The sequence below is a fragment of the Rhea pennata genome, chromosome 1 (genome assembly GCF_028389875.1).
Source record: "Rhea pennata isolate bPtePen1 chromosome 1, bPtePen1.pri, whole genome shotgun sequence".
Taxonomy (NCBI): domain Eukaryota; kingdom Metazoa; phylum Chordata; class Aves; order Rheiformes; family Rheidae; genus Rhea; species Rhea pennata.
Genome location: NC_084663.1, coordinates 94,075,221 through 94,144,929, shown reverse-complemented (window position 1 = coordinate 94,144,929; position 69,709 = coordinate 94,075,221). Strand labels below are relative to the sequence as shown.

General features: G+C 41.2%; 5 protein-coding genes across 8 annotated transcripts in view; 3 read left to right on the top strand and 2 right to left on the bottom strand.

Annotated features, from left to right (window-relative positions):
- TTF2 (transcription termination factor 2) overlaps nt 1-11,532 on the bottom strand; it is a 21,141-nt gene extending 9,609 nt beyond the window's left edge. Inside the window, exons 1-13 of the mRNA XM_062572261.1 lie at nt 11,487-11,532; nt 11,231-11,342; nt 9,861-9,947; nt 9,051-9,117; nt 7,616-8,596; nt 6,630-6,756; nt 5,276-5,467; nt 4,902-5,059; nt 3,762-3,843; nt 3,343-3,453; nt 2,212-2,362; nt 1,391-1,496; nt 131-321 (exon numbers count right to left, since the gene is read on the bottom strand). Of these exons, the coding sequence (XP_062428245.1) occupies nt 131-321; nt 1,391-1,496; nt 2,212-2,362; nt 3,343-3,453; nt 3,762-3,843; nt 4,902-5,059; nt 5,276-5,467; nt 6,630-6,756; nt 7,616-8,596; nt 9,051-9,117; nt 9,861-9,947; nt 11,231-11,342; nt 11,487-11,514 (2,393 nt within the window). The 5' untranslated portion in view covers nt 11,515-11,532. The remainder of the gene's footprint in view (nt 1-130; nt 322-1,390; nt 1,497-2,211; nt 2,363-3,342; nt 3,454-3,761; nt 3,844-4,901; nt 5,060-5,275; nt 5,468-6,629; nt 6,757-7,615; nt 8,597-9,050; nt 9,118-9,860; nt 9,948-11,230; nt 11,343-11,486) is intronic.
- Nucleotides 11,533-14,966: 3,434 nt separating this feature from the next.
- GPR161 (G protein-coupled receptor 161) lies at nt 14,967-25,493 on the bottom strand. Of its 3 annotated transcripts, none has more exons than XM_062572242.1 (7): nt 25,380-25,493; nt 23,576-23,609; nt 22,822-23,233; nt 21,604-22,328; nt 20,051-20,155; nt 17,315-17,446; nt 14,967-15,389 (listed from the first exon to the last, which is right to left on the bottom strand). In XM_062572242.1, exons 3-7 carry the CDS (start codon nt 23,187-23,189, stop codon nt 15,142-15,144), a joined length of 1,578 nt encoding a protein of 525 aa, XP_062428226.1. In that variant the 5' UTR covers nt 23,190-23,233; nt 23,576-23,609; nt 25,380-25,493; the 3' UTR covers nt 14,967-15,141. The 3 variants fall into 3 exon arrangements, with proteins under 3 accessions (XP_062428226.1, XP_062428234.1, XP_062428215.1); XM_062572250.1 differs by lacking the exon at nt 25,380-25,493 and adding an exon at nt 24,573-24,750; XM_062572231.1 differs by lacking the exons at nt 23,576-23,609; nt 25,380-25,493 and having other exon boundaries at nt 17,327-17,446; nt 22,822-23,251.
- Nucleotides 25,494-27,124: 1,631 nt separating this feature from the next.
- TIPRL (TOR signaling pathway regulator) lies at nt 27,125-38,228 on the top strand. Its single transcript, XM_062595738.1, has 7 exons — nt 27,125-27,339; nt 30,097-30,276; nt 31,086-31,185; nt 32,310-32,441; nt 32,692-32,787; nt 33,557-33,619; nt 35,259-38,228. Exons 1-7 carry the CDS (start codon nt 27,239-27,241, stop codon nt 35,406-35,408), a joined length of 822 nt encoding a protein of 273 aa, XP_062451722.1. The 5' UTR covers nt 27,125-27,238; the 3' UTR covers nt 35,409-38,228.
- Nucleotides 38,229-39,016: 788 nt separating this feature from the next.
- SFT2D2 (SFT2 domain containing 2) lies at nt 39,017-49,487 on the top strand. Of its 2 annotated transcripts, XM_062595719.1 has the most exons (8): nt 39,017-39,133; nt 39,734-39,820; nt 40,120-40,205; nt 41,106-41,187; nt 43,278-43,313; nt 43,425-43,483; nt 44,254-44,283; nt 44,940-49,487. In XM_062595719.1, the coding sequence occupies exons 1-8, from the start codon at nt 39,071-39,073 to the stop codon at nt 44,977-44,979; spliced, it is 483 nt and encodes a 160-aa protein (XP_062451703.1). In that variant the 5' UTR covers nt 39,017-39,070; the 3' UTR covers nt 44,980-49,487. The 2 variants fall into 2 exon arrangements, with proteins under 2 accessions (XP_062451703.1, XP_062451711.1); XM_062595727.1 differs by lacking the exon at nt 39,734-39,820.
- A 6,801-nt stretch (nt 49,488-56,288) lies between these two features.
- The window catches only part of TBX19 (T-box transcription factor 19), a 14,768-nt gene continuing 1,347 nt past the window's right edge, over nt 56,289-69,709 (top strand). The window contains 9 exon segments of the mRNA XM_062572218.1: nt 56,289-56,327; nt 56,330-56,418; nt 56,420-56,656; nt 62,881-63,145; nt 64,986-65,120; nt 65,870-65,931; nt 67,125-67,186; nt 67,812-68,000; nt 68,834-68,966. Of these exon segments, the coding sequence (XP_062428202.1) occupies nt 56,289-56,327; nt 56,330-56,418; nt 56,420-56,656; nt 62,881-63,145; nt 64,986-65,120; nt 65,870-65,931; nt 67,125-67,186; nt 67,812-68,000; nt 68,834-68,966 (1,211 nt within the window).

The window sequence follows — 69,709 nt, the reverse complement described above, 5'->3', positions numbered from 1 at the left end:
TAAACCACTAGTCCCACTATCCCTTATGTCTTAGAAACCTCTCCAACTTATAAGCAACTTCAGCAGCACTGCCACTATAGAGCCACTGAAATTGAAGCCCTACCCCATTTCTTATTGGCAGTCAGCTCACCTCAGCAGAGAGTACACATCCAACAGGTTGTTCTGTATCGGTGTCCCAGTCACAGCCCATCTGGCACTGGCTCTCAGCTTGCACACAGCTATAGAGGTTTGAACCTTTGGGTTTTTAATATTGTGAGCTTCATCCAATATAACTCGAGCCCAAGCTACCCTGAGCAGAGGTGAACAAGGATGTGACCCACCCTGAAAGAAAAAGCAGATTATATTTACAACCCAGAGCAATAATCTGACCAGGCACTCTAAAAGCCACAAACCAATAGATTATTTTTCTAGTAAGAAGCCTTTTCCTTACATTAGTCAGCAGCAATCAGAGCTCTTATTTTCATACTTACTGTTGTGAGTATTTCATTGTAGTTGGCACTTCTATCTCAGTAAAGCATCTCTGCAAAGCTTCCACAAAAAATGGTAAACTGAGAGATAACGTGTTTGCATATTCTTGATGACAATTTCTAATCCTTTGCTGTTTTCCTTACATTCCCTCCCAGAAGGCATTCCAGATCAGTTTTGATAGGCTGGGACAAAGGACTGCATAAAACTACTTTATTGCAGCATATCCTGTGCTTTTAAATACAAAACCTCTCTACAGTTTTATAGGGACATTGCCACCTTTAACTTTGAAGAAATTCAAAGGCCTATTTGCTTCAAGAGCTGCAAGAGGATCCATATACAGACCTAGCTAACAAAAACATCAAATACAAGCAAGACAGAAGGGACTGGATTCAAAGCGTACTACTTCTATACTGTCGAACCAAGTCCAACTGGTATTCAGCAATCATTTTATCTATTTCATGGCCTAGCAAATATATTGCTGTTTCCTCATTTAAGACAGCAGCATATGGACTGCCTCAGTCTCAGTTCACACTGACCCAGAGCTCTTGCAGTTTAAAGGGACATTAGCTCTCCCAACAGCAAAGAACAATAAACAGGGTATTCTAGCACTCCTTCATGGTCCCACCTCAAAAAAAGGAGATGTTCATCATCATACTCCTCTTACAATTACTTTTTAATACAACATTGAACATTATTGAAACGTTTAAGATTACTACAAAAATGGATTTATTGTGAATTTAGTCTTCTTTCTGCACTTCACAGCACTTTCATCATTTTGTTTTGTTTGTACAAACCCAACAGGAGACTCACAGAAAAAAATTTCTTCGGTCCAGTGTTTGCTGTGCTATAAGGTGCTCCTTGAAACAATAATGGCTTGCACTACTTTAGAACAAAACATTACGGCAACAACATGATTTCTCACCTCCACATCAAAGTCCTCAGCAGGGACTTCCCCCTCCTCTTTGCTTGTGGGAACCTCCTTGGAGAGAATGCTGTAGGTTGTGACAACAACATCATATTCAGAGAGCCTGCAAAAGGGGGAAGTGCAAATCAGGAGCAAGAAAGAATGAGGAATTCATTTTGCAAGGCAGAGAAAACACAAGCTCAAGGTTGAAGAACACCTCAGTTCTACAAGAGCTGAAATGCAGTTTTACAGGAAACTGAACTTCACAGCAGTCAAAGAACAGCATATTGTCCCCATTTTATGAATACTGAAATTGAGGCCAATCTCAGGAAGACAGCAAGTCAGTGGTATTGAACCCACACTACATTGCTTAGAACTTGGCACCTAGAAACACTGCTTAGCATGGCCAAAGGGGCACAAGAAGTTTCCTGACTTACCATATATCCGATTTGAGAAACAAAAACAACCCAACCGTCTAACCACTCCCCCTCCAAAAAAAAAAAAAAAAAAAAACAAACCTTCCCACACAAATCACAAGCACAGAAGAAACTGCAACTGACCATCTCTGCAAGGAAAAGACTAATCTTAGAGGATGTAAACTTTTTTTTTTTGTTATCAAGTACAAAAAAGCCTGAACCAGAACCACTCAGCATAGGTACAGACCATTGTAATTTTGCTACATAAATTCTAACAATGATGCATCTCAACAGCAGGTATCAGCCCTACCTCCTGGATCCTCTACCTTTCCATACTTCACGTTCCTTCCACTGTACTAGAGTCACTGAATTTCAGTTTTGATGTGCAGAATCTCTTGCTCATATTTATAGTTTTGTACTTACGTCTCTGCATGCTTATCTCTGTTTGGCCCATGGTACAGATAAACCCTCAGTTTGCCATAGCCTACACGTCTGTCAATCTCTTTCTTCCAGTGGTGAATTAAGGATGCAGGACAGATGATTAAAGTGCTGTGGGAAGGGATAACAGTGGAATCTGCAGAAAAATATTGCAAACAGATTTTCAATATCTTCACGTTAGACCACAACAGAGAGAGAGGTTTGCCAAGTCAAAAAAAATTAAGATCAGTCCACTTTTCCTGTACGCACAGCTCGTGAAGCAGACTTATCCACATTGTACTCCTTGGGGTGGTTAGTTCCGAGAGGGAAAAAAAACCAAAATAAAACTAAAAAAAACCTTAAACACTAAAAGCATCATTTCCTCTACACTCAGAAAGTTATGCTATACATCTGTGCAACTCCTTCAGATAAGTCAAAAGGTCGAGAGTAAGAAACTAATTCTGATCTTTCTTGAGAACGTTGTTCCAAATAAATATATCTTTTCTGTTTTAGGAAAAATGAAGTATCATCATTTTGAACCACATAAATACATATATAATATATATTTACATACTCAATAAAAGTGGGAAAACAGAAAAAATAGTCCAACCGATTACATGAAGATAGAGCCAGTGACAGATGTTGTGGACACACACAGAAACAATATCGTTTCTTAAAACCTCTGTAATGTCCATTATCTCCATATACAAGGTAAAGTAATCCCACAGAAAGAACCAATCACAGGGAATCAAAAGGAGTAATTAATGCAAGTCTTCATGCTAGGAAAACTATGTAAGCATTCAACTATTTGAAACCGGCATCTACTGGCTCTACCAAGTTCAGGAAACTAACCAATTAAAAAGTCAACCAAACAAGCAAAAAAAAACCCTTGAAATAATATAAAGTGAGGGGTTGGGAAATCTTGCACATCCATTAGAAGAACAAATGACATTGATCAAGAGAAAGGTCTCACAAGGGAGTGCAGTAAATATTAAGCCTAATGGAATTTCCCTGCAGAAGCAAGCATGTACACATAGGAGATTGTTGTTTTAGGAGTCATTAACCTATAATGCTTTACGTATCTCAAATGGCACTGCTTCACAACATATACACTAAATAGTAGAAACAATTCTGTACCATTTTTGGATAGCCATATTTCTAACTTCTCCTTTCTTTTCTCAGTCTTCAGCTTCTGAGTCAGAATGAGAGCAATCATTGTTAGGGTCTTCCCCAAGCCCATGTCATCTGCTGGAAAGACAGAGGCAGACAGAAGTTGTGATGACCTGCAGAAATGAGCCCTTCTGACTCAGATCTACTCTGAAACAACCAACAAAACAGAAAAGTACCACTGGGAATCCTGGAAGCAGAAGTTTGACCATTTCAGGGCAAAATTTAACAATGGGTTAATAGCTGTAATTGGTTGAAACACACAGAAGAACAAGCCCTTTAACACGCCTACAAATAACTTACTCTGAGGCTAATAATCAGTTATGGGCCACGCTTTCATATTCGCATAAATCTGCCCCTCAAATTCACTTTCCCATTCTGTGGCTTACCCAGGATTCCTCCACATGGGCTTTGGTTCTCCCTCCAAAGTAGCCATGCAAGCGCTTGCTTTTGGTGCGGCAGCAGGGGAACCTGAGAGGGTGAGACACAGGATTTGCAGGAAACACCTTGCACAGACACTTTGCTTTATGTATCAAACTATTGCACTGAGCTGTCCTACTACCATTTTACTAAAAGGAAGTTGTCTACCTATTGTTGTCCCACATTGACAGGGACACCCACGAGAAACAATTCCTGCAGAGAGGAGGCCAGCAATACTGTATGTCAGACCCGCTAAGGCTTCCACGTAAGCCATCCTTGAGCCTCACACTTGTGAGAGCATCAAAAGGTGGCTTATTCAAGTGGAAAATCCACCCAACTCTGTCACATTCACAACAGGTGTCACTGTCAAAGAGGGAGAGATTAAAAGCACTCCCTCTTTCCTCATCAAGTCTAAGGCTCCTACAGGCTCTTAGGAAAGATGAAGTGAGGCTAAATACTATCACCATGTGACATTTAATGACTTCTCTAGCATTGAAAGGTCTCAAGTGAATCTTACAAATTATATGATATCTACACATAAATCTACCACTTTACAGAGGCATGTGCCTTTCAACACCTTGCACAGAACCTTATAAATGGGTTCTACACCACTACACTGATCACAAGCTGCTCTTTAGCAGATCAGAATTGACTGATCTAGAGTCTATAGGGTTATACAGACTCAGACTTCTGCAATACTAAGAAACTAATGCTCATAGCTTGCTAGGAGGTTTAACTGGGAGAAAAGAGCAAGAACAGAGTTCTCGGAAGGTCTGTTTCTTACTAGAAGAAACTACCTGTCTCCACTCTAAGTCATGGATATAGAAATAATTGAGTTTGTTGCACTGTTTGAGGTACTACTATTCCAAGCAAAAAAGCAGAACATAATACTGGCAGTCTGAAACAACTCTCATGGGCAGGAAATATTTAGATCGCCTTCTCCCAGCAGGTTGAAAAATGAGAAGTAATTTCAAGTGTGAAGGGATAGGACGCTCAAGGACATCATCTCTGATCATAGAATCATAGAACATCTCTGATGTTACACTCCATGATGAAGCTGACAAGAAACCTCTAAGTTCAACAGTCAACATCTTTTCTTGCCAAGTCACCTTCAGTCCAGAAGGATCTTCAGCCACTGTCTGCTCTGTTGGACAGGATTCTAGAGATTTGTGAAGATGATTAATAGCCTCGCTTGTAGCACTGTGTACAGCTCTGATTCGGTCTTCTGTCATTCTTCCCCCATACAGATTCTGCATGCCAGAGTTCACTAGAAAGACACAGTATCACAGGTGAGGCAAGTTTACAAAGCTAAGTCTCCCAAGCACAGTTTTTAATCTCAAAGATGAATCTTAGTGGCTACAGACACCTTGGCATAGCATAAGCTCTCAGTAACACAAAAGGTCACACATCCACAAGTTTCAGGTTTCTCTGAGAAGCGGTGCTCACCACTGTTCTCTAATGAAAAATATCTTCCCATACTTACTTCCAAAACCATGACTGCAATATTCACTGGAACCCAAAGAAGCAGTAGCAGAGGGGTGACTGCATGAGCCTGAAGAGGCCCTTGCTGTAGGATCCCACAGTGGAAGTGGCGTTACAAGCTTTGTTCCACCTGGTCTGCCAAATGGGTCAGGCAAAGGTTCCTTGTGACAGCCACTCCTTGGACTATCCTCCCCTTAAGAAGAAAGGAATTACAAGTTGAAAAAGTTTCACAATGGACCTCAGAGTTTTGTATTACAGCCTTCGTTTTACAGACAGCTGTCCAACAATCTGCTTGCAAAAGGTTATTAAGTGGTCACACACAACTCAGTAACAGCAGAGTAGCAGATTACCACAGTAACTGAGTTACTGCAGCTGCTCCAATGCATGGTCTGAGCCTGCACCTAACTGAGGGTCGTTGAGGCATGAGCTGCACCACACTGTGAGGTTTATACCGACACAGTCAACCTCGCAACTGTGACCAGGTTAGGGCTTACATGAGGCCAGTCCTGTGTGTTGTTCCCATAGGATTTACTCTGGTTAGACACACTTTTCTTGTCAATGTTTTGGTTAAGAAAAGGACTGAAACATCCAAGAACAAATGGGTCAAGAACCCTGCGCTATCCTCTCCTTCCTGAAAGGGTCTCTTGCTTAAAAGTAGACACAGTACAAGATAGTGGAACTGCTTGTTCTGTGGTGGCTTGGAGTTATTTTTTCTCTCCTAGAGAGCTTCAGTTTCCAGAGTTGACAAACTAGATTTTTTTCATTAATGTAACTGATAGCATAATCACAAAATAGTTCCACTGTTGAGATGATGATGCAGCCAGCTCAACAAAATGCCTCTCTCTTCCATAACTAATTAATACTAGTTTATAGAATTAGGGAATTACCATATACAAGACAAGCTGTTTCTAGTGTGATATTCCTGTAAAGTAACTTGTACATTTGCTCACAAAAGGCAAAATAAACTGGCATAAGCAGCAGGCATATACTTTGTTTCATATACCCCAATAAAGACAAAGTTAATGCTTCACTGGCAAGTTTTCAGACACTTGCCTCAAATCACATAGCCAAAGCTGAAAACAGAACACATGGCTGGATCCTAATCATGGAAGAAAACTCTTTCAGGAAACCACCACTCTTTACAAAGTAAACCTTTGAATTTCTCCATTCATTTTCTTCACTCTCCTTCCCTCTCACCCGCAACTAACAGTGTTCGTCTTCAGTGAACCTCAACAGATAATTTCTGTAGAGCATACATACCATGTATAAATTATGCTATTTTCCCATAACATTAACAACTATAGCAAGGCAAACTGCTTTGCGAAGTTTCACGGCAGGGTGGGGAGAAGTCCTACCTTCTTCCGTAGTGTCTCTCGCTGAAATGTTAAGAGCACTGAGTGCATCTTCCAAATCCTGCACTTGCTTTAACAACCGTTTCCCTTTATCTGGTAGGAGCTGAACATTCACTGTAGCCAGTGTACTCTACGAAACAAGAAAATCCAAAATGAATGTGCTTTACTAACATTACTGCCCACAGGGAACAATCAGGAAGTCAGAAGTTTAAAAATGGTAATATTATACCATGACAATTCCTATTTTAACACAGTTCTACAAACTCCAAAAGCATTTAAGTCCACTTCAGTGCACTTAAATAGTCTTTTAGCAGAAAATAAATTAACAATTATAGTACTTTAGAAGATATGGAAGGATGCAGGGCCTCCACTTGTTTGTGAAATAGGATAGGCAGTCAAATAACTTGGATGATCTTTTAGCATCTATGCAAGCACCCGAAGTCCAGGCTATCTGCACTTCTCTATACCATTAGAAACAACATTTCTGATGTTTCATTTCAAAGTTTTGAGCTCTGAGCAGAGATATTTTTAATAATAAAAATTCTGGAGCATATTATCATCAATTATAAAAAAAAGCAGCCAGAAAGATATTGTATTGCACCATAGTATGAGTTTTCATGGCTAAATTATAACTCTTTCTCCACAAGATCAAAAGAGACAAACAAATAGCTGCAGTTAAAGTTCTAGCTCACTACAAACTGTTCCATCTTATACAAATTACTTTCTATGCAAGAGGCAGACAACCTCAGGCAAGTCAAAACTGAACAACCCCAAAGACAAAGTTACACTGCGTTAAGGGAATTCTCTCATATGTAGTTTTTAAAAAAAAAAATCTCCTAATCTGTGCCTATGTTGAATTTTCCCACCAAAACTCCAAATACTTCAGAAAGTTACTGCTGCAAGAGGATACTGCCTTCTGCTGCCTAACAGTGGGGGAAGTCACCCTGAATATACAGGAAGAAAAAGGAATAATAGCAGCAGGAAATAACCTTCTTCTGCCTCAGCTGCACAACAAGATGGTTGTGAAGAGCTTTAGGGTCCTGGGGTCCTTCTGTATAAAGTGATGCTGCCGTTCCTGGCAAAGATGCCCCCTGATTACTCTTCCCTGAAGCTCCTGGAAGCATCTCTCTTGGATGCAAATCCAGCACCAGTTTCTCAGGTTCACCTTTACTTGACGTGGAAGAAACAAGTACTGATTCATCACTGTCACCATGAGACACTTGTTGAGCAGGCTGTCCCAGCTCTGGCCTTATTTTTATTCTGGGTGGTGCTGCCTCTGCCCCTGTTCCTCCCTTTGAGGGAGCATGTTGCAATGTTAGCTGCAGTACTGCTGGGGAAACTGCATTTTTTTCAAACCTTGGTTTCAACTCTTCGTTCTTCCCACCAATCCATTTTCTCTCTTTGGTTTCTTTATCCCCACAGCATTTTAAGTTTTTCTCTCTGAGCTGTCCCTCCTTTGGGCACTCGGCACTTGTGCTTTGATTTCCAAGGCTTATTGAAAATGACTTGGATTTTCCACCTGCCTCTTTTTCCAGATATTCAGAAGACTTCTTAGACACCCTGCCACTGCCACCATATTTCCCTTCATCCCAAGGGGCATTTTTTGCTTTCCAGGTCTCAGACAGACTACATTTAGATTCAGACACCATGCTTTCCTTAAATTCTGAGCCATTCTCATTTCCTCTGGATTGTTTCTGTTTAGTTTTCTGTCCTTCTAAAGGCTCTCTCTCTATGGAGGAGTCTGAGGTTGATTTCTTTTCTTTATCTGACACCAGTACACTCTCTTTCTCTGTTTTCCCTCCTTTTGCTTTACTTTCCTCTCCAATGCCTTGTTTCATTTGTTTCCAGGATGATGGCTCACGATTCTTGTCTATCACTTTGAATGGATTTCGTTGGCCACTGAGATTGAAAGGAAGTACTGAAGTAGGCTGTGATTCTAAGTTTTTTGATGCTTTGGTAGCTTTTGGATCCTGAAATACATACAAGTAGAGTTAATGCTAACATACAAATTATGAAATACTACAAACTATGCACATAATCTAGTTACTTCAAGCAAGATTTTGGTCTCTATAAACATCACCTTTTCTATCACTTTAACAAGGTAAGGGTAAACATTTCATCCTTTTTTTTCCCCTGTTTTCCTTATAAAATCACTGCTGCTTTTCTACTGTCTTTGCCATTCCCACTGTTGGGAATGTAAACACCTTGAGAGCAAATCCAGATCTCTAAGACTGGAGAACAGGGATTACTTCATACAATGCATTTAGGAGTGAGAGGTCTCTCTTGAAGTGCAGCAGGCTGACAGCCTGTTGGAGCTAGAAAGTGCAAACTCTCCTACTGTGTAATCCCAGAATAAATTACATATTACATAATGAACAGTCATTCTGGAACAAGCAGATATTCTAATATAAATGACACTCATACCTGCCATGGGATGCTTCCACACCATTTCTTCCCATTCAATTTACTCTTCAGGCATCGATAAAATAGCCTACCAGAGAACAAAACAAGACTTGAGCTTCATAAGCCTGTAAAGGAACGTTTCTAAATGCTATTTAAATAAGTAGCTTGCACCAAAAACATCAGAGACAAGATTTCTTGATCTGCACTTTACATCTGGACTTCCGTATAGCCAAAAGTCAGTGTTAGTAACATACAGCTTTTACTGCAAAACCATTTTCTGGGTAGATTCTCGGTCTTTTTTTTTTTAACCTTGAAATGAAAGCTGGAGATATTGTGGCAAAACATTAATTACTGCTCAGACATTGACTATGATCAAAACCTCAGAAGACTCTTGGGATTTCAAGGGGTGAGAGAAGAGCTAATCTTGTCACACTGCATAGGCCATCCGGTCTTTAAAAGCACTTCAGGAACAATGGCTTCAAATGAGACTTTTTAAACTGGCAGCCAAAAGGGACTGCTGCAAGAATTTTGTCCAAATACAGTTGTTGAATTTAATAGAACCATCACAAATCTTTGATGAACTTAACAACAGAGCTATGTCCAATTCTGTTAAAAACAGCTCTTTTCTGTTCATTAGGTTTATATATTTGAACACAATTACAAATGAAAAGAGCAAACATTTTGAAACATACTAGGTAAAGGTCTCAAGTATAGATGACTATTTCAGGCAGTTTTAAAAGGAAGCATGTGAGCAAGCTGTCACCAAATAATTCCTAGTGTTGAAATCAGTGGCTATCATACCATCTTTGTTTCCACTTTGGGTAAACTTACTTGTAGTCATCTTTGTCCTGCTGTTGAATCAAGACTTGCAGCTCCACCACATTTCCCTCATGGATCAAACAATAAGAAGCAGGAATACTGAAAAGAGGAGATTAAAAAAATAAAAAGGGGAGAGAGAAAGAGAGAAATAAAGGCAACAAAAGCTGCTCACAGAACAGCAACAGCATTACACTACCCAGGAGAAGATACTTAGGAGAATCTTCTCACAGATTACTTAAGAAAAGAGTAGTCCAGAACTGCTAAGATAACACTAGATTTCCCCCCAAACAGCCAGAATGCTAATCCTTCTTTTTTTTTTCCTTTGCAGGACATAAAAAAAATGAAAAAATAATAAACTCTTATTCTATTTCTCCACATACACTCAAGTCAGAAGAATTTTCTGTATCGCCTCAATGCAGAAGCTTACAAATCTCTAGAAGCCAGAATCTGAAATGTAATTAATCAGGAATAGATACACAGGCGAATCATCTGGACAATAAATGCATAGGTCTCTAGTCATCAGGTGGTGCTCTACATCTGATGACAAAAAAGCCTGTGAGCTCAAGAGAGTCAATGGGCAGTTGGAGATACTAGGTGACTGATTCCTAGGCATCTCCTTTACCATAATACCTATTTATGCACAGGCACACATGAAAAGCCTTAACTGGCACCTACCTAAGAACAGAGCTATACAAAGAGACAATATTCTCTAAAGAAGACAGAAGATACAATTGGTAGAGCAGAGGGAAAAAAAATCATTCTTTTCTTCCAAATATACAATCTGGTTGTAATGAGATACTCCATTCTCCTTAAGCCATGCTTTTCATACAGAAAGAAACATGAAAAAAATCGAATCCAATCTGCTGTGATGGGGTGCCTGCCTATCAGAGCAACCAGCATGTCTCCCTCTCTAACCTGTGTGTCCTCCTCCTTAAGGCTTAGGGCTGACTGTTTTCACATCACCTATTACAGTGACATATATCAGTCCATTAACAGGACTCATAGGGGCTACAGAAATGGGTAAGTTTTATGGGCTGTGGAAGAATTCAGGTGTTTAACTGACAAGAAGTGACAGCTCCTGCTCCTCTTGTGCTCAGGCTGCCTGCTTTCACCGCACTATGCACCAGGGCACGCAGCCAGCAGGCAGCTTCACCTCAGCCGTACAGTGCCTCGCCACCACGACCAGCCGGGGCACGAGCAGGCCTCTCCCCGCCCCACCGCGCTCCCAGCTCCTCTCAGCTCCGCCCGCCAGCGAAACCGGGGCCGAGGGGACCAACCCGGGCCAAAACTGACCCTGCTGCCGTGTCACCATTGGGTCGCCTGCAGCCCCCCCCCCCCCGCCGCCGGCCCGCGCGGCCCCCGCCCCCAGGCCCGGCACTTACGGCGTCGGCAGGACGAAGCCGCAGGCCGCCGCGCCCTGCGCTCCGCACACGTAGAAGCTCTTCCCCTGGTTGGGGCCATCACGGACGCCCGTCTTCAGGACGCAGAGGGACCCTGCGGGGAAGGGAAGGGAAAAGGAGGGCGGGCCCGGTCAGGCGGGCCCGGGCGCCGCCGCGCCGCCGCGCCGCACGCTCCCGGCGGCCGCTTCCTCGGAGCCGCCGCCGCCGCCGCCGCCGCGCGCGCGCCGCCGCCCCTCACCGTGCCCCGCGCACGGCACAGCCTCCATAGCCGCGCGGCCACCAGCAACCGCCACCCGCTCCGGCCCTGCCCCCCCAACCCCGCCCACCCCTCACGGCAGCCAACCACACGGAGCGCCTGCAGACCGGCCGCCCAGTCGGAGCGGGGCGGGCGGGTCGGCAGAGCCAATCGCCGCTGCGCTCTGCATTCTCTCCGCACCGCACCGCCCCACTCCCCGGCCTTCAGCGCAGGTTCTGCTTTCGAACGGCGAGGGAAAGGGCGGGAAGAGGAGGGCGCGCTGCCATTGGCGGCTGCCCGCCACGTGAGGGCCTCGCGCGGCCCGCCCACCTCGCCCGGTGGGCGCGGCCGCCCCCGGTGGCGTGGCCGACCCAGTGGGCGTGGCCACGGGCGGGGCGCGCGGAGCCGTGCGGCGGGCGCGGCTGAGCATGCGGGTGGGGCGCGCCGCCCCTCCCCCCCCGGCCGTTTATTTATTTATTTCCCTCTGAGAAAAGAGAAAAGCGGGCGTTCAACGTGTCATTTCCTCTCTGTTACTTTGGAGCACGACGGCATCGTGAGACACCTCGTTTCCTGAAGGTGTCCACTCAGAGTTTAAAGACCTGTCGGATTGCGATGCTGTTTAATTAACTCGGGTGTAAACTGGCTCGATTTCAGAGGAATGCCAGTAAGATTCAGAGCCTCAAGAAGTGCAGTAGTACCACGCAGTGCCTGGAGGTTTTATTGACCGGTTTCTACCGAATTCGTCATTTACTTGGTAGGCTACAAGGAGGTGCATTCGATGGGTCCAGGTCCAATCTCTGGAAGCCCAAACCTGCAGGGATTTACGCACGCACAGCTGCATACTGCAAACCAGCAAGAGGGGTGAAGCCTGCGTTTCATCCAGGATTTGCCCTCGTTATTTTGAAAGCCTAACTCCAGGTGCCACTGCTACCATGTTCATCCATTTGCTTTAGACTTTAGTTCTGTGAAGTTTGCTGTATTTTTTAAAATTAAAAAGTTTTAAAATAATTTTAATTTAAAATAACAGTAATGTAAACAAACATTCTGGACCATTAGAAGCTGGAAATATTACTTCTTTGGCATTTAAGATGGGGAATACAATTCTACAAAATCTGTGCATTCCTTAATTACTTGTTTCTTTAATGACAATTCAAGTGAGATAATGACATTGGTAATAACAAAATTATGGAGAGGTTATAATTTGTTGTTTAGTAAAAATACGATTAGCAACATTTACACTAAATAATGGATTAGTGAAATTAACACCAAGAGCCAAAATCAGTCATGATGTAAACTGATGCAACTCCACTAACCCACCTGAGGGCTGAATTTGGCTCAGTACCTTTGTGAATTATGTGCTTTTTACATAATACTAACAATTTTGTGCTTTTACGTGTGCCTTGGTATTTTTCCTGCCTAAATATCACACCATTTTGGCCTAGCACCTACTTCTTTCCACTGGTATCCATTCAGTCTCACATGTGCCCTTTCAGTCCCTTCATGCTGAGTGACAGCTTTGCTCAACTTCTTTTGAAGCAGGTGTATGAAATAAAAGGGAAGCAGGTAAAATATTTCAAGCTGTGTGAGGTGAGTGCATACCTTCAGGAGTGCTGACTACAGTGAACAACTGTGACTGTAATGTTCATGATAGCAATAATGACCTCATTGCAGGGCATTTCCTAGCAAGTATTGGGATTTGGTTTTGAATGTCTGCCCAGAGGTGCCAATTTACTAATATACAAAATACACTAGAAAGAAAAAAACATACAGGCGTGAAGAGAAGCTGAGATCCATCTGCTGCTCTCTAGAGCATCAGCTCTCCCTACTGCCCAAACTAGGCTTCCTCATCTTCTAATGCCTGAATTATGCAGGAAAAGAAGCATCTTACTGGTGCTTAAGTGTTCTTGCTTTAACAGTCTGTTCTTAAGCAGCAAACCATGTACTGAATTTTAAGTATGCACTTAAATCTCACTTGGGAATGTAATAGGATTCAAGCTGGTTCATAAAGTGCTTTGTCCAGAGATGGACAAAAGCTTGTGCAGTAACACATTTCTGATTTGGGAACACAGACAAACAGGATGTCTAAATACAGTCCTGGACTGAAGCTCTGCCTCTGGAACTGCTTGTTTCTGCAGCTTTGAGCAAGTCACAGACAGCCATAATTTAACAAGCGTACACCCAGCTTTCACCCAGATGGAAATATCCTGCCCCAGATTTCCACAGTATCTGCAGCAAAAATTCATACAAACCACTTCTGGGGAAAGTTGGGGGGAAGGAGACACAAAGTATGCAAACAAACGCAAACTCTTGGTCCTTGCTACTGCCGTCACTCCCAACAAATTATCCTGTTAATCTAGGTGTCTCTCTTTGAAACAGGCAATGAAGCAGGGCTATAACCCCCACAAAGAACGAGGGGCCAGCCCAGGAAGGCACAGAAAGGTTCCTCAAACTGGGCATTCTCTTATAATGCAGCTCTTTTTTTTTTTTTGAAAACAAACCTTTCCACCTTTGCAGCTGGTTTAATTTCCAGCAGCTTCTTAACTGTTGCTGAGTTCCCCTTCTTTGGCAAGCAGAGCTGATAAACCGTCCCACAAAGGCCTATAGCAAGGTTGTGTCTGTAGTACTTAGAACATGCAAAGTGCAATGTAAGTGCTAAATGTTCTTATTTTAGAGGTTAATGAATTAAACTCCAAGGAATATATGCACTGAGGTAACTATTGCTTAGATACTACAGTCTCTTCTGATAAAACAAGAATTCAAATAACCCACTGAGCTTCTCTGCATAGGAAAGATGAATCCTGAATATATCATTAATATTAAGGAGTAATACCTCATTTATATTGTGTCAAACTTTCCACAGGTGTGGAGTGCCCTTTTAATACAAGCAGAACCTAGAAAGTGAAAGGAAGCTTTCTGAGAAACAAAGAACTCTGCATGTCATTCTTCCACACTGTCTCAGTGATACTTACAGCACTGACCTGCTTCCCCCGTTACATCCGAGAACTTGGTATCTCATAAAACAGAAGGAACATAGAATCCGGTTTCAGATTCAGCATTCTGGTGGTTGAACAACCGAAAATATAATCTCCTAGCAAGGGTAAATAGGACCATAATCTGCATGAGTCCTCTGAAAAGTTCAGATTTTATGCCTTAAATTCATGCTCCATCATTTGGGAGTCTGCGGTAATACATTGTATGAAATATTCAACACACAAGTGCTCTGATAGGAGCATATATCTCCAGCCCTGGATTACTGACCGATTATCCTGGTGGTCAGAAAAGAATTTCTGCAATATTGTATAAAACATTGCACATAACTTTCCTTTTTCATCCCTACATGAACTTTGGCCACTAATGGACACAAGATCTGATGGGCCAATGATGTGGTCCATGAAACCGAACCCTGTGTTCTTACGTGTTGTGTGATAAATTTAAGACATGACACAAAAAAAAAAGTCAATAGCACCCTGAACAGTAAACAAATACTGCTGTAAAATTCTGATGCAAGTATATCTCACAATTCAGCTGGCTTTCAAGTGTTCTTGACAAAACACTAAAAACATCCCAGCAAGGTATCCCATTCCTGTTAAAACAGTAACAGCTGTATTAAGTCATGCTTAGTGGTTTCTTCTTTTTTTTTTTTATTCTACTGCTCCTGTCAAATATTCCCTTCATCAATGCTTTGCAGCTGAAGTCTTTGGCTAACATGGGGTCTGGTAGTACGCCGTGTGTTCATATTGCTTCCTGGCAGAGTCCGCACAGGGAACAGAGCTCCTGGTAAAGCCTCCTCCCCGAATAAACTGATTTTCACATCCGCTTCAATAGCTTTTGCTAAACTGGATGCATAACTGTCCAGAGATTTATGGACCTCTGCTTTTACATGAAGAACAGAATTCTTTGCAACTTCTGGAAGAAAAAAAAATAATAGAATATTAACAGTCAAATAGTATGTCTGTGTGAATGCCTGAAGACTAACATTGGTCCTCTTGTAAAGATACAGTCATGCCTGCTGCAAAATAACTACTTTACATAGCACCTTTACCAAAAATAGCCAGAGTTCCCAAACCATTTTATGAACATGAAGTGACCCTAGGTCACATAGAGAAAGATTATCCCCAATTCAAGCAAAAAGAAAAAAAAATCTAAAGAAGCAAAGTGTTTATACGTATATGTTTAACTTGGAATTAAGCAAAATGTTGAATGATTTTCTGGATCTGAATCTATGCACACAGTAGTTTATTGGTCTGAATTTGAAGCCAACTAAATTCAAAGGCCACGTTTCTCCTAACTTCATAGAGTACATACAAATAGGGACAATGGAATTGCCTGACATCAGGCAAGAAGTCATGCAGAACAAAACTGTCAGTTCTTCCTTCCTTTGCTGTACACAGCACTTAACAACCTTACAGGCATTCTCAGTGCATTTAAACTAAGATCTCATACTTACTGATGTGCAATGTAAGAACTATTTTATAACAAGCCCAGCAAACACCTAACTTTGGGTATATGGATTAACAGTCCCCAAATTCCAAGGGCTTCTTCCAAGTAGTGAAGAAAATCAGCAAAGCCCACTGTTCTTAGGTTTAAATTTGCTCTGCTGTCTTCCATACTCCACTGGAGACACCGTTGAGTTCTGAAGATCAGGAGAAGCTGAAGACTGCTGTTACAGACAGCAGAATACTTGTTCCCAGCCTTCTGTTATCTTGGATACACCTAGTCTCCAGGGCTGATATTGGTGATTTTATAACATCTATAAACTTCTTTACATACCAGCATGCTAGATAACACTGGTATTCATGAATATAACACTCCAATAAGGCTGCTGAAATCACTTAAAACCTGACATTCCTGACAACTCCAAGACGTACTAAGGAGATTTTGCTAACTGTGCAGGGAACTATTGCACTAAGACTTCCCTCCTCCTTTGAATCCCCCCCCAAAAATTAGACACTTGCCTTTATCTAATCACTCAGAAGCGTAATGGGAAAATACAGAAAAGTACTGGTCCAAGAAAATAACCAGCTCATGCTCAGAGGAGGACAAAAGTAAATTTTGCAAAGATGCACACAAGAGAAAATTCTACATGAAGTGTCTCTCAACAGCAACAGTATTTCAGAATAATAAAAATCAGTCAGTTTTTGTTATTATTTGTTACTTACAGGCATTCTCCTCATTTTTGTGCTTTCCACACTCATTTATTATTTATAAATTCAGCTAATCATGATCCACTCTTTTAGTCCATATTACCAAAATTATCAGTTTACTTTTCCATATTTTACAATCACAGCAGCATTTTGCTATTACAGAATCAACAAGTGAGCTGACTGAAAAATAAAATGCATGTCGCTCACCTACTTTCACTTGTGCCTACTGCAAAATATGCAAAAAGTAAATGAAACAATGAAAATATGCTCAGAACAATAAAATCTGTAAATGGAAGGATTTTAAGTCTGTGAATGACAGAGTTGAAAGAGGGCAGCAAAGGAAGCACTGGGATAAGGGAATCAAAGTATAAGGGCAGGAAACACTGCTTGAGAAACCTAAACAAGATAGATTGTGATAGTGGTTGGATGAGTGCAGTTGCAGACAAGACACTGCTGTGCAACATAAATGGTGTGTATGCAGCAAATCTCAGCTTCTGCTTCTTGTCATTGTCTGATACTACTTGAGAACTGAAAGACAGACCTGCTCTTATTTTTGCTGTTCCTGCATTATTGGTCAGGGCTCTGGGTGACTAGAGAGACACTGGATACATTCTAATGCAATTCTGAAGGTCCTGAGAAGCTTCCTGAAAGGGCAGCATAGTTGGTTATGACTATTTCCATACTTACCCCTAAACCCACCTTTAATTTGTTCGACTTCATCTTCAAAGGTCACGGAACTCCTCCTTCGAGGAGGACAGATGCAGTGTGGGGCATGAGGACCATCTGAGCTATAATCTTCTAGAAGCATTGCATCTGTTCCTGAAACAAAGCAAGAGTTCTCAAGCAAAACAGAGTAATGCTGGGACACAATAACAAGGTCACCTGAAGAGAGGAGCCAAAATTTAAGTGGTGTCAAAAACTTTTCAGTTCATAGCAATCCTTTCAAAAGATGCCTAAACCCAGCTTTCCAGGGTACATTTCATTTCGAATTAAGCATTGCTCATAAAAACAATGAGATGAGAGTTTTCTTTGAAAGGATTTGGAAGTCTTTTCATTAGCTATCTAAAACCTCAAGCAGCTCTGAAATTAGCTGTAGAGCTTATAATGTCTATAGGACATCAGACAAAGGTGAAATCTTACATTCAGTAAATAGAGGGTGAAGTTGAGGGCAATTTCCCCGATGTCCTGATCAAGACAGGAGCTAATAATGGCCATGTGAGAGGCAGACAACCAAAGCTGCCAAATATCACACTTGTAATTAGAACTGGATAGCAATCCAAACTGGAGAAATTTCTATTCAATTTATTTTGTCTCTAACCACTTGGGCTTTCTTAAAATGTACTTTAATGTCAGAAAATCCCGTTTACTGGGAATTACTTTCCTCTGCTGAGTAATTTTTTTACAATTTATGAAACATTTTCTTCTTTAACCTTCCTGCACTTTGCTTTGCACTCTTCCAATCTAAAATACAGTGCACAAGAAAATTCCTCCTGACATCTTTGCCTTGCTTTCACACAAAGGACAAGACTGCAGCCCAGTCCACCCTTGTGGTGCTAGCGTCTCTGCTGTAGAAGCAGAACATATGTTTCAGGGAGACATCCAGACAATGTCGAGCAAGTACTCCTCATAGCAGCTACTGCTGCTGCAAGGCACAGCTTGTGTGTCCTTGGTCTGTGACACTTTTCTTTCAGTCTATTTATTCCTGTGATGTGACAACATGTTGAGGACAAAGAGCCTTCACAGGTTTCATAACTCCTCCAGATGGTGGCTTTTTTACCACTCTTCACCCACTTGAATGCTTCTGATTCTCCAAGTTATTCTTTCATAGGGTTTCCACGGCCAATTTTACAGAAAGCAAGAGAGAGACATTGCTGGGGAGGGGATGTGCCTTTAGACAACATATTGCTCCACGTCTGCCCCTTGCTGACAATTCATTGCTGTATAACAAAGTGATTTTGTTGGTGTGTCCCTTCACATGCCTCTTTCAACACACAAAGACAGAAGGAGCTGCTCTTCTAACACATAGTACAAAATGAGCTAATTACTTTCTGTGCCGTTCCGTGGATAAATTGGGGTTTGAGGCTTTGTCTACTGCAAATAGGAAGCCCTTACTGACGTCCAAGGGTACAGATCAAATTGCCCCTATCACATACACACACTGAGTGAGGAGACCAGCCTCTCATACGTACAGGGTAGATCTTTGTCTTTGGAATAATTGATGGTAAGGAAGCATTTCTATCAATTAGGACTCAGATCTTCTATCTCAGTATCTAATACTGGCTGGCACCACTTCGATTTTTCCTTTCCTACTACTTTATCTGCTTTTTTTACAACATGAAAAGCCCAGCTGTTTACCAAAGTAAATATAGACACAACTGCATGGCAAGTCATAGTTACACATACTGCAGCAGACAGCATTAGAGAGGGACTAAGGCTTCCTTTTTTTGATTCCTCAAAGTAAGGGTGTGAAGTGGAACTGTATTTCACAGAGGATCACTGTGTATCTATTCCCAGGGTATGGACTGCATCCCCTCCACAAAAAATGCTGGCACTTCTAACAGCTTTATGTATGCATCTGGCTTGGTTGTTTGTTTAAGCTGCTCAGTATCATTCCTTAAAAGATGCTAACATAGCATGCTCTGAAGTGATGCAGGTTTCACAGGCTCTATCACATATAGCTACAAAAATACCCAGAACTGTCATAAAACTACTACTTTAAAGTAGCTACAAAAATAAATCCCAGCTCCCAGTCTTCCTTTACAGAAGAAAAAAGATCTCTAATACCAAGTAAACGTTAGAAGATCATTCTTCAGTGTCTATAGAAAAGAAATGCTCTTTCAAATAAATGAATTGCAATTAAGGGTTTTAGAAAATGTCTCTAGAATGGTGGCTGAAATAACTCCCAGAAAATCCAGCTACAGTTCTGGATAGAAAACTACTGGCAGAACCTTGTGTTCTTTTCCGAACCATCTTGAATTAGAAGATTTTAAGTAGTGATGCCATCATAACCTGAAATTATCTTCAGTGGTTTTGTTTCGACTCCAGGATGAATAAGACAATGCCTTCTACAAACTAGGAACAGAGAAGTACATTTTTCCCAGTACTTGGTTGCTCTGCTCCTTGTGGATACAGGGAAGGTCCCTGAAGAATGACAGAAACTAAAGGAGAAGGTCACGAGCAGTGTTTCCTGTTCCCAGGAAGCATTACCAAGGGAAGGTCATTAATCCCTAGAATAAGAATTTTGCAGGTAGACATATTCAGAGCAGGAGAAGAAAAGAGCAATTGCAGTAGTCCTTTGTGACAACTGGATGTTATCTCTCCACCAAGAGTCATCTCTGTGTGAATACAGACCATCCCAGAGAGTTCCCAAGTTGCAAGTACAATCTTCTGACCAAGAAAAGAGAGTAAGAGACTTTTAGTTACCTGAATCCTGCGAGTAGCTGAAGCCTGTGTCTCCTGTGCTGCTGCTGTTTCCTAATGGCCGCCCCCCTGCCATGAGGGCAGTGAGATGGGGAGATAGTCCCAAATCTGAAAAACGGTTTAATCCTCGTCACATGCTGGATATTTAGGGGGTCTATAACAGTAAAATCCTCTTCCAATAATACCCATTGTATTGTTTTATTTACCCCTCTCTCCACAAAACTTACCTCACTGATTCCAGTGCACAGCATTTGGACTTCCCATATTAGAAACCCAATCAGTAGCTTTAAAGCATCGTTGGAGTCCTTCTATATGGCAAGTCTCTTTTCTATCTATACCATCTTCTATACCCTTTCACTCCTTTTGCAACTGCATATATTTAGCAGCAAGGTAGGCTGAACATAGAACAGACATACTCAGGGAGATGGGGACTTTCTCCAGATACCCTCTAGCCACAGAATGAACTGGTAGCCACACACGGCTGTGACAACCATTAGCGTAGCAGGAAGGTCACTAGTGAGGCGGGGGCACTGAGATGCCTGCCTTCCTTCACATCCCCAACACAGGAAGGGAGGAGATTCCAGGATTCTTGCAAATGTGCTGTCCTTGGATCTACTTAGGGACTTTTTTTTTTTTTTTCAGCCTCCACCTGATACAGCTGATAAATTTGAAGCTGACAGTTGCTTGTCACTTGGAAAGAGAAAGAAACTTTCTGTTTTTTCCCTTCCACTGCAGTTCCCAATGAATTCATCCACAACATCTACTGGATACAGATTAGCCAAAGGGAGGAGTTTTAGCAGCTTGCGATGTGGCTGCAGCTGCAGAACTTTCTTTTACGTGGAGTCTCTCCCAGTGATTCAAAGTTGCAGAAAAGACAACAGGTGCCTTGCTGCTCTGCCCTCCCTTTTACATTTTAGATCGTCTTTCCCAATTAAATAACTTCAGTTCCTGCTTCTGCATGCAGTGTCCGAATGCATGAAGATGTTCTAGTTTTGGGGAGTTTCAGAGCACTCTGAACAGGGTCAGAAAACTGATCAGAAATCAGAACTTCCTTGTGCTACAACTTTAAAAAGATATGAGCAGCTGAATAGTCATTGGATTTATGATATTTTCTTCACAACCATTAAGACTGAAAACCGAATTTATAGAAATTTAAAACCAGTCTAACTTCAGTGAAGCTTAGAGAGCTGCAGCATAAAGCCAGGAACCAGAGCATGAGTGACACAGGATATATTACTGGTAGTGCTCAAATCTAGATAAAACAGAATAGTAACAAACACATATGAAGAAGAGCTTGAAAGAGAAAATAGATATTTCTAATTAACTTCATCATTATGTCTTGTCTGGGAAAATTTTACTAGAGTAGGAAAAAGAGATTAACTCCCCCAAAAATCAGCTTCCTTCCAGGTGTCTATAATAATTCAAACAAAAGACCCCTGAAACGTCCAGGAACACCCCACTTGCTTACCAAGCCCCAAGACATGCCAAGTACACACAGACACTAAGCACTGTTCTTACTGGTAGTAAGGAAGAGAGTCTTTCATGACATGGCTTACCTGTGATCCTATTGGAAATGCTGAAGAGCCTTGATGTCCTATGCCGCTGAACAAAGGACTCGCGGTAATACCGATCCCCAAAGCACATTCCTAGTAGTTCTTTGCGCACTGTTTTGTTCCACAGTCCATAAATCAGTGGATGGCAAATGGCACTGGAAAAGGACAACCATGTAGCTAATGTCTCCCAGGCAGGGGAAATACTATTTTTCCCCCAAAGTGCCTCTGATGTAATTACTACCATGTAAGGCCCCCATGTAATCACAAAAGCACCGATGACAACCAAGATGGTTATGAAAGCTTTGCACTGGTTGGCAGAGTAGACAACTCCTTGGAATGCATTCCTTCGGCTGCCTGAAGAGGACGTGGAGGTGCTGGAGTTCTTCCTCCCATTCCTCTGAGAGTCTTCTTCCACAATAACCACACTACCACAGTGGATTTTGCGAGCTTTAATCCTAGCCACACGGAATATGAATCCATAGCAGATCATCATGACCAAGAAAGGCAGCAACGCACACCAGATTTGCCAAAAGGCAGTGTAGCCAGCCTCTTTATGCCAGGCTGCCACACACATCCATTTGAACTGGTCAAATTCCAAAGACGACCAGCCAAAGAGGGGAGGGAGACAGCCAATAAGGGAATGTAGCCACACATAGACAAGAGCTACCACTGCTCTGTTGCCTGTAATCTTCATTGGGTAAACCATTGGATACAGGACAGCATAGTACCTGGTTCACAAAAAGGAACAGTCAATAGGAGCATAAGAAATGTACAGCAAAAAAGAAACATATTTAATGATATCAATATCTATTCGTATTTGTAAAACAAGCTATTTTCTCCAAATCTCAAAGTGGGCTCAGGGATCTTGTTATGAATAGTTTTATTTAAGAATTGCATCTTTGTGGGCAAGGCTGTGAAAGTCACCTGAGGGCACGCATGCAGCTATTAACTCTGTCTCCCTCTGTGAATGCATGCTTAGGGTACATTTAGAATTTTGTTTACTTACTCTTTCTCAAGTGATATGTTATTATACTATCAACAGCTTTAAAAAACTCTAGATGCATGACAGTATTTTGCATTATTGACGATAACACTTTCTTCTGTTCTGTCTCAAAATCTCCGGAGGGGTGAGTGAAATTAATGGTAAGTCATTATAACAACATTATAAGACATTAAACAACTAGGCAATTTGTTTTCAACCATTATAAAAGAGCTACTTACCGGTCTATTGCTATGAGTCCAAGAGTGAGCATGCTGGCTGAGCTAATCAGCATGTAGAGCAGTGCTGAGAAGTTGCACCAAACAACTCCAAAGATCCATTCTCTCCTGATGGAGCTGGTGACAACAAAAGGTAGTACCAGTACAGAGAGAAGAAAGTTGGAGAGGGTCAGGCTGAACACGAACTTGTTGCTCAATGTGAGAAGGTAAGACTTCCGGTAGAGGGTGACAACAATCACCAGGTTGCCCAAACAGATGAAAATGGCAATGACAATTATAGCAATTGACTCGGTGACTCTGACAGCCCCGTTTTCCTGTGTGGTGAGGTTCCTCAGGCCCTTCACACTGATGAGGGAGGAATTGCTGCTCATGGTCAGAGCGTGCAGAGCTGGAGCAGCCAAGACATGCTGAGCAGCTAGAAGCAGAAAAACAACCCTCAGAGACATTCAGGCCAGATTCCCTCACACCCTCTCCAAAAATCAGGGGCTCTTCTACCCACATTAATTAAACTTTACCTGTAGGATACTGGAAACCATTTTAGATAGGAAAACAAAGGGGCAGGAAGTTGCTCATGGGCACACCAAAGAGGTCAATGACAGCTTTAAATCTAGAAGAGGGGAGAAACCCTCTGAAGTGCAGAAAGAAGCGGATGGAAAGGGATGGGGGGAGGAAGAAATTAAATAAACTATTTTAATTTTCTTCCTTGTATTTTTCTAGAGATCTTACTTGCTTCTAAGCACTCATTAGCCATACTTACCAGCTGTACATCTCACTCAGTCCTTTCATCTAGGCTGTGAAGAAACAATAATGATGTAACTATTAGTCTTTCTTTCTCTCAGTTAAAAAAAAATCATTTTTCCTGTCTGCTTATTCTGACATTGTATTCTGCCAATGCAGCATTTTCTGGTGGTCTGTGGATGCCTGGCTAGTCATACCCTGCTAGCTCTTAACAGTTGCTAGGTAACATTCAAAGAATCAGGGAGCACTGCAACATAATCTCCTAATGTCACTTCTCCACGTTCACGATCACCTTAGCTACCACAGCGACCACTGCCCAACATCCATCCCCCTGACTCATAACATCAGTTTTGTCAGACCTCAGTATTTCCCCCAGTTCTGCAGCAGCCTTTTGCCTGCTGTCTACCACAGGCATTCCTAACTGGTTCATTCAATTCTACACCCATCTGCAGGCCAGCAAACTGAAAAAACACCAAAAATGCATGTATGAAAACTGAAAAAACAAAAAAAGACTCCACCAAGTAATACGAAGTTGATCTTAAAATTTCTTGGAAATCAGTGACCCACTGAGGGTATCTCAGCTGCAACTATGCCTATCTGTTTTTCCCAAATGGCCAGAAGTACTCAAGAATCTCTTCTATCTGTGAGGTTGTTGTGCCCTTAGCCAACATTATCAGGCTGAAGAGCCACATTTTTTCAATTTTTATCTGTGCCTTCCTAACAGCCTAATTGAAGGCATTATTGAGCCATGCTTTGTAAAATCTACCTTAACTCTTCTCCACTGAAACTATTGGTCAACTGTTTGTAATAGTGTTTCTCTTAAAGTTTATCTCTAAATATACCTGCATTATCTTTGTAAGTCTTTCCAACACTTTTTAAAACATGCAGATTTTAGAAAAGAGGCTACCTAACTCCTTCTTACACTAGTGATGCCCAGGTCATGTGCTCCTACCCTTCCCCTCAGAGCTGCATCCAACCCTGCGTTACCCAAAAGGAGGAAAAAGTGCCCAGCAAACCTGTGCACCAGCCAGCAGGGAACTGAATGGGCAGAAGGCCCTGGCTCTGTGGTCCGCAGCTCAGACAACCAGGGAGGAAGGGGGGTCTCTGCCCAGGGCTGGTGCTGCTACTGGTGCCAACAGCACACCGGCTGCAGGGCTGGATGGCCTGTCGCCGGCTGAACCCTTCTGGGGGAGACGAAGCAGCAGGGAGCAGGCATGCTGACGCACAGGCACGAGCAAAGCCCTTGAGAGAAAGCCAGTGCTGCTTCCCTGATTAAAACCATGTGCGGCTGCAGCACCAGTTGGCGAGAAAACGTGGGGGGTGGGAGGAAGGGTCGCGGCTAGCGGGGCTTTACTTTGTTAAGCGCAGCCCGCAAGGGTTAAGCGAGAGGAGGGGGAAGCGACATCTTCGCGGAGCCCCTTCGAGGCGAGGGCCTCTGCCGTGGGGCCCGCGGCGGGAGCCTGCGGGATGCCGCAGGGCCGGGGGGCAGGTGGCGGGAAGCGGCCCCGGGCAGGCTCCCCCGGTTCCCGCGGGCACCGCACGGCCCTCTCTCCCGCTGCCGGGAGGCCCCGGGAAGAGCCTCCATTTCCCCCCCAATCTCTGTCCGCCGCCAGCAACGCGCGGAGCCGGGGGGCAGCCTCCACCGGGCCAGGCATCCCTCAGCCCGCAGCGCCGCGCCGAGCCCCGCCCGCCGCCTCGGCGGAGAGCTGGGTTCCCGCCCCGCTGCCGCTGTAACGGCCGTTCCCCTCCCCCATCCCGCCGCGGCCGCTCCCTCCCGCGTAACGGCCGCCGCAACGGCCGTCGGCGCCGGCGCGCGCACTCACCGCCCCGCCGCCAAGGCGGCACGTTTCGGGCTACAGCGCCCCGAGCCCCCCGCCGCCGCCGCCGGGAGGGAGGCCCCGAGCCGCGGCCCGACCCTCCCCCCGCCATGCCCCTGCCTCCTCCCGCCGCGGCGGCCCCCTCCTCTCCCGCTCCGCCTCCCTCCGTTTTCCGGCCCGCCGCGCCCTCTGCCCGGCTTTCCCCCCTCCGCCCCGCCGCGGCGCACCCGTCGCCCCATCCCGCCGCCGGGACGGCACGGGGGGCGGCAGCGCTGCAGCGGCAGTGCCGCGGGGTGTCGCTCGGTGCGCGGAGAGCGCCCACAACGCGGTGCCTTCGGGCACCCATCGCCCGGAGCCTCGCCGGAGAGGGCTGGGTCTGGCTGGCGATGCGCGATCGGGGTCCTCCCAGCGCCGCTTGCTCCGAGTCAGCTGTATCTATCTTTGGGGAGGCTTCTAGCCAGGCTGCTCTTTTGCCTTTTTGCGTGCTTTTTTGGGGGGCAAATAACGCAGCTACCCCGCCAAACGGGGACGGTATTTTCTGTCTGCAGGCTGGTCCTGAGGCACTGTTACCGGTCTGTGATACGTTCATTCATTTGAAACCTCGGAGGTTCAGTAGGAAGGATTCAGTTTTACACAGATCAAGAGGTGAAATGACTTGCCCAAGCACATAGGAAAAGTAAGTAAGAGGCACAAAGAGGGACAGATCCTAATTCTGAGACTTCCCAGACCATGGAATGCTTTTAAAAGAAATACATGTGCCTTACTAGAGTAAATGGGGGAGGGGAAAAGGGGGTATCTTTTTTTCCCTTTTTCAGGAAGCAAGACACAAACTACAGCATAAAGGGCCAAGGGTAATTGAATACTGTTTTTGTGCATTCCTTATTCTGAGCTTCTCCGTAATCTGGCAAGGCCCTTAGTGCAGAGGACAGCTGCTCTGACTGCAGCTTTGTGTGTAATTTAGAATTTTGCATTGCTCTGTAATTTAGGATAGATAATAGACGTTCTCGGACAGATGTAGTTCCTTGTGACATGTGTCTCTCATTCCCATGGCCATTCTCTTGGCATTCAAAATCATCTTTGGGCAGCATTCGAGAAGACAGCAAACAAATGCAGGAGATTCTAAAAGTACATATGTAACGTGTAGAAAATAAGGTGTTTTTATGTACCAACAAGAGAAAACTAGTGACACTTCCTGATCCTCCGAACATCTCAGTCCTAGTAAGGGACCATCACAGCTTCGAGGTCCCAGTGTGTCTCTAACACACCCGTCAGCAGAAACACTACATAAATCCCGCATTAGCAGCGAGACACACTGCCCCACGACCTCAACTCCTAGCTCCCACAGCAGAGACAAGACGAAGAGAGGAGAGCAGAACAGGCACAGATCTTTTCGCTCGCTGACCGGCCTGGGCAGCTCAACGCCGGTCACAGCTTGCGCACAATTCGCGCCCGTGGCTGTGGCGCCTGAAGCCCGGTTTCGCGGGAGGCTCCCTCGCGGTCCCGGAACCCCACACGCCGCCCCCCGACCGAGGAGTCCAGGCACAAGCACCCCCGCCGGGCAAGCCCTCAAGGGGGCGCCCTGCCCACCGTCACGTGACACTCGACCGCCTTCCCTCCCCGCGTGCGGCGCCTCGCGGCCCCCATGGCGCCTTCCTGGGCTGCGCGCGCAGCGGCCGCTCCCGGAACCGGAAGCCCGCGGGAGTGTTAGCGGTGCCGTTACCGTTAGCGGTCTGCGGGCGCAGCAGCGCCGTGCGGTGCGGTGCGGTGCGGTGCGGGCGGGCGGGCGGGCCAGCCAGCGGCCCGCTGCCCTCTCCTCGCTGCTGCCTCGGCGGGGCCGCCCCCCACCCCCGGTCGCCGCCGCCATCATGCACCCCGTTTTCCAGAGCAGCCGCCGCGACTTCACTTTCGGGCCCTGGAAGCTGAGCGCCGCCCAGACGCACATCATGAAATCGGCGCAGGCCGAGAGGTGGGCCGGGCCGGGCCGGCGGGGGGGCGGTGGCGGCGGCGGCGGCGGCGGCAGCAGCAGCAGCAGCAGCAGCGGGCCGCCGGGCCTCGCTCCCCGCAGCTAAGGGCCTTACGGGAAATAAGCAATGCCCCTTCGGCAGGGCGGGCGGGCTGTTGCTCCCAGCAGATCCTTTCCTTTTTTTGTTTTTTTTCTTTTTCTTGCCTTGCCTTCTATCTTCTCCTGTGAGCAAAGCTTGATCTTTTGGCTTAAGAAGTGGAGACGCTTTAGTTTACAAGCGTGATGATTTTCAGTTTTTTGCTTGTTTTTATAATTGCTAACGCTTTTTTTGCTGGAAATCTGGACTTCTGTGAACTGAAGCCTGCTGGCTATAAGCTTATTTTTCTTAATTATTTTTAAGAACAATTAAGGGTCTCTTAAATATAGTCCATTGATTTATCTTATCTATCTTATGCTAGTGGTTATTCTAAAATAGTGGAGTTCATCAAAATTAAGTATTTGCTCTCTCATTGTAATATTAATTTCTATTGCTATAAAATAGTTGGAAAAATGCTCCTGTCAGCATCAGGTACTTGATGTCAGATTTGCTAATGTAAATCTCAACTATTTAGTGCCATAGCTGTACTTGCAGGCAGATGAATTTGTCAGATCCCTCTTTGTATTTTTGTAATAAGTATATGAAAATTCTATTAGCCATCATAAATATATTTTGGTTCTTACTGCTTGTAACTTTTCTGAGGGTAAGATTGTTTGCTAAAGTCTCATCTTCTGAAGCTGTGATTTTTTTTTACATAAAACAGCAATATATTCACTTTTTTGTAGATGTGTGCCTCAAAACAGATAAAAACTACATTCCTTTCTTCATTTTTATCCTATGCTCAGTGAATAAAATAACCTTCGCTGAGTGTTTTTAACTACTGATACTGTAGTTGCACATAAGAATGCATGAATCTTATGTTTTAATCCATCTTCTTTAACCCAACCTCCAGTTAAACTATATCTGGGCTCTATTTTTACACTCTCATCTCATTTTTCAGGCATGTTTGTGAAGCCGTCTCTTGCAAGATGCTGGTTCATAAAAAATTAAGATCTCTGTTCTTACAATCAGGAAGATGTTAAATTTTCCTCATCTCTAAACCAGAGTTAGAGTTGAACTGCCAGTCTAGAAGCCAGATTATCTACTGCAGTCCTCTCCTGAACTATTCAGTTTCTTTAACTGTAACTGTTTTAAAATAAGCAGTTGTCAGTATTTTTTTTTTCTGCAGAAATTTTCTTCATCCCTTTTGATGTTTTTGTGGGACTCTTCAGTTTTTCAGGACTGAAAGAACAGAAGAAGCTTCACAGGGTAGGGAAGAGAAATCCAAAATTAGCTGTTTGCAAGCAGATCTTGGCACTTGGCATAGAGCTCCAAACAATTCTTCTGCCTGAAGTCTGAAGAATACCACTACCTGGTTGGAGTGCTTTTAATCAGTTTCCTTTTGTAATGGATTTCTTTTGGTGTTTTGCCCCCTCCTTTCTTTTTAATTACTTGGAGAACATAGTTATTACCTATAGCAATTTTATTTCTGGTAAACATATGTCATGGAAAACCCTCAGCAACTTCTATGGAAGGTGAAGGATTAAATATGCCATAGCTGCAGAAATCTCTTGTGGGCTAGAGTTGGTTTGTGCAGGTCAAGGGGCCCATTCTGGATGAAATGGAAAGTTTATAACTTTATACTGCCTTCTCTGGGAAAAAACATAGAATCTTATTCTTCAGGTCTATGAATCTGCTATTTTTATTTCAAATTGGTCAGCATAATGTTCTTTTGTATGCAGTATTACAGAAATAGCACTTTTGTACAGGAATGCCTTACTGTTTATCGATAGGAAAGTTGTGAGCTGGATTTCTTTTTTTAATCCATGTATGTAGATGCATTTTCTAAAGTTTTCTTCCCTTCAGATTCCATGTTCTTTCTAACCTTGCTATGATTAAAGTAGGTAGAGATGGGGAGGAAATGCTAGAAGTGCATGAAGCCTTCTGGCGAACTTGGTCAGTGTAAATGTCAAGTGAGTATATATATATAAATTATAAAAACTGATTTTTAAAAAAGTGAAACGAGTTGGTTTGGGATTTTCTGCAAGGGTCACACATATTGTTTGTGTAGTGCTTCATTCAGTTGCATCTATAGCTGTGGCTCTGGCTTTTGATTTTAGAGGTTGCCAATGCCAGTACATATTCTCTACAAGCTTGGGAAGATAGTGATTTGAGCACTTCCATCTTCTGCACTTCGCTTCTAAGGTATCCTGCTAGGATTATTTTCAGCCTCTTTCTGTAGGCTTCTAAAGATGGAGGTATGGATGACTGTGTAGTGAATTTAAACTTGCTAACAGTAAGCATCCTTTCCTTAAACTTCTTTTTGGTGACCTGCAGAAGTAGACGGTGGACCATCCAGAGTTTTCTCCCCTGACTGAAAGCTGCTAAATTATGCTATTCTAATATTTCTGATTTCCCCACATACGAGACTTTTGTACAAGACTGATAAAGAGGGAAAGATGTAGGAATATTTTTACACTGGAAAAGGCATTTTTATCAATGATTCTGCCTCTCATGACAGATTTTTAAACTTGGAAAATAACAAAGTTGCGTAAAACATACTGACAATATCACTTTCAATTGCTGTGGTCCGAGTAATACTTTCTTATTTGGAGACCTGGACTACTTTTTACCTGGCTGGTGCAAACAGAGTCTCTCTTCATCTAAACTCTCTCTCTGTGCAGGTTGGCTGATGAATTGCACATGCCTTCCCTGCCAGAAATGATGTTTGGAGACAATATCCTAAGAATACAACATGACCATGGTTTTGGAATTGAGTTCAATGCAACAGATGCTTTAAAATGTGTCAATAATTGCCAAGGTATGATCAAAGTGGCTTGTGCAGAGGAGTGGCAGGAGAGCAGGTACAGTATTCTATCACCAGTAGGCAAGTACTAGTGTTTTATAGGGGAAGCTAGGATAAAGCAGTTAAAGGTACAGACTGAGAACTGGAATTTTTGATACCATGTTGCATTTGTTTCTGCTGTAGATATACCATATGATTGCAAAAGTCACCTAGCTTTTCTTTGCCATAATCATCCTATCTGTTAAACTGTGTTAACTATAGTCTCAGTTGTGTTGTGGCTTCCTTAAATGGCAGATTTAACATGGCTTAATCCTGTTTCCATTTGTTCAAAATCATAGAGCCTTGAGCATTGCAAGATTGTGTCTTTTGGCATTCAAAGTGTAGAATGCTGTACGTGTTCAATGACAATTACCATGCAGGAAAAGCTAATTGTACTGCTTAGTATTTACCAAATTAGTGGCAGAACACCTATGAATAAATCATGAAGAGAATTTGTCATTAAAATTAAGGTGAAGTGCAGTGTTAATGATAGCTTTGTGTTGTCTGCAGATTGCTTTCTGCCTGTTTAAAGAAGAAAGGATCTTGAGCTATAAAATATTCAACAACATTAAATTAAAATCTTTATTTTGACTGATAGGATTGAGATAGTGCTTGCATAGGGATTCTGGTAACGTTTTTTAAATTATTCTGTAAACTGATGTTGTGAAAGAAGCAACACTGTACAGTTCAGACTTGACATCATAATTCTAGCATGGGCAATGTTGCTGTTTAACTTTTTGAAGAGTAAGGAGATGAGTCTTGTGTGAGGTTGCAGTTTTTTTAGAAGAATGACTACAAAGCATATTGAATTCTTTCTCCTTTGTTGAGGAGTGAGACTGAGCACACTAAGGAAGTTGTCAAACCATATGACTGGACTTACACAACAGACTACAAAGGGACATTGCTGGGAGACACTGTAACATTGAAGGTGACTTCTTTTCTCCTTAAATGCATATTACTTATTACTTCAGTTGAGCACTGTTTCTGGAAACAGTATTTTACCTTTCAGTAACCTTGGATACTATAGTTCATAGGACTGAAGAGTTTCTGACTTCAAAATATAGTTTGGACTTTTCATGTCTCAGCACGTGCATTTTTCTTTTTTTAGTTGGATCAGGGCTCATTTTATTTTTTTTAAAGCATCTTATGATTATATAAGAGGGTCTTATATGCCCTTATTAAGAACGTGCTCAAAGTAAAACGCACAAGAATCCTCAGTGCTTGCTGGATCCCCCTTTGAAGTTTTGAGCTCTTCAGATACAACATAACTATCTCAACTGCATAGTTCTCCCGTACATTTACTCTGTGTTGCTTGCTAGTTCTTGTGATCAGGTACCCAGATCTGCCTGCTTTCAGTGGCTTTGTTTTTCAGAAACATTAGCTCCTCATGTTTAAACTGTGTCAGATCCTCCCTTGTCTTTTTTTTACTTCAAGAAAGACTGATGTTCCCAATTTCTCTGTTTGCTGCTAAGCAGATAATGTATTTTAATTCACTAGGATTGATTTAGTTACTCTGGAATTAATAGTTTTATGCTGAGCTTTTGTCTTGTGTGCTCATGGTATTTAGGCAGCAGAAGTGTTTGAATGTATATAGAGAGCACAAGATGGAAAATGTAGTGGTATTAGATTTTGAGGAAAGGCTTTATTACAAAACTATTGAGGGTTTGTAGTTTGCTAGAAATTCCAAGTATGTGGAATACTATTTATAACCCAGAACTTCGCAGTCGTATGTTAAACTCAGTATGTCTTCTAGTGTTTTCAAATACAGAATGTGAGCAGAATTGTTGCAACTGAAACTTAACTAAGTTTGTTCCCTGGAGGTGATTTGTTCAGAATTTTCCGCTTTGAATTTTTGCTTTGATTGATGTTTCCTCTTGGAAACTTTGGTGTTAATTTTAAGTTTTCCACTTAGACATTTTGTGTATCTTCAGCTGAGTGCTCTAAGATTTTTCCCTTTAGAAAATGCAAGTGCAGGATTTTCAAGATAAAGACAAACTTCATCTCTTCTGACATCAAACTAATGTGCTAACTGTTCTTAATCTTGTTCTTCAGGTTGTGCCTACAACAGAACACATAAATACAGAGAAATTGAAAGCCAGAGAACAAATTATGTTTTTTGAAGAAGTCCTTTTGTTTGAAGATGAACTTCATGATCATGGAGTATCTAGTTTGAGTGTAAAAATAGTGAGTACTGAGAGGTGTATGCAAGAGGCTTGTTGACCTAGCTGGCTAATGAATGCAAAACTTGGCCCCTTTTTGCCTGCTATTCCGTCTGTGATTTAAAGTTTAAAATGCGAGTTCTTTGTAATTTTACAATTTTTATAATCTTATTGAAAGCTATGATATCTTGTTGATCATGTTTTATTGGTTGTTTTAGTATTTATGGATACCTAAAGTAAGACTTTTAATATGCTGAATATTTTTATTTTTGCAGAGAGTTATGCCTTCCAGCTTTTTTGTGTTATTGAGGTTTTTCTTGCGAGTTGATGGTGTACTTATCAGGATGAATGATACAAGGCTTCATCATGAGGTAGACACTTAGTCTTTAAATCATTCATGTTTTGCAAATGTTCCCTGGCAGTATCACTTTCAGAGAAGACCTGCTGATATTCCTGTAATCTAATACTGATGCTCTGGAGTGTAGAGGTTAACTGAACTGAACTTTAAAGTGTATTTTATTATTATGGTAATGCTGAAATAGTGATAGAGTGCTTGATGTCACTGGGCTAGGTATTGCACAAGCAGAGTAGACTATCCCTCATCTGAAGCAATCATTTAATTATATTGAATGGGCACAGATTAGAGAGGAAGTCAAAGGAGAAAAACAGACAACAGTAAATGGTGTGATACTGTTAATAGCCTCTGGCTTCCAAGTATATTTTTCTGGCCTGTCTACCACATGACTACAGGTTTCACTCTGCAAATAACTGTCAGTACAACACTGAGTCCAGACATCTTTTAAATAATATAGTACCTACAGTCATAGTTTACTTGTTCTGTTTCACTCCATTAGTACTGATTATAAAAGTTTTAGTTGAGTAAAAATTAACAAGCATATTCAATCCTGTTTCTTTTGTTGTGCACAGAAAAGTGACTTTGGGGAGCTAAATTTATTTATTTATTTTTTACCATCCCCCTATCCCATTGGTCTGTCTTTGAATGTGTATTTCTTCTCCAAGGTGAAAATTTTTGGTCAAACAAATTTAAGTGGTTACTAAATTCAGTGTATTTACAAAGCTCATCTTGCACTGATATTAAATGATGATTTTATAATTAATTTCTGCAATCTTTCCCATTAGGCTGACAAGGCCTACATGTTGCGAGAATATACATCCAGAGAAAGCAAAATATCAAGTTTAAAGGTATTATTTTTTTTTAATGTTTTCTCTATGTGTTTTCTTTGTTTGTTTTTATGGTCAGTATAGACAATACTATTGTAAGTATTGTTAGGTTTGTATTATAAGTATTTTAAGTCTTCTAGGTTTGGAATCTCTGGAGAAAACGTCTTCTGCTTGCACAGTGCTTATTTCAGGGCAGATTATCATTTGTAAATGATCAGTTCTAGAGATCACAGGACAAGTTATGGGACTGGATTACGTTTTCTACTTTTGAGTTATCAGACTTTTTAACAGAACTGTTTAGCCACAAAATCAGGCACTTCATTTTCAATGTTTATTAATTTCAGAGCTGGTTATATGCTTCCCAATAGTACTAGTGGTTAAGATCTGTTTGTTAGTATAGAGTGATTCAGTTTTTCTGGTGAAAGTCTAATAGCTCACCTTAGAATTCGAATAATGGTTCAGTATCGTTTGTGGCACTTTAAGAGTTACAGCTGTTGAATTTTATTCTGGACCCAATACTGACCATAGATACTCTGCTTACTTTCCTTATCCCTTATTTTCTTTAAAAAGTGACTAATGTGTTATCAAACTTCTGAGGGAATATTTGCAAAGTGATTTCCTTTTGGAAGAGAAGGACATGATACCATTTCTTGACAATATATGATCCCCATAAAAAGCACTAAATCCACTGATGAGCTCTTTGATAGTTTTCTGGTTTCTGAAATACAAATCAAAGTGACGTGGGTCTTATTTTACCTCCTGCTTGAAAATGATAATCATATATGTGGTTAAATAATTTCTTGTCTGTCCTGATGGAAAGCAAATGTGTATGGCTTTTCAGCTCCCTAGATCAGCTTGCAGACAGAAGTAAAGCAAAAAAATTTCTGCTTCACTGCTGTTGCACTTATTTCAAACCTAAGTATTATTCCTTGCATGTCAGGAGTAGCTAAAATATAGGTTGCATTTTAATAATTACAGTACACTTATAGATTATAGAATGTCTTTAGAAAGTTTGAAGGTGGTGTGCCTAGAATAGGTTTTTTTTCACATATCTTTTTTATGGTGAAGCTATGCTATCTACAGGAATCTACAGAGAAAGATACAGATGAAATTAGTTGCTTTCATTAAGTAATTCAAATAGGAAATTAAAATCAGTAATTCATATTAATGTCTAAACAATGTCAGTGTTGGACTTGATAAAACTGAGATTAATGCTGATAAAAGCATAATTATTATTAGCTGAATCTGAGCACCTCCAGTGACTTTACTGTAATCATTAGAAGACATTAATGCTAGGATCTCATGCGGCTCTTGTCTCATTTAGAATAGACTATAAAATGCACTGTTAGCTACACTGAAATGATAAATTTGATTTAAAACATTGTAGCTCCTCTTGAATTCTCTGATAGTTCTTGTGGTCTTATCTGCTACTTAAAAATACTAAATACATTTCCTTACCCTATTGATCATGCAAGAAATAAGATTGTACATACGTGCATTTAAAATCATAAAGTAAATTTTAGTAACAGTATCTGACATCAAGTGTTTAAAAGTAATTCGGGTAAACTATAGACTGACTAGATGTGCCCCAAAACTTTGGATGTGAAATTCTTCTTTACTGCACTTTTCATTTGTTTCATGTAAAACTTTTGCTTCTTAGCATGTTCCACCTTCCCTGTTCACGGAACCTAATGAGATCTCTCAGTATCTGCCTATAAAGGAGACAATTTGTGAAAAGCTAGAATTTCCAGAGAAGCTGGAGCCTGAACCACAAGCATCACTGGAAAGCACGTGTGTGGAGTCTAAATAAATGTGACTTTACATGGACTTGAAGTAGACTGGAAATCATGTGATCATGTCACCATTACTGTTGGGGGGGGGTGGTTTCACTATTTGTGGAATAAAGAGTTTGGCTAAGTTTTCTGTAGCCCTAAATGAAAAGAGAACTTATTTCAAGCAGGTTTTGATGATTTTTATTGTTTTATGTTTTTTTTATTTCAAAACTGTATCTGGAGTTAATGATAGACTGGAGGTGAATTAGTCTTAAATGGCAATGGAGAAAGACTCCCATAATGAAGCATTTGGGTTCTGTTTAGTTCAGTGGTTAGGAAGGAGTATTGCCTGGACCCTCCACCACAAACACTTCCAAGAAGATTTTCTTGTTCTTGCTTCAGATACCAAGAGCCTATTACAGTTCACAAGACTATAGAGAAATCTGTAGTTTAAAAAAAGTTTGTTCCCTCTGTGTATACTTTGGGCTTTCAGTCTTAAGCTATGCATTTTGCTTGGGGCTCCCCCTGCTGCAAGCTGATAACCAATTAAGCCACTTCTTGGAATCTCTCATCTGGCCTTCTTACTTAGCAATATTCATTTTATCTGTGAGCAACTTTAAGGAGCAAAAAATAATTGCATTTGTTAGACCCTATGTAAAGGTAAAAAATACTTTATTCATGAGCCATCAGCTTCAGAGCAGAAAAAAAGCTGAGGGATGTCAACCATATTTCTCCAGACAGCTCTGGAAACTGTTACTTGGGTTAGGTGAGCTGCAAAGGTCATATGCTTTCTTGGAAATGCATTGCTGTACTGACCTTCTGTTGGGCATATCAGCTAGTTCTCATGTGTCGTAGTTATGCTGCCCTGATGATCAAATTGTTAAATTCCAGGGTAGTTTTGGCTACTGAACTGAGGGGAGCTTTTAGTATCTCATCTCTAAAGGATGCTGGTATTTCGAATTTGAGAACTACAAGCTTACATAGCTTTAAAGGAATGCTATCATGTATTCCAGATATGTAATTTTCATTCATCTTCTAAGTTCTTTAAATTTTAATAGATGTGTTCATATGCACATTCACAATTTTAACTCAACATTTTATGGATTAAACATTTACATAATTTAGTTTCCAAAAGAAATTTAATGTTAATGATTTGCCATAAGAATGAGGGAGTTAGACTAGTTTAGGTTTACTGTTCATACTTGCTGTTAAGTGCAAGAAGCAAATGACATAGTGAAAATAAGCCTTGTGGAAAACCTAAAGTAATTTAAGAAAATGGCGAATAAGGATGTATGCATTTTAATCTCTTAGAGTTTTTTTTTCTTAAAATTCTAAATATTCTACACTGCGTACACTTCATACCAACAGTCTACCCCAAACCTCAGCGTATACCCAGTTCTTTCACTTAAAGATGACCCTGAAATTTTTAGAAAAAGTATACAGCTATCTAAGTGACTATGGTCTTAATAAAAACAAACTTGCATTGTTTTACCTTGTTCTGCACCTGCCTTGCTCTATTTAAGGCACTCTGGTCTAATGAATTGATCATAAGATTGAAAAGCAGGAATTAACTGGAGTTCTTATCATTGATTTATACTTTAACCATGGGGAAGTCACTGGACTTGTGTGCCTCTGTTCCTTGTCTGTAAAAATGGGATTAATACATGCCTAGTTTACTGAGGGTGTGTGAGGATTATTTTGTAAAATGCTATTTTTTTCCTGAATATACCTTAGCCTTATCTTTGTAAAGAATTATTGCCAAAAAACACCCCCCCACACTTATCTATGGGATAAAGTGAGTGAAGTGAAATTAAAACACTATCTCTGGATGAAATGATTATCAGGCAGGTATGATTTGGAGTGAGTGAATTTAGGGCTATTTTGAAGTGGGGATGATATCCTGTATATTTCCCCTCCCTTTTTTCCTCTACCTTCCTGAACTTGTTTCCTAATAAAGACTTCAGCATCAAGATGAAGAAGAGTGGGTGTACTTGGCAGCAAATGAATATAACATGAATGTGATTAAAATTAATTTCACAGTAGCGATAATTTAGGTCTCTACATGGCAGAGAATAAAAAAGGAGGAAACAATAAATGGGGGTGGAGGCATATTTTGCCTGTGAAAATAAATCATGGTACTTTTTTATGCTAAGTGTATACTATTTTACATGCCTTAGAGGCTTAGAAAAACACAAAGTCAAAACTGGTAGTGATGGAGAGGGCATCTGACAAAGTGCTGGCAAGAAGGAAATACATTTTTGCAATTCATAATTAAAGCTTTTTCAGGTTTGGTGAGTGATACTGACATTAAACTTCCTGGGGCTGTAGTGGGGAAAACACACGGAACTGACACCTAGTGTTCTGAAGGGTGCTGTGCATGTTTAGCTTACACTGTGTATTTTATGCTGTCCACACTGATTTATGAGCTGCTGATACAGTTGTCTTGGTTGGACTTAAATCTCTGAATATATAGATAACTGACAGCCATCTCTTTTGGGTGCTGTGCATTTGAGTGGAACACACATGTTGGAGAAGTCACAAGGTGATGTTCAGAAAGTTAGAGTTCCCACAAAATAAAACATGAAACACTTCTTGTGACTCTCTTACAACATGTGGGTTATCAGGAAGCAGTAAAATAAAGTGGTATACTACAAGCTCTCTGGTGCAAATTTTCTAGGAAAAAAAGAAGAGATGTATGCTTTTGAGCAGAGGGAGTGGGGTAATTCTCCAGCTATTTTGTGGTGAGTCTAACATGTGGTGGTTTATATTCTTACTTGTATGTTGCTAAATAAAATTTACCCAACATTTTATAGTTCTGTTTTTATCTGAGCAAAATAAAATGAAATAACTGCTTGTCATGCTGAACTTTGCCTGAAAATCAAAATGTTGTGCTTATGTGTGTTTGACAGCCTTTCATGAGAAGCACTCAGCTCAGTGATGAAAATAAGGTGTAGGCTTTTCCACCACAGTGGGAGATCCAGGATATGGATGGAAAATAAAATGTACAGGGCTACTAATATAAGCTTCACTCTTAGCAAATAACGGATTCAAGCCTGATGGGTGGAGATACAATTGAACTGGAAAAGTAAAATTAGCAGAGAGTGGAATCTCTTTTCTGAAGATGGAAAACGTGAGGGCTTTGAAGTTTCGGTTATTTGTATGCTTGTAATTCGTAATAGTTCGTGAAGAGTGAGAAGCGTCCAACTCTTGAAGTGTTTGCTGTCACTTAAAAAACCCTCAATAAACGCAGATGAAGACGAATTCTCTGCTGTGAGAACTAGGGCTTGGTGCTGGGTTGCTCTTACTCGCGCCGAGGTGGGAGGTTTTTGACACCCGCGCTCACCCCCCGCCGGCGGGTATTGCCATGCCGGAGAGGACGGGCCTTTGCTTACCGAGCAGCCGTCCCGCGGCCGCCCCTCGCCCCGGGCGCCTCGCACCCGCCGCCGCGGGCTGGCCTGCAGCGAGAAACCCCAGACGCCCCTCGGAGAGGCTGAGGGGGCTGCGGGCGCCCCGCGCCGCCAGGCAGCCGGCGAACTACAGCCCCCAGCAGGCCCCGCGGCGGCGGCGGCGGCCTTTACCCACCTGCTGGGCGCAGGTGGCCGGTGGCGGCGCGGTGCATGCTGGAGCCCGTAGTCCCGGCGGAGGGGAGCGGTGCGGAGCGGAGCGCGGAGAGCGGGGCAGAGCCGCCGGGGCGGGCAGCATGGACAAGCTGAAGCGGGTGCTGAGGGGGCAGGACGCGGAAGAGCCGAGCGGCCTGGCCGAGGTAACGCCCCGCTCCCCTTGCACCTGCCTCCCTTCCGGCGGCGGCGGCGCGGCGGCTGGCCGTTGGCGGTGACGGGTGGCGGGCGCGCGGCGTTGAGGCGAGGCGAGGCGAGGCCAGGCCAGGCCCCGCGCCGCTCCTCAGCGCTGCCGCCCCGGGCGCGGGTCGGTCCTCGGCGGGACGGGCCTGCGCGCCGCCGCTCCGCAGAGGGCCCCCCCTGTGCCGCCGCCTCGAGGAGTATCCGAAACGAAAATAAATACAATAATCTGAAACGCATCTGAAAATAATATAACAGTGATAATAAAATGCCACCAGGCTTTGCGCTGCGAGCAGCTCCCTGCCCCTTCGTGCCTCTGCTGCAAGCCGGTGGGACGCAATACTTCGTTTTGCGGGAAATCATCACGGCTTCGCAGCTGACGCTTTCTGTTAGCAACAGTGGCTCATCCCATAGGCTTCAAAAACTGACGCCTAAACTGGCGAGTTTCCATTTAGGTTAAAAGCAGTTTAGTGGCTTACAGGGAATTTACTGCTTGATATGTGGCAAGATCATATGCAGCACCTAACTTGCTTTTCCCCCCCCCCCCCCCCGACCCCTGTTTCTAGGTTATTGATGCAACTTCATTAAGTTGGGGCACCAGAGTTAAAGGCTTCGTTGCTTGTTTTGCAATAGGATGCCTGTGCTCCGTCTTGGTAAGGACTTTTTTGCTAGGTCTCTTTCTCCTGACCCTCCTGCTTGAGTCTGAAGAGCCCTAATAAATACAGGCTGTGGCTGTGTGCTGTTGCTCAGTTTTGAGTCTGCAGACATCTGACTCAGTTTTGCAGCTGGATGAGTTGTGTTAATTGTTACAAAGAATGCCAGTAAACAAAGCTAGTGTTTTTGTGGTTCTGCGCTTTGACTTAAGTTTTCTTTACGCTTCTTTGTGTTGTGATGCTTTTTGGATATATTTCTTTTGCAATACAAAAGCATTTTTTTTAACGTTCCTTTTTAGGGCAGTTGTTTGCTATGGATACCAAAGAAAGGATTGATTCTGTTTGCAGTGTTTTACACATTGGGGAATATTGCATCTCTTGGAAGGTAACAATTTTGTTTATAACACTTAGCTAATGAAGGCAGGAAATTGGAGTAGAATGATAGGGGAAGGTGAATGAGTGGCAGAAACCATGGCTTTTGTAGAAGAATATTTGCTTATATAGAGCATTTTCTTGTTGCTAGATTTTAGAGAATAACACTGTTTTAGTACTGGCTATAAATGGTAGGAAACAATGAATGACTGTCTGGGGCAGTCTGTCAAGGTAGACCTGTTTGATAAGTTTTCATGTCCATTGTAAAGGTTCCTGTAACAGCATCACTGACTTCATGAATGACAACTCTTTAAGCTAAGGAAGCGTAGCAGGGAGTTAGAAAGTATAAGGAGTGAAACTAGAAATAGTATGATATCTGTGCATGAGATAAAAATACCACTTCAGATAAAACTTTCACCTTGCAAAATCCATGCCCTATTAATCACCGGCCCCACAAAGGAGGGATGTACATCTGGTGAGGGATCAGAGAACAGGTGCAGGCCTGAAAACAGTCCTTTATGTAGAGAGACAGATTGCCTGCAATCCATGCAGTCTCAGAGGCTGGTGTTTTAAAGAGCAGGTTAAACAAGCATCTGTCAAGAATGATCTAGCTGATCTTGACCTACGCTTCTAGCCTGACAGCTCTGCTTGCTTATGTTAATCATAACTTAAGAAATATGAATAAAGATGTGGATTGAATAGCTTAGACAAGAGCAAAGAACACTGTACGTTCTATTTCTTTTGTTGTTATATCTATATATATATATACATATATTTTTTACCTTAGCAGCATAGTGTGGTGGTGAACTATATAGCAGCAGACAACTTCACAAAGTAAACCTCCTTTAATCGGGATTCTAGTATTACTTATTCCTCTAGTTCTTCTGCGTTCATCTTGTTTTCCTTTTTGCAGCACTGCGTTCCTCATGGGACCAATGAAGCAACTGAAAAAGATGTTTGAGCCTACTCGTCTGATTGCTACTGTTGTTATGCTAGTAAGCATCAAAGGAATCTCTTACTGCGCGCTGACTTGGAAACAATTTCTGTTGTAAATTCCTTTCATGCGCTTTGATATAATTACCTTTCAAGATGTTGTTTTTAAAAACATCCTGTATATCCAGTATAGTAGCAATATGTTTGTAGCACCAGAAAGGCACTTTCCTGTTATGAAAGACTAAGTTGAAGCCAGGTTAATATGCTACAAGAACATTAAGGATCTGTGGTTTGTGTATGTGTGAGTCATGCACATAGTTCCAGTGTACCCGAGGTCACATTACTGTCATATTTTCATGTTGCTTAAAAAATGATGATACGCAGGAAACTTCTTAGATGGTAGGGGTTCTTTTGTTTTTTTGAGTTGCACAATGGAAGCTGTTAGAAATAGCCTACTTTGCAGCAAAACAGATAGGAGATTATAAGATAAAGTGGTGCAAAGAGCTGTATAGATATTTTCACCCTGATAAAATATTAATTTAATGACAAAGCAACTGGAGAATCTCTGTCCTAGTCATCTTGCTATAAAAATAAAAAAAGAGAGATGTTTTTGTTGGCAGATAGCTTTGAGTTTTGAAACTTGTATGACAAAACAAAATTGCAAAATTCAGCATTCAACTAATGTCATCCTTTGTAATTATTTTGCCTTCAGAAGATGGGAAATGTAGACGCCCTCTATTGGGTGGGGTGAGGAAATTACTGAGAACTTTGATTTGTTCCTGTTTAACACACACACACACACGCATACACTTTTCTTTTCTTCCAATCCTTCCCTCTTACATTCCTGCATTTTTCTCTTGGAAAGTTTGAAATTCCAGAGGGTAGTTTAATGTGTATATATAAATACCTTTTCATTTTCAGTGTGAATGTTGTCAGAGCATTCATTTGGTATTAGCACTTCTTTTTTTCCCTTTAAACATCTAAAGAGGCTAGTGGCAACTCATACAGATTAAGAAGATCTACTGTTTATGCTCTTAGATATATAGCATGAGAAAGGCCCTCCTTTTCTTGTTTTCCCTTCCCCTCTTAAAGTATGTATTTAGAATGCCTGTAGCTGGGAGTATGCCTGGAATATCACTTACAGAACAAATAAAGCCCATTCTTGGATGGCATAGTGTGTAGACAATAATCACCTTGAAACTACTGAAAAAAAAGAAATTTAGTATCAATAATCAGGTGAAGATTAAGCGTATGATTTATTTGACAATGAAAATGCTCTTCACTTGCATATATAATACTTCTTATTTTCTTACCTATCAAAAAGGTGCACATCATAATTTCCAGTAGCACAGTGCATTGTGAGGTTGAGTTGGACACTGAGGGCAATCAAGTACCAGCATCTGTCATAGCTAAATTAATCAGCGTATCTTAAATTGAAGATGAAAACTTGCACTAAAAGGAAGCTTCTGTTAATCTGAGTGTTTAAACGGAAAATAATTCAAGATGACCTATTAGCCTTTGAGCTTTTAGTTCAGTGAAGAGTCAATGCTACTGTTTAAGTGCAAATTTGAATGGCTATGTTGGACTTTGTTAAACAAGATAGCTATTAAGCAGTTGTTAAAAGTACTTGAAAGTGTATTAAGCAGTTGTTAAAAGTACTTGAAAGTGTATTATAACTTGAAGTCCTAAGATTTCAGTAATTACATAACTTCAACCCTATGGTAATCCCTAGAGTCAACGGCAAATGTGGGATGAACAGAAGTAGAAAGGTTAGAGTTCTAACTGGAAAGCCTTACTTACTTTTTTTTTTTTTTTTTTTTCCCAAAAAAATGTATAGTATATACATATGATATCAAGACGTTGGGGGGAGGGGGAAGCAGAAAAATACTGATGTTGCAGAAGAGTTGTAGGAACCTCCTGCTATTCCATTGTAGCTGTGAGCTTACTTTATGGAAATATGAGGCTGATGTTTCCTCGTTAGTTCACTTCAGAAACAAAATAGTGCCTTTTAAGTAAGGAGAACTCTTAGGAAGAACTGGATAGACCGTGAAATATGTAGTCTGCTTCCATCTCTGTGAAGGAACCCATTACAATGTCGTATCTATAAAAACTGGAGTTCCTATATTTAACAAAATTGTCTCTTCTCTTCTAGTTGTGCCTTTTACTAACACTGTGTTCTGCTTTCTGGGTGAGTACTTGATCCTAGGTGTATATATAACTGGAATATATTTTTAAAATATGTCTTACATGATGACCTCGTCTGCATGTTTTTCTTATATATTTTTTTTCTTCCTTTCAGTGGCACAATGCAGGATTGGCACTCCTTTTCTGCATCTTGCAGTTTTTTGCCCTGGCATGGTAGGTGACTTCTTCCCCCACTCCATTTTCTATTACACCCAGCCTCAGTTGCTGAATTGTCGGAGAATTTTGACTTAGTGTGAATTGAAAGGAAGGAGAATTTTCTACCTCGCTGTTCTAGAAGTGAGTCAAAGCAGCTATAAAGAGCTGGCATGTTCTGTCTCTTTGCTCTTGTATTTCTCTCACTCTTCAGTGAGTCTTGATGTGAAGCTTTGGCTCCATTTTGGGAGAAGTTCCTTTGATTATGTTTAATTTCTATGAGCTTGAGGTAAAACTACTCCCACCCCTACACTACTCCCCAGCCCCTTCTTTTAATCAATTTATTGCTTACTCTTCTGTATTCCCCTGCAGACCCTCCTGAGTTTGTCAAGTTAAATGACCTATGTGTGCCAATCAAATTAGGAATCATTTTTCTTCAAGTTGTATGCTTTGGATACTGTCCCAGAAGTAGTACAGAAACTGATAAAAACATCCAACCAGCCCTCAAGACTAATCTTATCTGCCTGTAGGCACTGGAGTGTGGAGGCAGGAGAGCTATGTTTTAAAATACTTTTACAATATGTCTCATGACTTTGCTGTTCTATTTCACAACCTGGCTGGGCTAAGATGACTTGCAAGGATATTCGTGTCTTTAGCTCACAAACTCAAAGCTCCATTACAGTTGTGCGTTTTGCAATTATATTTGTTTAGAGGAACTGAGGGTTATTTCTCTTGTGTGAGACTCTAATACAACCTGACATAACAGTAACTTTTAAAATGTTCCTTCTTAGGTACAGCATTTCCTTCATACCATTTGCAAGGTAAGCCTCCATCTCCTCTCTCTCTCTCTCTTACCTTTTGTCATTTTAGGATTTGGACAGAGAAGATTAGTTACAAGAGTATTTTACTGTAGGGTTTATTTTTTTTCCCTATGGTGGCATTTTAGGGGGAGGAAACTGGGGTAGTTGGAGCTGAAAATTGAATTAAGCATCTTCTGTAGTGGGAGAACACAATTTAAATGTACCAAAATGGAAAGGCTTCCTATTAAGATATGTGATTACACTGACCATACACTTTAAATTAAGACTTGCCTTTGGAATACCTGTGTTTATCCAAAATGCTACTAGATAAGTATGTCCTTCTGTGTACCTCCTCCTCAGTCTCCTAGAGTGCTCATCTAATGCTTGGGCAAGCAATTTTCTGTCCCACTTAATCAACCCCACTCTTCCTCATTCTGCCCCCTCAGGACAGGCTTAGGGGTGTAATTTCCACTGCAGCTGGGCTGGTGAAGGGTGAGCAGACATGCCTGTCTTTAGTCCATTCATACGGTCACGCAAACTGTGTAAGCGTGATTAATGCATGGCTAGCTGATTTGAAGTCAAGAGCATCAATGGTGTGGTAGTTGCATGGAGTGAGTATCATCAAGCAGCATAACTGAGATGATTCTCTGTATTTTTTCTATTTCTCCCACTCATAGGGATGCTGTGAAGAAATGTTTTTCAGTCTGTCTGACCTAACAGGAATACTGGATGCTTCACGAAGTTCTTGAAAGTACAGTAGAACTATGTTAAGATCACTGTGTGTGTTTTCCTACTTCTGTCTTAAACACGTGCCTTTCACTTTAGAGGTTCCTTGTCTTAAATCCAGTGTGTGCAGTTACTTGTCTTTGTAAGCAATGATGCCTGTAGGACAGGGTGCTCGTGCGATTTAAATGAAGTTCGGTCTAGCAGGAGAACTGGGCAGAGTATGTGATAATTCGTATGTAAAATCATGCATTTGTTCTGGTTTTGCAAAATTAGCACTGAAAGTGATGATAAGAAGTCTGTAAAGCAGAGACCTTGATTCTGGGACTAAACCAGTTTGGAGGATCTGATTTTCAAGAAAGAGATCAACTGCCAACTGATTTTTTTTTCCTCTATTGAACTCTTCTTTTTAAGTAATTTTCTATCACTTAATCTTTGCACTGTTTACCTTGGATAATGGAATACTGCTGTTCTGTCCTCTTTCTGCCTCTTGCAACTTTAGGGTTATGATACTACTAAAAAAAAGTTTAGTTCTAAATGGAAAACCTGTTTTGGAGTTAGTATTTATGAAATGTGTGCTTTTTCAATGAAGTGTTTCACTTGTGGTTTAGAGTGACAGTGTTTCCTTAAAATACATGGAAGGGACACTTTTGTCTGTAAAAACTTGTTCCTCTGGGAGAAACACTTGCAAAATAAGGTAAATAGAAATTTTCTGGCTGTCAAAAACCAGAGTTCTTTGTCTTGACTACAAGTGGTGTAGCGCAAGGCAAGAAACTGAAAATGTTCAGGTGAAGTGAGGTGCTTCTCTTCTCCTCTAGCTATAGTATAGAAATGCAAAACTAAGGAAATAATAGGTAAGCTAAGAAAGAATTTGTCTCTTTTCAAAGGACAAACTTTTTGCTGGTAATGTGGAAGTGATAAGGTGTTAAATCAGCAGAACGTTGGGTGGGGAGAACACATTCTCTCCTAAATTTACGAATGAGCCAAAACTCCAACATGTCTTTTTGTAAATGAGTTCAGTTTTGTTTTTCCTAAAGCTCTCAGACATGCTAGTGCACTTCTCCTGCTTTCAGGAGAAAGGACAACTTGCTGTGGGCTGCCTTAGCAAAGACATCATGTAGCAATCTAGGTGTCAGCTCCAAAAGAATGTGGAACATACTTCTGGATTAGGATTATTTCATATAGCCAAATTTCGAGCCAATTTGCATTTTCTTATTCTTTTAAGATATGTACTACCAAACTACTGCAATGGTTAATTGTGTAATCTCTGAGCTTAGATTCCTACTGCTGCTATATGGGATACTGATTAACCTCTTAAGCTCTGTTTTGCTATGGCTATGAAAATGGTTGTCCTGTAGACTCTGTATGTAAGCTTATGTCTCTCTTTCCACAGCTACCTAGAGGTCTGTCACTTAATGCATTGCATTTGCATGGCAGATGTGTCCCTGACTTGCAGCACAAGGAAGATTCTAACCTAGCAAAAGCCTGGATCTACTTGGCAGAAAAGTATAAGCCCATAGTGAAAGCAAATAATTCTGTGGCTTCCAGAAAGTTACCAGAAACTGAGTTAATGCAAAACCTTAAGCTTAAAGTGTCCTTCTGTTAACTTAGAAAATGTGGTACCTCCCACTGTCAAGATCCTTCAGAAAAAAACATCCTTTTGAGGATGTTATGAAAGGGGAATTTTAACAGGCTTTCTCTGGATTCCAGTTGTCTAGTTGCATTTTTTTGTTCTAAACAACTTTGTAAGAGCCTTCTTCAAAATGTGGCACCACTGTATTGGGAAGAATCAGTTATACTGGATGATGTTCCTCAAGTGCTCTGTTCTGGTGCTTTTATTTCCTAGGAATTGGAAGGTAGTATCAAGATCACTAGGTTGAATATTGCTTTCCTTGAAAGGAAGAACTAGTTAAAGGCTCAGGAGAGACTGGGAAATGAGGAATATTGTAATTCTTGATGACTTCCTGACTCTGATGTAAGGCAAGTTGCTAAACCGTGTGACTTTCTTCAACAGGGAGTTGGTTCAAAGCCTATTTTTTTTGTGATTAAAGGACCCTGTATTAGTCTTTTATTAGGACTTTAAGGTTTACAGAACTCTGTTGTATAAGGGTAACTAAAATACAACTCCAATGCCTTTCACATTCCAGTATTTGTTTAGTTTTAGTATCTCTGGGTGCTCCTGGAAAACTAAGTTTAGCATACAATATTTCTCCCTCCAACTTGTCCCTCTCCAACTTGGATAATCATTCCAGGCTCATCAGCAGTCAGCATAATGGAATTGATTTCTGAGATTCTTTTTGCTGTACTTCAGGCCAGAAAGAGTAAAAGCTTTTTGCTTATTTCTTGACCAGCTTATGCAGGGTTGTGCTACTCTGCCTGACTCTAGAAGTTCTCCAGCAAGAACACCAGAATTGTGTATGCTGAATATAGCTAGTATTCTGGTTGAAAAAGTTATCTGGAAACTTCTAAGTGGTTGTGCTCACAACAGTCATATAAAAGTTGAAAATTTAGGCTCTGGAATTACTTAGCTCACTGCCAGTAGACATTGGGTAAACTTGTGATCTGTGGTATGTTTTTTTTTTTTTTGTTTGTTTGTTTATTTCTTTCTTTTTTCCCCTCTTCTCTATCCTTTCTAAATCTAGAATTCCAGTGCTACAACCATTGATTCAAAAAAAAGAAGAACAAAACTTTATCTTACTTCATAGCACATGCAGCTAAGTACTAGTGCCCTTAAGGGAAGGGAAAGCAAAGGGAGATGATAAAGACATAAGTGATCATCATAGTGCCAGCAGCGTTTGTTGCTTAGTGATTTTTTTTTTTAATGTAGATCGAATGGTAGGATAGACTCACCATATTCTTGCCAGTATATGAAAAATGCTCAGGGTTGGTTTGTCACTTCATCTGTAAGTGATTTTGATTAAAAGTAGCTCTTCTCTGTCAGAACAAAAGTTTTCAGATGCTTATTTGCTTGCCAGTAGTTGTGCTCAGATTATTGACAAGTTTGACAGCAAAAGATTCTTGTAGCTTGTTGTTAAAATGCTTTATTTTATGTACTTTTTTGTTCTACATATGTAATCAAGGAATGAACTAGTATATAAATATTCTCTCTCGCCCAGTTTCAATCTGAACTAAATTAAACAAAAAAAGCACTTTTTGGGGGGTCAGTAAAACTTCATGTTAAGTTTTGGTATTGTTGGCTTTGGTTATCTACTAGGCAGGAAGTATAGTGGGCATTTCTTGAAGCCCTCCCTAGCCTTCTATCTTAACATTCCTGAAGGTAAAAATGCTTCTGTTGTATACACTCTACTGCATACAGGAGAGTTTGTATCTTAAATGACTGCAGACATACAGATTGCAAGGCTCCCTCCTTCATCAAGTCCTTGCTCAGTTGCCTAGAGTGTATAACTCAAGGCTGTCTTTCCTAAAGAAACTTGTATGATGTTGGATGCCCCTGTCAGTAGGATTTAGTGCTCTGCTTCTTGAAAGCTTGACTGTAGGTCAACTTGCCTGTCTGCTTTTTGATTTGTTGCAGTACAGATAACAACAACCTTCACCAAGCAGCCTTAGAATACACTTATAGCATGAAATGTGCATGTTTGGGACCAAGGGGCTTTTCAGATCAAGTAGAAATGGAAACTGGGTTTGTGAGGTGGGGATGAGGGAATCTTTTTCCCAAAGTACTGAAATGCTATGCATGAAAATGTGAGGGGAGTTTCATCACTTCCAAGATTTTGCTCTGGATGATGTGATGAAGTCCACTGTGAATTCTGATATTATCTGCGGTGGTTCTACAGTGAACAATCTTATCTTGTTTAGTATTTACAGTAATAAAATTGCTAATGAGCTATTGCAAAACCCAAAGAAGGGATTTTTGCACCAGATTAAAACTATTCTAAGAAATCATGTAGAAGGACATGTTTTAGGTTTTATGTGTGGGTATTCATTATGCAAGTTTTGGGGGAGTTTGCAATAGAATGGCTTCTTGCTAGATGCAGGAAGACTGGCCTGAGTTGATCGAAACTTGTGGGTAGATAGCAACAGTCCTATGAGCAAATATGCAGTCTGAAACTGATGTTCTGGGAACCTGGATATTTGGAGCCCATACCCTTTTACTGTGTAAAAAGAGATTCAAAGAGCCTCTGTTTGGGTTCTGAGAATGATTCTTGCTATATAATAATAATTACATTAATGAAAGTAAAATGACTGTTATTGTAGGGCCTCAGAACGGAGGAGGATGACACTTAAGCACATTTGTCTTAAATATAGATGTTTACACCCCTTCCAAATATGACCACGTAGGAAGGAAAGCACAGAGATCATGTATTTTCTTAAAACCTTGTGCCTCACTGGGTAATGTGACCAAAACACTAATTTTTTTTAGAAACTGTGGAATTGTTTTGTAAAATAAAAACCAAACTCTCAACAATGTTTTATACTGTTAGTTGATTATTTGCTGTTGTACTTTTTCTATGTATTTACGCTGTTTGATCTCCACTTTGATAAGCATCTTTTTTCCTAAATTGCAACTTGCTCTGTAATTAAGTTAAATCTTTAGACTTATGAATGTTCAGTTTTTCAATAAAGTTGTCACTGCATTAAATGGATTACTCTTGTGGTTGATATGGAGTTTTTAAATGATGCAGACTTTCTAGCTCAGGCTGGAATTGCTGTGGGTTTGTTTGTAACAAAGTAAGTGGTTATATCTCTTCCTTATTTCTTTAGATGTGGATGTAACATGTGTTGGCAGAGGGCGGTTGTCATGTCACCACTGCTGTACTGCTGTTTCACCCAACATGAATCTAGCTTAAATGCTTATTGGCATAGCTGCATGCACCTGGAAACTGGTTGGCACAACTAGAGTAGTTAACATGGGGATCTGAGGTTGTGGGGGTTGTTTGTTGTCTCCTCAAGAGTTAACCCAGAAGTGCCAGCAGGCTACTGGGTTAGCCCATAGTTGTGCTACAGCATCCAGCTCCTGAAACTTTTCTACATTTTGGGGTAGAGTTGTTGGTACCACATTAGAATTTGGTGAAGGCTTTGGTACTCCAAACGTCTGCCCCGTTCTCTTCTCTCTCCACAACATTTGCTTTGCAAGATGGAGTATTTTATGGATGTTAGAAGTTCAATGTTAAGGGATGAGAGATGTCCTTTTTTCTTCTCTTGCTTGTCTTCCCTGTTGAATTCAGCGTTGGTAGCACTTGTACTTGCCCATTCATAAAGGGGGCAAACTTTATTTTCCCTCCCCCCCTCACTTTCTTAAGAAAGCTTCTGATGAATTAGAGATATGTAACAGCCATATCTAAGGTGCATATCTTGGGATTGGTATTTTTAGTTAGCCTATTTGAAACCCTTTTGACCTTTCTCAGGTTCTCTTGTGGCAGCTCTAAGAGGTTATTCCTGAGAGTTTGTGCTTTAAAAATCTCTGCAGGAACAAGGGTGGAGCAGAACTAGTATAGCGGAAAAGTGGTACATTGAAAATATAGCTGGAAGACATGATTTCAGTACAACTCTGATCTACCAAATATCACATGGAGTGAAAACAGCAATACGTACCCACGAAAAAATAAGTTGTTTACTAGTTGTGTGTAATAGGATGTGTCAGGGCTTATACTTCTTAAATACTTAAAACTGAGTTTATCTTGCATAGTTATCAGAAGGCTTTGGCTCACACATCCAAGTCTTGCTCAGAGATGTTGTAAAAAGAATGTAAAAGTATGTTTAGATAATCTCAAGTTCTGGTTTTCTTGTGTGTGTGTGTGTGTGTGTGTGTGTGTGTGTGTGTGTGTGTGTGTGTGTGTGTGTGTGTGTGTGTTCCTCTCCCCCCCCCTTTGCTGTCCAAGCTTAAAAAGGGGTGACAGTAATAGTTATTTGTTCTGTGGGATAATCTCTGGTTGAAGACAGCACTGAAAATCATCAAGTTTGCAGAGCAAAATAAGAAAAACTATTGCTTTTTAAAGATACCTCTATATTTATCACTAGCCTGGCCAGATCAGGATTTTACAGGTGGATGGCCTTTTCTTTTGAAAAAAGCTTCTCCGGAAGACTTTCCGTGCTCTCTGGGCTGACCTCAATTATAACACCAGGCAGAGAGATAATACTTGAACAGGCTGCCTGCATAACTGCTATAAACATACCTGGTTGGAATTGCATTGACACTCCCTTCTCTCCACTCCAACATTAATGAAAAAGCTAATCTTCTCTAAGTCTCTTATAACCTAGCAATCTCTTTAAAGGGCTGGATCCATGATTAAAAAACACCGGGAAAGCAGCTGTCTTTTTATCCTCTCTTAATTATTCCTTGGTAGTTGATAGGTGTTGATTTCCTCAGAGTGTCATGGTGATTACGGTTACGTTTTCCTGCGTTGTTGGGACTGAATGTTCAGAGAGGGTTACTTGTCTGAAAGCTTCAGTGGGAGCTTTGGAGATGGAAAGAGTGAGTCTTGTTTCTGGGATTTCATCTGATCATGAAGAGCTGCCTTTCATTTGGAAGCATGGGTCTAAAGGCTAAAAAACAGAACAAAAAAAAAAAAAAAAATAGCTATCCAGTGTCAGGTGCAAGGAAGGCTTCTTTAATTATGTTATTTTTCCTGCTGTATATCACCAGCTGTTGGGTTTTAGAATGAGTTTAATTAGAAAGTCAAAAATAATGCCTGGTTTTTTTCTTGCTGGAACTTAGTGAACAATCTTCACAAAATGTTGGAAGATTGTTCTTTCACTGCTCTCCCTAGACCTCTTTATTTCATTTAAAAACAGGAGTTGCTGAATTCTTGTTGGTAAATCCTGGGCATGGTTGGAGTTGGTTATGGGTGTTAATACTTGCATTTTGACTTGCGGTGGTTAGTTCTGACTGCATACAAACCACATAGAGTTAGCTTCCTGACTGGAAAAGCCCAGCTCTCCCAGCTGGGGTTTAGAGGAAAGTTAAAATGCTGTATGTTTTGTATGAATGTTTGCTGCTTCCTTAGATGACCCTACTGATTGATTTTGTTTAATTAAATGGATACAGAAACCAAGTGCCAGAGGGATAGTAGTCTTCTCTTATTCATCCATGCTCTGTCCCAGTTCCAACAGCAATACTTGGTAAATGCAGGTACCTTTTCCTTCAGGTCACGCTCACTTCCTAATAAGAAATAACCCATCTGAGAACAAGTCACTCTCAGTGCCCTAGAAATACCTGCATCCAGGGATGTTAATCTGTTTGTGCCTTGGTTTCAGGATTTGTAGACTCAGAAAACTTAACCTTGCAAGAAGGTGGGATGGAAAAGGTATGTTTGGGAAGTATTGGATGCTCTTATTTCAGGTGAACAAAGAGACACAAGAATAAAGGATGTATATTACTTCTTCTAAAAACAGGCTAAATAATCAAAGTAAAGATTTACACCCTCAATGTTTTTTAGAAATGAAGAGTTAATAAAAAAGCAAATTACTCTGGCTGTGAGGCTGTTAACTTGGTTTCCCCATGGCAGTTGTACTACTAAAGTCTGTGTAATGAGTAGAGTACATTCTCTGTTGATCACATTCAGCTGATCTTTTTCTTTTTCTTTTTTTAATGCATGTAAACTTGTTATCTCTTTGCTCAACTCTTATGTGTTGCTACATGCATCACAAATTGCTCTTAAGAGTTTGAATGCTTACAGCTGAAATGCCCATTGACACACTCATTTAAAAAAAGAAAAAAACAAACAAACAAACCCCCCCCCCAAAACTGGCCTGTCCTCATAAGCCAGCCACAGGAAACTACAATTGCTCTAGAAAATCTTGAGATTGCAGGCACCCTGAACTGTGCTAATGTAGTTATAAAATTAAGGTTCATACTACATGTAAGTCAGATATTTTAAGAAATTTGATTTTTTTTCCTCTGGGACAAGATTTTCAAGCATCAGGCCTCTTAAGTGATAAGTGTAAGCACTCAAATGTAATTTTTATTTTTTTCAGTTATCTCAGAGTGCATTTTATTACTATGTGGGGTGCAAATTTTAATATATTGCTTCAAAAATACGCCTTCATGCTTCTTCCCAAGGAGACAGACTGTAAAATCCTGTATTACTGGTACAAATTTTCCATAGTAGTCTATACCTACCCCATTATCCGTCTCATGGTTGTATAACCTTCTCCCTCCATAGCTCTGTCCCAGAAGTGTGTTTCTTAGTCTATGCTTTGGGCAAGCAACGCACTCTGGTCGACATCTCTCTTTCTTTGCCTTGTGGCTGTCTCTGTTTCCAGTCCATCTTAGCGGAGCTAGTTTTGTACCTCTAGCAATTCCTCAGCTGCTTTGAGCGAGACAATTTCACTTGCTCCTCACTTTGAAGCCCTTCCACCAGTGTGAACTGTTATTTTTGTGCATGCTTTCAGCTTTCCTTCCCCTGAGCGTCTTGAACAGGCTAGGTTGAATCTGATGTGTGGTGGTGTTTTTCTTTCTTTCTTTCTTTCTTTCTTCCCCTCCTGAGGGCCTGAGCTGTTACTGCTCCACTTGAAGACAGTAGGAAAGATGGGCAGTCAGCATTGCTGAAAACCAAGCTGTTTCCCTTTTTGTCTGTAAAAAGAACTGTGTAGCTGCTGAAATATTACTACTGCTATAAGTGCCTGTGACTACACTTGCCTCAACTTTGAATCTCTTGATTTCTAAGCAACTAACCCTAAAAAAAAAAAGTGGGAATAGAGCTTCAACTAAAAAAAAAAAAAAAATCAAAAATAACAATAAACTAACCTTGATTTAGAGCCATTAGGAAAAACTAAAATACCTCACTGCATTTCGGCCAGCTTTTATTTCTGTATTTATTTACATTTGTATACAACGAGACTAAAAACTATCTCACATAGCCTCTTATGTGATTGCTATGCCCTTTGATCTCATGCAGCACATACAGGGAACAATGACAGTTGTAGCAGTTCTTTTTTTTTTTTTTTTTTTGGAACAGCTGAAAAGGAGAGCCCAAACAGCAAGATATATCTATTATGTCATGCAATTATTTTTCCAAATGCGAAGTGGCATACTTTAAAGTATCTAAATATCCTATAGATTTTAATATACAGGCTTCAGTTCACCACAAAGTGGGCTGAATAGCTAAAAATTGCTATTTGATGCCCAAGAGTGTAATACAAGGTGTGAACTGACTGATAAGATAATTTAGGTAATTTTGTTTTGAGTTGACAACTAAACCAAGGTGTATAAAGGCTGAAAAGAACAGATAGAAGGAAAACAGTTTAGAGTGTGAAGTTTTAAATTAGGATTGGGGTTACCCAGAGGTAAAAACACCTTAAACGTGTCTAACTTGCACCTTTTATGGTGTTGAGATTGCTGGGAAGTGAAGGTTCTCTCCTAAGATGAACAAGTCTCTACTGTTCTGCAGAATGTCAAATTGTTCCACACCTGGAGCTGTGCTGTGCTGAGAGCTTGTAGCCAGAATCTTTACTCCCTCTAGGCTTTGAGAGATTAGTAGGACTCATTGCCAAGTAAGCTGATGTACAACACACAGGGCCCATGAGCTCTGGCCCTTGCTGCTTAGGTAGCTCATATCTCTAGTTTTTGAACTGCACCAGTTGTTGAGCCTTCAAAAATGTTGGATTTCATTGAATTCTGCTTCACAGACTTTGTTGTGTTTTTTTTTTTTTTTTTTTTTTTTTTTTTGTATTCCTTAAGTGCATCACTGATCTACGATGGTGAATACATTGCCAATAGTAGGCCCCCAAAAAGCAAGTCATTTAATCTTTTAGAAAGAATGCAAATATGAGAGTTCAACAGGGGCTTTTCAGTTAAATGAATGCTAAGTTTGCCATGAGTAACTAGAAAATAAATTTCTCAAATCAAATTCCAACAGTATGTTTTTGTAGTCAAGTCCCTAACTGAGTCATGTCCAACACACCAGCAACTTGAGAGACATGGAGCTACTGGAGAGAGTCCAGCGTAGGGCTATAAAGATGATCAGAAGGCTGGAGCACCTGCCCTATGAGGAAAGGCTGTGAGAGCGGGGGCCTGTTTAGCCTGGGGAAGAGAAGACTGAGGGGGGAATCTTATCAGTGTGTATAAGTGCCTGAAGGGAGGGTATCAAGGGGACGAGGACAAACTCTTTTGAGTTGTCCCGTGTGACAGGACAAGAGGTAATGGGCAGAAATTGAAGCACAGGAAGTTCTGCCTGAATGTGAGGGGGAATTTCTTCCCTGTGAGAGTGATGGAGCACTGGACCAGGTTGCCCAGAGAGGTTGGAGAGTCTCCTTCTCTGGAGATCTTCAAGGCCTGCCTGGACGCAACCCTGTCTAACATGCTCTAGGTGACCCTGCTGAGTGGGAAGGTTGGACAAAATGATCTCCAGAGGTCCCTTCCAACCTTACTGATTCTATGAACTTCACAGGCACTATCAGAGCTAGATGCATCAGGAGAATTTAGGCACTTAAATGCCTTGCTGTATGCCAAAGCCCAGCGTTCAGGGGTCACTGGTATTCCCATGGCCTTCACTTAATTGTTTAGCACAGAGCTGAATCCGGTTCTCATGATGCCTGGTGAGTGCTGAAATTGGTGATCCTCAAGGTAAAATGGAGACATCTTGCATCATTGCCCTTTGAGGGGATGGAAGTATATGCAATTAGATCAGACTTATCAGAGAAGGTCTCCCAGTCTGACAGAAGACAGAATGCCTATTTTGAGCATCTTGAGGGAGCTTTTGTGTGAAATCAGTGCTGAGTAGGTCAGCAATGCCAGGCCTCAGGCAGTTATGCTCACACCCAATCTCAGGACTGTGGGTCCTGTCACCCCTGGAAAGGCAGCCATAGGGAGTTCAGATGCTCATAGGGTGCAGCAGAGGTTCTGCAAATGTCAGTGATGGCCAAGGGATGGATGCAGAAGGCATCAACAGTGTAGTGTAGGGACCCTACCTGCTCCTTGTGCATTGAAACCTCATTGCAGAAGGGCCTCTTACTGTTATGATTTGATTTATTTTAGGAATGTAGAGGGAAAAGGTTCACGCATGTGTTCAACATGCCTGATGAAAATATTTCAAGACTTCTTTCTCTGTATAACAATCTTGACTGTTACCAGCTCCTTAGCAAGAGTCTGCATCAGCGTGAACGCAATTTCCATGCATTGTTTCAGTCTGGAAATGAAACAATTTTCATTAATGGAAACCTGGTTCTCAAGCAGAACAATTAGACCCACTTCAGGTTGAAAAAAGATAAAAGCATGCTAATTTGGATGGAGGACTCTTCTTTCAAGGCAGCCAATTGAGTCATCAGCCTGCCACCCACCTGACCGTCTGACAGGTAATTAGGAGATAGTCCTCTTTTTGTGTGGAGTGTGCGTAAACCTCCACATGCTGGTGTCACTGCCCATTGGGACTTCCAGGGGAAGGAGCTAGACAGTGGCAAAAGAGCGAGGAGAGCACACTTGTCAGACTGTGCCCAATGAACTGATCTGCATTTAGATTTAGCTTAGGATTTTTATCTTTTAACAGGTACCTGAAGTTTTTGGCAGTAAAACCATCATGACAGACCTGGGCTGCAAAAAGCCCAGCGACTGCACTGTCTCCAGGCTACTCAGTGTTGTGGAGAGCGAACTCCGGGCTGGGAGAGACAAAGGTGACCCCACAGAGAAACAGCTTCAGGTTGTCTTGGAGGATGCTACGCTCTGGCAGAGATTCAGGGAAGTCACTAACGAGATGATCGTGACCAAGAATGGCAGGTGAGTGATCGCCTCAGCCTTGTGGGCTGAGTGTAGACAACAGCCTGAGGGGGGTTAAGAGCTGTAATAACAAATGCTGTGTGTGCAGGGTAGAGAGACTGCTGTGAGGAGCAGTAACAGTGCTGTCACTGCAGCCTCCGAGTCCCTTAAAGACGGCATATGAACAGAACAGGGTATCACTGCTCTGTGTTGGTCACTGCTAAACCATTCCTTCCACCTTTTATTCCTGCTATAAAATATGCTGGAGAAATATGTTGTTTGACTTAAGGTTTCCTGAAAACGGAACGTCCAACAGGACATGGCTGCTCTCTCAAAACCTTTTGGAACCAGTAACAATCAGCTTTCATCAGCAGATCCTTGCCCACAGACCTCAAATTATGTTCAAAAGCAGATCAATGTTGTTATATCCAGTTGCAGATACTCCTGTCTCTGTGGCCTTAGGGGTAAACAGCCCATGCACACAATCTGTACTGAAAGGAGTATATTGCATCTGGGCCCTGTGTGGCATGTCTGCACAGTCCAGACTTGCATGGTCCCACAAGTGCTTTGTTTCATATTTTTTGCTAGTACCCTTAGAAACTAGAGCACATTATTGCTTAATCTGCAGGGCTTTAGGAAAACAAAATATTGTAATTTAAATGGATTACATATTTTACTATTTGCTGAAAACAGAAGGGCGAAGGAGAGGGGAGTACAAAACCTAGAGGGAGGAATACTAATTCTGTACCAGGCACTGGCTTGCAGGAGACTCTCAGAGAAGTTCTGCTCTAAATTGGGCTGATAAGAGTCCAGCCCATAAGAGGCAGCTACTAAAGTAAAGTTCACCTGTTCATTGGTACTAAGGTTTTTATTTAATCTCTCACCACCACGCCACCTCCCCCCACTCCCCACGTGTGCGTGTTTCTTTTATAAGACTTTACAGAAGGTCTACATAAGAGAGAGGAATTAAGAGACAGGGAGAAGGATTTACTCCTATGGTGTGGCTTTAATCAGTTTTGCAGAAAGACTTTGATTTGGCAGAATGGTTGGACAATATCATTGTTGACTATAGCTTGACAAGGAACATAAGATGATGGCAGTTAAAAAGGAAAAATCGAGTCAGTTAGCTCAGCAAGGTGTTAGCTGACCTTGTGAAAACTTGTGAAAACAGCTGCATTCCCAGAATGTCAGCTCTTGTCCAGCATGGCCTATTGCCACTCTTATTTCTCCTAATGACATACGGATAGGCATCCCTTCCTGTTGGGGCACTCAGAAGCTGCTTTTGCTTCATTTAGAAGTGCTTTTTAAAGTCAGTTTAAAACTGCTTTAAGAATTGCTGTTAGGCCAGAACAAAATTCTGAGTGGACTTTCTCCTAGCGTAAGGGTAAAAGCCACTTAAACTGGCTCATCAGCGTAAGTTAAAAAACTGAAGTAAGATCGATTTACCTCAGATTAAATAGGTCCAAAGAATAACACCTTTACCTAATTTTGTCTTTCAGTTTCTTCACTCTCAGCTAATGTAAATTATCAGTGTAGCTGGTGCTATTTCTCACTAAAATGTCTGGGTGAATGTGTAGATATAACCTTTTCATGATGGTGAAGAGGGAATTTGTGTATGACTGTTCACTTTTTATTTGATTGTGGAAGCTTCCTTATTTTCCTTCTTTCTACCCTTTGCACTCCTTATCAGTTTTATCCTATTTTTCCTAAAGCCGGTGAGAGTTCTATTAATGTCAACAGGAGCAGGAACAGGTTCTTTCTCTATTATCAGACTACAGCAATCTTAAAACATAAAATTCTAAAAACATATTACACTGTCCTCTGCGTACATCTTTATAACAAAGTTGCTTGTACAATATTACAAAGTGTACTACTGGGGACTATGAAAAACTCTCTTGCATTTCTGAAAGTATCTTCTGTTACAAACGCATCAATGCACCCAAAAATACATATGTGTATGTGTGTGCGCGCACGTGTGTGTACATACATACAGACTGACAGACAGACAGTGCTCTGCAGCAAAATCCCTCCCGAGAACTCCACACGTATGCAAAGGGGATGAGTGCTCCAATGAATGCTGAGTTTTTGCAAGTTCAGGAATCTTCAGTGTATGTCTCTAGAGGGATTCTCAAAAGAAAATGATGTTGATTTAATTCTGCTGATGCTTAAATCAAATAGAACTAACTCCCAGTCCCTCTTGCAGAAGGATATATGAGCGCTTTTGAAAACTACATTCTAAGAGTATCGAGAAAAGCCAGTCTGAACTTCTGTGCGAGGAAGGAAAGACAGCTTGTGTGGACACAATGTTAGCAAAAGTCACAAATAAAATTGAAGGTAGATTCAGGAACATTCCAGAGTTCAAGGCTGACTGATCAGCGATAACATTCTAGGACGCACAGTTCTAACTACTTATGTCATTTGTAATTGATATTGAGGACTACCAAAATGTCACACTTAGATGAATGAAATCTTACATAAATCACAGGAACTAAGTGTCTATGCTCAATGACAAACTGGAAACTTTAGTGTAAATATATAGATATGCCTCCAATGCTGTATTATAATGGTGCTCTAGTGTTTTGTTATAATGAGCACTTGCCATAGCAATATACCTAGGTGTGCAGGAAAGTGGATATATTCTGGATAGAACAGACCCTAGTGAAATTAAATCATATCCTCTAAAGCAAAAAGCATCCCAGTGGGTGTAACTTAACTGTTGCTATAACGCTACTATGGTGAGAATCATTGGATTTTTATTTTCTCATGTTTGTTGTACTTGATTTGCATTCAATATTCAAACTGTCAGTTTTCTGACTATTTTCTGTCCTAGTGTTTCTATCATATCGCTATGTAGTATCCTGACACTTTGTTATTCCCTGGAGGCAGGGAGGTTCTGCTAGTCCCGATTGCATAAAGGGAGAATCTATAGTGGATCGATGCAGACAAACACACCAATTCTTAAATGCTGGACTTTAACACTTGCATCATTTGTGTGAGGTCATGTGTATACGTACCTGAACATTGAAACAAAAAGTTTGACTGAAAAAAAATTGGAAAAATGATCATTTATTGTGCTAAAAGAAAGACAAAACACAAGATTTTAACAGCAAAGTAACTTAATCAATGGAACAAGTGATGTGGTAGATTTTCCAGCATGAAAGTCTGTACAGTCAAGCCATCGTGGTCCAAGTGAGTTGGGAATTACAGTGTGTGAAGTAGGGATTAATACAGGGAAGTGCTATACTATGTTATACAGGAGGCTAGAGTTCATGATGATTGTGTTCCCTGGCATTAAAAGTTGTAGATCTTTTGGAGATAAACTCAAGCCTCTCATGAGAAAGGCAGAGAAGCTTGGATTGTGGGCAGAGGAATTAGCAATATATACATATGCGAGATATAGTTCTGAGAAATCCAGTGGAATTAAGTGTTAATGTGGATGAATTTTCCCCTCTACTCCCAGTTCAGGAAACCATGCAAATGTGTTACTTTGACTACTGACTGTAGGGAGAGCTGGGGGTACAGGGAGCAATTCATCTGTGCTTTTTATCCCATCCCTGTTTGGTAGCTGCATGAGGTTATTGTTCCAATTCATTGATTCAATCCAGTGCCATCTTGGTCGGGAATACAGAGACATTAAGTTAAATGTAGCCTATAAATCCTTGGCTGAGCTGCAGTCTTGGTTAGAGAGATCATGATTCAATATGTCTTTCTCAGTGTTGCACTGGTCCTGTATCATCAACTATTTATATTAGACTATTTCTTTTTTCTCAGTTCCTGTGTTTTTTTTCTGTGAGCAGAAGGTGCTGAATGTGTACAGCAAGAGCTGCTTAAAGGTGTCCAGAAATGAAGGTGGTGGGTGGGGTGTGGTCAGGGTATAGGAGATTGTGTTAGTGATCTGAAGTTGCTCACACAGACATACTGTCCAGTGGACCCAGACTTCTGATGTCCCTGGAGGGAGCCTAAAGTTTCAATTCCCCTCTTGTAAGCATTGCACAATTTGTACTGCTACCTAACTAAGTCTAGAGGTTTACCCTACCTTAGCCCCACAGCCACGGACTTTGGGCAATTGATGTGGTTGTTTGGTGCGACCTATCTCTCTGTGTTGTAGAGAGTTTGAAGATTCGTTGGCCTGTGAATAAAAATCTGATCTGGTCCACGACAGTTGCCAGGAGAGGGAGGAGGTCATTATGGAGGTCTTTGGGGCAAGGCACCTTGTATTTGTGTAGGAAGAATGAAGGAAGTGAGATAGAGCAGCTGTATGACCTCCACTGTAATGGCACACGTTCCTTGACAACTTAAGAAACCTAATGAATAGGGTATCTTTGGTGGGAGACTACTCTCTTCTGCTCCTTTTTCCCAGTTCCTGAAACTGTGGGAGCCCTTCTAACTCCATTGCTGTGGCTTCTTCAGGCACTGAGATGTCTAAGTCCCAATATCAATACTTGCTTTTCATTCTGCTCTTTAGGGAGTGTTTCCATTGTCTGGATCTATTTTCGAAAGCTAGATAAGGGTGTGCTTTTGTACTATATTATACATGTTCTGAATGAACTCTGCCCAAAAGCAAATTCAAAGCTATGTGGTACAGATCACAAATACTGGGACAGAGAAAACTGCTGTCCGGGAACTACCACAAATGTCCTTTACTGAAGAAGAAAATAATAAGTAGAAAGGAACTGAGAAAAGGTGTTGTACCTTTAAGCTCAGAAGGATCTGTTGAAGGAAAAAGATGTTTTAAAGTATTTTCTTAAAACTAAACAAAGGCAGGTTTTCAGTTTTAAATGCACAAGATGATGGGAATGCTAGATGATATAGATTTTGGAGCATAGTAATGGACAACACTATGTCTAAGGTGGAACTAGAAGTCAAATAACATGTCTTAATTAACTGGTGAGCAGGGGGAGAAATGGAAGGATGGGACAAAATTACTGAAAGAACTGCCAAGAGCAGGTTTAACTGCAAGTATTTTAGCCAGACTTACCAAGCTGGAGATTTACCTAACGATAGTAGAATAGTACCTGAATACTTATATTTAAGAAAGAGTAAAATGTGTTTCAGCTAATTACAGACTTCTAAATATATCCCTGTAGTAAGAGTTGAGGATGTATTCTGAAGGAAAGGGTAATTAAATGTATAGAAGATGATGGAATATGAGATAAAAGGCAATTTACTAAATTTAAGTCATGACAACCTAATCTGATACAACACTGATAAAGCAAATACATTTTAATACATACTAAAAATATGTAGTAGACTTATGGCATTTAGAGTGGTGCTACCTGGAAATCATTATTCGAAGGGAAGATGGTGGGGATTAACACAAGAATCATAGGATGTACTGCAATGAAGAAGGAAGAAGTGCTGGACTTCCTCCAGGCCTGACCTTAGGATTCTCTTTTTAATACTTTCATTAAGAATCTTGGCACAAAAAGTAGAGGTGAGTAAGTGAGGTTAAAAAAAAAAAAAAAGAAGAAGAAGAGTAGAAGAGGCAAAGTTGAGCAGACTGTACCTAAGAGCTGGGATTGCCCATCTCTGGCTGCTAAGCTTGGTATCCAGGAGGTTCATTAGTTGTAAGTGACAAAAGAGAGGGAGATGATGACCTGCACTATCAGTCTATTGAAGGATGACTGAATGCTACCAAAGTAATAAAACTAATGTGAAAGGAAATGTGATTTGAGGACACATCAGGCATTTCCAGAGAGAAGTAAAAGAACCTGCTGTAGTTTAAAATAGACTGGAAGGACAGTATTCTTGATATATGAATTTTTGAATTACAGTTCTTCTATGATCTTGCACATTTAAGACATTAATTCCATTGGAAACTTGTAGAGATGGAGGCAATGTGGATGATGAGAGGAATGAAAAGCTTTTAGTTTCCTTGCGTAAAATAAATCCTAGATTATTTAGCTTAGCTCACAAGGACTATGGAATATGACCATCCCTTCAAAGGAAGGGAGAAAAACCTTCCTATAGGAGTAATGTAATCAAAAAAAATCTGACACTGTACACAGTTCATAAATTAAGCATGTTTGTTCATAAATCTTTGCGTGATGAAGGCCTTAGTGCCCTGGTTTGGCGAGAATTTTTATTTTATCTTGATCACTTGGACAAGAATGTGTTAAGTGAAACATTAACAGACTTTCCCTCAGATAGAGAGAAAGAGGTTGTTTTTCCACTTTGAGCTGATCTGTGAGCATCTGGCCACAAACAGATTACAGTGGTCTCTTCCTTTGCTGTTTCCTAAACAGGCGGATGTTCCCTGTCTTAAAGATCAGCGTATCAGGCTTGGACCCAAGTGCCATGTATTCCTTTCTGTTAGACTTTGCCCCAACTGATGGCCACCGCTGGAAGTACGTCAATGGAGAATGGGTGCCAGCTGGGAAGCCTGAGCCACCAAACCACAGCTGTGTCTACATCCACCCAGATTCTCCCAACTTTGGGGCCCACTGGATGAAGGCTGCCATTTCCTTCAGCAAAGTCAAACTTACCAACAAGCTCAATGGGAACGGGCAGGTATGGCCTCATGTTTCCCCATGCACCTCTTGGCTTCAATTGCACGCACCTACCAATCAAGAAATATCAAGGGTGCATTTATGTAATTATAGAGGCCCTTACAGGCCTCTTCACCCACAGATGCCAATTATTCTCTGGAGGCCAAATGTAAACAGGAATAAACAGGCCTTAATTGGCGCTTTCAGATTTTAATGGACTTCTTGATGTTAAGAGAGACAGAGTGCTGTGGTTTACTTAATCATCAGGGGGCTTTTCAGAGTTGGTCTTGTGTGCTGGGTTTTTTTACATAGGACTTCAGAGAAGGGAGAAAAAATGGTCATGGGTATTAGGTTTTTGTTGTGTTCCCCCATGTTGTTTGGTGTAAGTGGAATGTTGGCAGGAGTCAGATAGCAGAATAAAAGGCTGCTCCTAAATGAAATAATTACTATGTCTGCTTCTGCATCATGATAATTATCAATATTCTATTGAATCAGCTTTGGCCTTTGGAAAGAAACCACATGTACCAGAAATAAGTGACTTTCTCTTTGAACCCCTTAAAAATGCAAACAGGAAAATTAGTTTTGTTTCGTCTTTTATTTTTGATGATGCATCTGAAGGTAAAATATTGCACAAGATCTTTTGTTTGCTTGTTTGTTTTGTACAAAACTCCTACATTGGATGACACTTGTCAGCCCATAATCAATTTCTTTCATGTAAATATATGTTCTGTACCCATTATTTCTATTAGGTTTGTGAGGTACCTTCATAAGCCCAGTACCCTCATTAGGTAGGAAATTATGTCCATTTTTACAGACTGGAGAACAGAACAGAAAGATGACCTGACTTTTTCTAAGGTCACACATGGAAGCAGCACATAAGAGCTATTGTGGAGCATAAAACAGGATATGAATTTGCCAAGTATTGGTCCTGCATCCAGGACCTCAGGAGAGTATCCAAGTGGAAAGGGAGGGAAGCTACAGAAAACCAATCTGGAGGGTCAAACAGATCCTGGGAAAAACCAAGGGAGCCAGATGTGTGTGCATATATAGTAAAGTAGAGAGGAAGAAAGAGTAAAGCAGGAAAAACTGAAGGGGAGACAAACTAAACAAAAGTCAGTAAGTGGTAAAGAACTGGAGCTCTCCTTGTTTTCTTCTGAAATGTAGACAACAGTGTTAAGGTAAACAGAGTCCACACACTGTGCTTCATCTTCCCCTCTCGTGCTGTTGTTAAAACGTAACAGCTGACTAACAGTGCTTTAGGATATCAGTTGTGTTATTCCAGAAGCACATATAGTGCACACAGCACTTTCTAAAATACAGTTATTTTTAAACATCTCTTTCTCATGGTAGAGAGAATTTAGCAATGTAACAGGCTTCCTAAGGAAAGTGTGGTATAGAATCGGCACTATTCACAGCTTTTAATGCCAGATAACAGAAACATCTGCCAAGACTTCTTTAAGTACACTTCATTGTGCCCAGAAAGATGGGCTAGGTGACTGCCTTAGTTCCCTCTTGGCCCTATTTCCTGTGATAGTGGTTCTGAGACTTTCAGATAGTAGACGTAGGACACAGATTGTTTCTTAACTGCTTGAACAGCCTCTAGAGAAGCGGAAGCCCATTAATTTGAAGCCCTGAGCTATTAACACAAATATTTGGTACTGCTGCTGTATCAAAAGCTTTAAATCCAAGCCCAGTGAAGTCTCAACCTGTTCAGCCCTGTGGCTTATCAGAAAGGAGGAAGGAATCTGCCCTCTTGCTCTCAGTGACCATAAACTGGTGAGTTTTAGCAGTGACATTTGGTCTATTGCAGAGCCAGAGGGAAAGAGAATCTATGGGATAACAATGTGTTTTGTTTTCTGCAGATAATGTTGAACTCTCTGCATAAATATGAGCCTCAGGTACACATAGTTCGTGTAGGAGGCCCCCATCGGATGGTGATGAATTGTTCCTTCCCTGAGACTCAGTTCATAGCTGTGACTGCCTATCAAAATGAAGAGGTAGGTGGGTGCCACGCTGTGCTCTTTGTCATCACCGATGAGATATATTTAAAGCTTTTTAGTTATAAGATAAGCATATGCCAACAGGCAGACTGGTTCTTATCTCCCCAATAGTGCTGCAGTGTAATGCTCTATTTAGTCTAATGCTCTCTTGTCTTTCTGGAGTATAACATTATTTAATCCAGGGTCTGGTTGCACTAGTAAGCCAGATATAGTTTAAATATGCTGCCACTGCTATCCTGAACTTGTGTGTCTGTCCTGGCATCTTAGCCTCTTACTGAGAGAAACCTACAGTCAAGACCAATATCTTTATAATTCATATGATTGCAAAATAGCACATATTCCATGGGAAAACTTTTGCACCGTACCAAAATTGTAGTAGAGGGATGCTTTGGAATGTGACCATTGCTGAAAATACCCCTCATCTCTTAGCTATTGTTGCTGTAGATTTGACTTATATTTGTAAGAAATTCTCAGTGTATAAGTCCACCACCATACCACAGAATTTGCCAGACTAGACCATGCCGTTAGGCTGCCCCTGTTGGTGTTCTGCCTGTGGCACTGATCGGTGTACTGTGCCCTGCAAAGAACAGAGCTCCCTTACAACCAGCCCTGGATAGCATAATGTATGGAGATCTATTTTGTTTGATTAACAAGACAGTGCCACTTAGTGTACTCTGGAGGATGTTTTGTCAAGTCTCTATACCAAATTGTCTTCACTAATATGCCTTGTTTTTTGCAAACTCAAGATAACAGCTCTCAAAATCAAGTATAATCCCTTTGCCAAAGCCTTCCTGGATGCAAAGGAAAGGTGAGTTCAGCTTCTTTTTAGTTTTGGTAGTATTTTGCTGCTGATACGGTTAAAACTGCGGCAGCAGAATGTGAAAGATCATTGAGATAACTTAATTTCATTTCTGCTGTCTTAATTCCAGAGTCACTCCACTGAAATTAGTGGGGAGACTTTCTATATAACTGTTACTACAATCTGTTCTGAAGTGGGTGAGTATCTCTGGAGGATCCTATGACTTAGTACTGTCTACACGGACAGCCTGAAATGAAACAATGTGAATTTTACCAGTAATGTTATACTTCATCTATGCATTGTATTTACACTCCAATTAATCTCATGATTCTATATTTTAGGGAGAATAAAGGCAGGTATCAGAAAACAGAGAAGCAGAACTGAAGTGAAATTGCACTATAACTGTAATGTAACTACACTGTTATTATTAAACTTGTATGAGGATGTGTGATATGTTTATTAAAAGTAATTCCAAAGGAGATCAGGGTGTTAGAGATGCTTCTGTCATCAGAAACAAATTGTTTAATTACCTTTCAAAGTTTTACTTGTATCATTCATGCTAATGCAGTGTGGTTGTTCTGTCTCCATGATCTATAGCTGAACTGGCCACAGGATCATATGAAGGTTTATGAGCCTAGTATAGCATTTAAAAAGGGGCTACTCAAATCATGGATTCCAGTCTGTAGCTGCAAATAAACTTTGTCTGGACCAGCTCAGTTTTCTGCCATATAATGTCCCCTACATGCCTGCAGGAGAACCTCTCTCTCTTTACCAGTCTCCTGTTAGCTAAGGAAGCTGCTGAGTCTCAGCTCCAGGGTTGCTGGCTGGGGAAGGAAAGCGCTGCCTTGAGCTTGTTTGGCTGTGCAGGAGGCAGAATCCCACTTTGCTGAGAGTGGGGCTGAGGCTGGTTAACACAAGCAGGAAAGGTGCCCACTGGTAGATATAGCATTTCAGATACAGCCCCTAAATTCAGCACAAACTTAGGAATGTTTTTTGTGTGTGTGTCATGAAACGTAAGTTCCTGCTTCCTTTATGGCAGAGTGCAGAAATATGTACTGCTGTCTAGTAAGTATCTAAATAGGGTGCAATTTTCTCCTTTTTCACTTAATTTTCTGTTTAATTTTTGCGAAAAGATTTCAGTGTTTTACTTTCTTTCATAACTTCTCAATGAGAACACTTACCACTGAATATTTTTCTTTCAGAAGCCATCCAAAGGATGCTCCAGAAACAGTCTCTGAAGGTCAACATATGACATATTCTCATTGTAAGGTTTTTATTCATGCAAACTGGAAGTGTTGTGTGATATGGTTGGTACTGGGAATCTGGGACTTGCTTAACTGGATCAGACCAGTGCTTTGTTGTGTCCCGAATTCTGTTGATGAAAGAGACCCTTAAAAGAAATTGTTGAAGAAACCTCACAGTAGTAAATCATGTGACAATTTTCCCCAGGAGGATCATTTTCCTTACAATCCATTTTTTTGATACTAGAGAGAATCCAGAAACAAAATGATGTATGGCATTTCTATGGTTCCCCCTTTTCTTTTTCTTTTTTTGTATTTGTGAATGTATTTGTGAATGTTGTCACCTGTAAAATAAACTTTCACTGATGAACAGCTCAGAAAAAAGAGAGGGGAGCAGGGGTTGTGTTCATCCTTGTGATGGTCAATTTTCCGTTCGTTCATTCTGTGACATTGTGATTTTGTTTGTTTCCAGGTCTTGGTTTTAGGTGGGGTTTTTTTTGCCTGTAAATTAATGCATTAAACCAGTATTTTGGAATCTGCCTGGCATTTCTGAGGCACAGATGATTTGTCAGGAAGGCTGGTTACTTCCTTTACTCTGCTGCACTGTTTTCGTGCTCTAATAATTTTGTTCTCTTTTTCCCCTCAAAGTGGGTGGCTGGCTGATTTCCAGCCCAGACACAATGTGTGCATCAGGAAGCTCTAACTATCAGTACCCTGGACCTCTGTCTCTGCCGGCTCCACACACTTCCCACGGCTGTGAGCGGTATTCAGCCCTCCGAGGACACCGGGCTGCTCCGTACCCGCCTTCGTACATTCAGAAAAATCACTCACCTACAGGTACAATTTTTCTTTGCTTCCAGGAAACAGGCACAATCAGCCTGCCTGACTCTTTTTTACATTAGCATAAGCAGTAAACCAAATGAGCTGAAGCTGGGAAAGAACATGATTAGTCTTTGTAACAGCCTGCACTGAACTCTGCCCAAACAAAGAAAACAAAAGGTACAAAGAGATGGGTACAAGAGACAGGTTCATTGTAACTGTTGGCTATAGATGAAAGTGAATGATCTTGCTTAAATTACAGGTCTCAATTATACAAAAATATCAGAACATTGCAGGACTGCTTCTAATGTCATGTCACAAAGCAGTTGTCATCTCAAGTCAAAGCAATCCTTAGGAACATGGTAGGAACTGACTTGCAATGATGGTGTTTTGGTATTGCCAGCATCTCCCTTCCACTCTCTAGATCTGGGTGTGGAGTTCCAGAAGATAATTTTCCTTTGGTAGGAGGAAATTGGCAGGAAACAGGAGAGAGAATAAAGTAATTTAGTAAGGCATCCTGTTTAACTGAAATATTTAAGCTCAGGTATAAAGAAACCTGTATCAAAACATTGTCAGTTATATGTCAGTTGTCATTAATCAAAAACTATTAGTCAGACTTTTCCAAAATGTGTATTTTATGCCTATCATGCTGTGTCTTCTCACATATCTTGTCTAGAATTACAAAGGCACCCTGCTACTCCCTTAATAAAGAAGATAATTTTTTCCTTGTACCTATGACTGAGAACCTCTGTCAGCTGATAAGATTGCTTCCTCAGGCCTACCCATTTTCTGTTGTCCTAAGACAGTGTCTCTGCAATAGTCACTGAGGGTTTGTATTTCTCCCCCTAAAGTGAATTTGTTGGAGAGCTCCAGCAATAATCTTCAGGTATTCCCAGGACATGACAGCTGGACTCTGCCATCTTCTCCACATGCTAATTTGCTCTCAGTGCCACACACCAAGGGAACTGCCAGCCCTGGGCCCAGGTAAGGTTACAGGAAAATTACTGGTATTGGGAGCAGTGAGGCTTGTAGGCATGAACAAAGCCTTATGATGATCCTGATTTCATAAACAATTCTGTATCTGTTATTGACCTGGTACACATTCTTCCTTAGGCAGATCACTTTGTCACCTCAATTTCCCATTAGTAAATGGGAACATGGAATTATTTGCCTTAAAAGCCTGCTTGCTAGTAACATTCATCTGTGTTACAAAAGTGTGAAGCTCTATAGAAATACTAGTTATTAGTAAGTACGCCCACTTGCTGATGTCCCTCCACTCAGCTCTTCAGTATATATTATCTCAAGAAAGGAAGCCTTCCAGAGGGGTTTGGAAGTAATATTTCTGCACAGAGGTCAGTTTGACTATTATAGTTTTAGCCTTTCTTGTAATGCTTATTAATATGCATGCTGCACTTGCAGCATCTGGGATGTTTCATCAGAACTATGGTCTGGAAAATAATTAGGATAGTAAGTGACCTTTTAGGAATAAAAAAGGAATTTAAATAAATAAAAGATGCAGTAAGAACTTAATCTAAGGAAGAGGAAACAAATGGAGATCTAGTGTAGGAATGAGAAATAAGAAACCTGGCCCTGGAATAGAGAGTTATCTTATTTTGAAAGCTAGGCCTAGCAAACAGGATTTTTGTGGGTATTCCTAGCTTTGTCACCAGAGTAGTTTCACTCAGGGATAGGTTTCCAGGTGAGATTAGAGGAGTGTAAGCCCTCCT

Coding starts and splice junctions, on each gene's coding strand:
- GPR161 (XM_062572242.1), bottom strand. CDS start 23,189: ATGAGCAGCAATTCCTCCCTCATCAGTGTGAAGGGCCTGAGGAACCTC. Junction 22,329..22,821: donor GGACTCATAGCAATAGACCG/GTAAGTAGCTCT, acceptor TTTGTGAACCAG/GTACTATGCTGTCCTGTATC. Junction 20,156..21,603: donor CATTTCCAATAGGATCACAG/GTAAGCCATGTC, acceptor ACCGTTTTTCAG/ATTTGGGACTATCTCCCCAT.
- TIPRL (XM_062595738.1), top strand. CDS start 27,239: ATGCACCCCGTTTTCCAGAGCAGCCGCCGCGACTTCACTTTCGGGCCC. Junction 32,788..33,556: donor ATACAAGGCTTCATCATGAG/GTAGACACTTAG, acceptor CTTTCCCATTAG/GCTGACAAGGCCTACATGTT. Junction 33,620..35,258: donor GCAAAATATCAAGTTTAAAG/GTATTATTTTTT, acceptor TTTGCTTCTTAG/CATGTTCCACCTTCCCTGTT.
- SFT2D2 (XM_062595719.1), top strand. CDS start 39,071: ATGGACAAGCTGAAGCGGGTGCTGAGGGGGCAGGACGCGGAAGAGCCG. Junction 41,188..43,277: donor TTGCTACTGTTGTTATGCTA/GTAAGCATCAAA, acceptor CTTCTCTTCTAG/TTGTGCCTTTTACTAACACT. Junction 43,314..43,424: donor CACTGTGTTCTGCTTTCTGG/GTGAGTACTTGA, acceptor TCTTCCTTTCAG/TGGCACAATGCAGGATTGGC.